General features: G+C 33.2%; 1 protein-coding gene across 1 annotated transcript; it reads left to right on the forward strand.

The window, feature by feature from the left end:
* The first annotated feature begins 13,835 nt into the window (after positions 1–13,835).
* LOC133334473 (neurogenic locus protein delta) lies at positions 13,836–40,570 on the forward strand. The gene is made up of 6 exons (XM_061542767.1): positions 13,836–13,919; positions 20,848–21,159; positions 26,327–26,393; positions 30,723–30,971; positions 34,098–34,152; positions 38,766–40,570. The coding sequence occupies exons 1-6, from the start codon at positions 13,860–13,862 to the stop codon at positions 40,567–40,569; spliced, it is 2,547 nt and encodes an 848-aa protein (XP_061398751.1). The 5' UTR covers positions 13,836–13,859; the 3' UTR covers position 40,570.
* The last annotated feature ends 31,519 nt before the right edge of the window (positions 40,571–72,089 follow it).

Raw genomic sequence — 72,089 nt, forward strand, 5'->3', positions numbered from 1 at the left:
TTTAGCTCATGTGTAGAGATTTCCATCAACTCGTGTATAAATCGCCTTTAACCTGGCCTTTTGAGACTCCCTGAGCTGTAAGTCGGCTATAAAGACTCTCTGGATTTCACCTCGTATATTGTCTACAAAAACTTCTTGGTCGTTCAGCTCGTCTCCAGCTTGTCTGACCTCCAGTTTGACCCTGACCTTCAACTCGTCTATAAAGACTGTCTATATAGACTCGTCTATAAGGCTCTGCTTTAGCTCGCCTATAGAAAATTCCATTCGCTCGTTTGCAATGACCCTTTGCCCTCTCAGTTCGTCTATAAAGATCAGATACATCAGGTCTAAGAAAATTCATCTTCAGTTTGTTTATAAAACTTTCCTTCAATCCGTCTATAAAGATTCCCTGAGCTTAATCTAGTCTATAATGACATCCTGATCTCCAATTAGTATTTGAATCGTATATAGAGGCTTTCTGTCCTTCAGCCTTCATCAGCATGAGCTCGTCTATAAGTCCATAAGCTCCCTATTCTCCTCCTACACTTTATTCCATATTTGTCCTTCAATTTTTCTGCCTGTGAGAAAATATCATCTTCTTCTTCATAATAATTACTTCCCAAAAATATGTTTGAAACTTCCTTCCGGAATTCCATGAAATCCGCTTCTCAAAACAAATATCCTTTGAGGGAATTCCAGGAATTTTGTTCATTATTTTCAAAACATTTAAATCAAATTCGCGATTATTTCCCATGGACAAAGGCGATTCCATATAAATCCATTTATAACTGGTCACTGGTTCACATACAAAATTGGTTGTCCTTTTTGCCAAATCCTTCGTAATTTTATTAAGGAATACACCTTCTGCAAGCATCCTTTGCAGCAAGTGTATGCAAAAAAAAACACCGAATTTGGTTTTTGTTGTTGTGTACTTTCCTTTCGTAAATCCTGTTTTTAACCTGGCCACAGCTCAATGTGCAAACAGCCAGGCCAGCGAGCGAGTAAAAAACAACAACAGCAAACCAGGCATAAGCGGAAATGTCCACAAGACCAGAAACATCGACATGAACACACTTAAGAGAGTTGGATGAAGAAGGAAGAAACCAAACCCGAAGCCGAACAGAAATCATAACGAAAACAGGAATTGGAAAAAAGGAAATAAAAACAACCTGCTGCATGTCGGTTTGCAGTCGCAACGACAAAGACTGGACAACAACAGCGGCAGCAGCAGTCGTCCACATGAAAACACTTCAACGCACACCAAGTACTCAAAAAAAAAGGACAAAAACAACACAAAAAAAGAAATGCACTTGAACGACATAAACAACCATTAAAAAACTAAAAGCAACAACACGATGGACTCTGCTCGAACCTTAAGGACTTCTTTCAAGGCGACTAAGGACATAAACAGCTTTTACTTCCTTGCCAAGAGGCTGGTTCGGAAAAAACCCACGACAGCAGCAGCAACAACAACAAAATATCAAATGATAAATGTTTGCCTTGTGTACAAGTGGATTGGTATGGCTTGGCAGCATCGCTGCTACTTTGCTGCCGTCGCCTTCGAGTAGCGTCCTCATGTGAAATACAAACATTTACCGGAAGTAAACTCCAAGTGCAAATAAGGATAAGGTTGGCGTACGGGCGGGTTTGCTTCTCGCTCTCGTGTTTGGCACCAAATAGTTTAGCTCTGCTTGCCAATGCTTTTATCTAAGATTTCTTAGTGCTTTGGCTTGGCAGAATACCAAACGGAAGTTAAGATCCAAGGATTTCCTAGAAATTCCCACGATTTATAACCGACCGGAGCAGAGCTCGCGTTAAACACACGTTTCCTTGATATTTGTTTTTTTTTTTCTTTCCTTTTTTTGCTTCAGTATCCTGGAGTGTGATTTAGTTTTTTATTTACTTCGAAAGGATAACAAACCAGTAAGGAAAGTAGTAAAGTCGGACGGGTCCGACTATATTATACCCTTCACCACTATGGGTATATTAAACAGAACAATTAACATGAAATTGGATGAACTAAAATATGTGATATTTATCGAAATGTGAAAATCGGACGAAACTATATATGGGAGCTATATCTAAATCTGGACCGATTTTCACGAAACTTGGCAGACATCACTCTAGGCTCAATTCAGTACGTTATGCCAAATTTCGTGCAAATCGAAAGATATTTAGGGACTTTGGTGCACCATTTACATAAAATCGGACGAAACTATACATGGGAGCTATATCTAAATCTGGACCGATTTTCACGAAACTTGGCAGACATCACTCTAGGCTCAATTCAGTACGTTATGCCAAATTTCGTGCAAATCGAAAGATATTTAGGGACTTTGGTGCACCATTTACATAAAATCGGACGAAAATATATATGGGAGCTATATCTAAATCTGGACCGATTTTCACGAAATTTAGTAGTCATCACTCTAGGCTCAATTCAGTACGTTATGTCAAGTTTCGGGCAAATCGAAAGATATATAGGGACTTTGGTGCACCATTTACATAAAATCGGACGAAACTATATATGGGAGCTATATATAAATCTGGACCGATTTTCACGAAACTTGGCAGACATCACTCTAAGCTCAATTCAGTACATTATGCCAAATTTCGTGCAAATCGAAAGATATTTAGGGACTTTGGTGGACCATTTACATAAAATCGGACGAAAATATATATGGGAGCTATATCTAAATCTGATCCGATTTTTCCCAATTTCAATAGGGTTCGTCCTTGGGCCAAACAAGTGAACTGTGCCAAATTTCATCCAAATCGGATCATAAATGCGACCTGTACTTTGTTCACAAAAATACATGGACGGACGGACAGACGGACATGCGTAAATCGACTCAGAAAGTGATTCTATGCATATTCTCAAAAGGAACTATGGGTCTATCTCGATTCCTTTTGCCTGTTACAAACATATGCACAAAGACATAATACCCTGTACCACAGTGTGGTGAAGGGTATACAAATATGATCAATGATGATTTCCTTGTTAAATATATGACCCTGAAAACAATTTTTTTCTTCGTAGAGAGATATTAAAAGGAAAGACAGAAAAATATAAGGTGAGGAAGAAACATAAGTTTATGAAAAAATCTAAGAGGATACGAATACGAATCTTGTTATAAAAAGGCTAAAGAGGGTTTTTTATATGAAGGGTATCTTCAAAGACGAAGTGAAGGAAGTATTTATAGATGAAGACAGTAATTATAGACGAGTTTTAGGAAATATTTGTAGACAAATCGAAAGGCATCTTTAGAGATGGACTGAAAGAAGTATCAGCAGGCGAGCTTAAAAGAAACTTTAGAGATGAGCTCAAAACAGACTGAAAAGAGTTTCAATAAACGAGTTGTAGGTGATTTCAGGCGTGTTGAGGGAGTCCTTATAGACGAACTGTAGGACGTAAGGTTAGACCATATAGAAGATTAAGGTTAGGCCATATAGACAAGCTGAAGGGGACTTTATAGACTAGAAAAAAGTCTCTATGGAAGGAAGGAAGTCTGTGTGAAGATATTTTTCTTCATCCTCATCGAAAATCGGAATGTATTCTAGACGAGTTGAATTTATGTTTTCTATTGAATAGCTTAAGGTTTTTTTTTTGTTCATATCGAAGATCTTCTTTTTCATAGCAGAACTTCATAGAAAAGCTAAAGGTATTCTTTCAGGTCCAGAAGACCTTGGTCTCTTCTATTTCTTCTTCTTCTCATATTTAAAATAAAGTTCTTGTATTTCATAGAAGACTTGAAGGTCTTCTTCGTCATAGTATATCTGAATGCCTACTTTCTCATAGTAGATCTGTATGTTTTTTTTTTCGTCAAAGATGTTCTGAAGGTCTTCCTTGTCATAGAAGTGTTGGAGGTTTTCTTTTCAGGGCAACTGACAATCTTCTTCCTTGTGGAATAGCAGTAGGTACTCTTAATATAATACCAGAAGATATTTTAGCTCATAGAAAAGCAGCAAGTCTTCTTAAACAGCATCTCGTCATCTTCCTCATAGACGAACTGCAGTTGAAAAATCTGCATTCTCAAAAGAAGAGCTGAAGAACTTCGTCCTAGTTGCAAAACTGCACGTTTTCTTCGTAATTGATCAACAAAATAGGAGAACGACCGATAACAATTGAAGGGTTTTATTGTAGAAGACTACACGACTACAGATTATTTTTATGGAAGACCACCGAGACCAGAATATATTATACCGAAGATCGTAAGACAGAATAATTTTATAAATGATCACCTCACAGTCAATTTCAGGAGACCATGTTATATTTTTAATGAACACAACGGGATTTAAGGTCTTATTTCGGAAGTCCATGGGGGCTTCCTGTAGAAGGACACACATGTTTCCTATTGGGGACCTTATAATATGTTTATGGTAATCCACAAACACTTTCTATTGAATAGTTCTAAGTATTTTTACGAAAGAATACAGAGTTTTGTAGAAGCCTATAAGGTTTTGAAGAATCTTCATATAGAATACGACAAGGTCTTATTACGACGACCATGGGAAATTTTAAAAGAATATGAACCTATTTTTAATGAAGATCGCAGCGTCTTAAGGTCTTCAAGCTCGTGAAGGTGGATCTTCTTATAGACAATCACAATGATATTTTATGGAAAAACCAGTAAGGAAAGTAGTAAAGTCGGACGGGGCCGACTATATGATACCCTTCACCACTATGGGTATATTAAACAGGACTATAACATAAAATTGGATGAAAAAAATGTGATATTTACCTAAATGTGAATCTACCTAGATCTATTTATAAAGTATGTCAATCGACTTCAAACAAATATAAATAGGTCATCCGTTGGGCTATGTCTGTACTTCTAGAAAACGCAACTACGTAATTCTATGCTCAATTTTGTAAGTTGTGCAAACTTTGATGTCAATCTGACTAACATGCGGATTTTGATGCCCAATTTACTTGAAATCGGGCGAAAATATATATGGAAGCTCTATCCAAATATTGAGCGATTTCAAACAAACTTGTCACAGGTTAGGTTATACTAATTTCAGAACGTTTTGTTCCTATTGGTTCCTTAGTACATCAATTACTTAAAATCAATCTATAATAAAAGGGAGCTATATCTAAATCTGGACCGATTTTCACGAAACTTGGCAGACATCATTCTAGGCTCAATTAAGTACGCTATGCCAAATTTCGTGCAAATCGAAGGATATATAGGGACTTTGGTGCACCATTTACATGAAATCGGACGAAACTATATATGGGAGCTATATCTAAATATTGACCTATTTTCACGAAACTTGGTAGACATCATTCTAGACTCAATTCAGTACGTTATGCCAAGATTCGTGCAAATCGACAGATATTTAGCGACTTTGGTGGACCATTTACATCAAATCGGACGGAACTATATATGGGAGCTATATCTAAATCTGGACCGATTTTCTCCAAACTTGGCATACATCACTCTAGGCTTAAATCAGCACGTTATACCAAATTTCGTGCAAATCAAAAGATATACTTTGGACAGATATACTTTGTACTTTGTTTACAATTTAACATGGACAGACAGACAGACGGACATGCATAAATCGACTTAGAAAGTGATTCTATGCATATTCTCAAAAGGAACCATGTGTCTATCTCGTTTCCTTTTGCCTGTTACAAACATATGCACAAAGACATAATTCCCTGTACCACAGTGTGGTGAAGGGTATAAAAACCGAACGTATTTTTATAGAAGGTCCGGTTGATTTGCCGAAAAACTTAAGTTATCCTTATAGAAAGGAAATCTCCTTAGAGAGACAACTTATGAAGTAATAGAAGACCCTCTTGTACGTGACTAATCGGTTTTATTGTGGAAGGCCGAAAAAGGTCATGCACCAGACCACAACTCTTTCTATATAAGGCCGGAATGACAACTTTTGCAGGTCAAGCATTGATCTTGCTTAATATGATTTCTATAGAAGAACAAATATTACTTCTATGGAACACTAAAGAGGGACCGATGGGATGATGTTTGTTACAGAGTTTCACCATGCCGCAGAGACTTCTGCTCCATCATATAAGGATTCTATTTCTTCAGAATATTCCAATGTTTTCTATATTTTAATATTACATAGTTTGGTGTCATTTTATATTTCCTACACCGAAATTGTAAAGCTGTGATATTTCTTCCTCTATTTCTATGTATAAAATTATTTCCATACAATATTTTGATTTTTAGATTAGGCGAGTTTACTTGCGGCAATTATTATCGTTCTATTTTGAACTTGCTTCATGCGTCTATACAAGGCAATTCAGTTTCAAAAAATATTTTTTTTTACATTTTGTGACAATGTTCTGGATTGGTATTTCAAATTACTGACACTACAAACAAAATACACAAAACGAATTGCCAGAAAATTGTCGGTACGGGCAATTTTTTTCAAATTCTATTCCCCTTGCCCCTCTCTCCTCCAAACAAAGACTTGCCGCAAGTAAACTCGCCCAATCTAAATTGAGACTAATTAAGATACATTACTTAAAATTTGCTGAGGAATGTATTTTATTAAAAATTGTTCCTTTATTTCGGAAATAATTTTTTTATTTTAAAAATCTAAACATTTTCATTTTTTCGAAGTTGTTCTAAAACAAGCTGCCAATTTTTATTCTCAATATATCGTTGACTTAAAATGTGAAGGCAATAAGTCCATATTTTACTATTTTACAGGAGACATGTGGTAATTTGGGCTTAGCGGCTTTCTCATCACTACAAAATAACAACAACAAATGCGATGTAGACTTATTTTATTAAATCGATTGAAAAATTGGACTTATTGCCTTTTTGCGTTATGCCAACGATTTGAATATTTTTTAGGAGTTTTTCTTAGCTATCCAATATCGGCTTAGTATTGGCTTACTGATTTATTCCGCTTTGAAAAGTTTTGAGAAATCTGGAAGTCTGAAATTTGTATTCATAAATGTTAGAAGGTAGCTACTTCTATCCAAAAATTTGCTGAAAATAGGTAGTATGTACAACACCTTAATATCTTAATTCGCACGTCAACATTTGCTAACAATTCCATTTCATCCATATTTTTTAAATATTTCCACGAATTCTTTTAATTTTTATTCTCAACAAAAAATTATTCCTTCGTTCTTCAAAAATTTCGTTAATCCTCGTACAATTTTTTGAAGACGTCATCCATCCATCATCGCGATACGCTCTCACCGTCCTGCCTCAAACAACATCAAATAGAAATGCTGGTGGTAAAATGCAACACAAAACTCCTACAATTGTCATATGAAGAAACAAAACCAAAGAAAACTCTAACCTCCCTCAACATGAAATACACAACAAATCCCTTCAAATGGAGTGAATTTCCACAATTTCCCCTTTTCAAATGAAAAATGCAGTGGCACAACTACAATTCATTTTATGTGTGGGTCCTTTAAGGAGAAAGTAGAGTTCAGAGTTTATTTTTCTTTTTGAAAATAAATAGGGGAAATTTCTCAAAATAGCAGGCAAAGGAAGAAATGAGTTTCTTTGCACACAAATAAAGGAGCAATTGTTGGTGCACTCAAAAACACACACCAAAATTCATTTTTGGTGGAAACAACAACAACAGTATGGTAAAAAAGATTACCTAGCACAATAGACAGACAACAACAATTACAAATGTAAAATAGTACCGGCTTTATTGTTTTTGTTTTTTTCTTTCTGTCTTTCCATCCACAAATCCAACGACGAACGAACGAATTCATTTCCTCCTTGCTGTTCAGGCAAAAACACACAGAAATGAATACCATCCACAAACAATCGGTTTCACAGAGAGAGGGAGAGAATAAATTTGTTTAGGAAGAGAGTGAATTTTAAGATAGAGGAGAAAAATGGTGTTGCCACTTGATTGTTTGGTAAGGAATATAAGAAAACCATAAAATTAAATTAGGGGAAAATTTTTAAATGAAAATATTTAAAAAAGTGACAATATGTATTGATTTTATTATTATTAAGAAAATAATTAAATAAAAAATTAATATTATTCAAAGAATATATAATATCCTTGGGAAAAATTGGCTAATTACAGCTAAAAATGTATATATCCAACAGAGAACAGTATAATCTGCAACATCATAAAAGCTGCAATAGAAAAAGATATAGATTAGATAAAATCTAGATCTTTACCAGGTCAATTTTTTTCCAAACACACAATTTTTTAAAAGAAATCATGTAATTCACATATTTTTTTTAAAACAACGGTGTTTCGTATGAGAACATGTGTTTAAGGATTATTTATAAAAAAGTTTCAGATAATATAGGACCCAATATGGCTTAATATTTATTTTCGAATGGTTTTAAAATAATACAATGTATTGTATCATATACATATCGATATATTATGACATTTTATGTACCACTTTATATAAACTGAGACATTATTGTTTTCTAAAGTTAATCGAAAAATTTCCTAAAGATTATTTTATTGATCTTCACCTGGTCAGTCAAGGCCCATTTTTCGTAAAATATATTTCAAACTAGAATTAGTCAGTTTATAAATAAATAATTAGTATTTCCATTCAATTTTTTTAAATATCGAGATGAACCTTTGGGGTTACTTCAACAGAAACATTATGGTTATAAAAAAATCAGCAAATTTATAAAAAAAAAATGGAGATCATATTAAATAAGTGATTCGACCTCATATCAATTGGAAAATGGATGATGATTTTCATTTTTTTAATAACTTTTTTGGCACATGCGTATATTAAAATATTTTCAAAAATTAGTTTTGTCAATTTTTGAAAATATTTCTTAAGAGATAAAACGTAAAGATATTTGGTATCATTTTAAGACAATGGTAGTTAAAATATCAATTGAAAATATATGGATAAATAAAACTTTATCTGAATACTTTCTAGGGGAAAATTTTCAGAATTTTTTTCAGACTAATATTACATAATTTTAAATTTATTTCATCAGATACTACTATTATGTTTGAGAGCATCTATTTGATTTTTTTTTTTTTTTTTTTTGTTTGACATGTCCATAATCGATTTATAGGTATTTTTTATAAAAAGCTATAGATAGATTAAAATATTTCTTTAAGATACATGAAATATGTGTTCTTATTCTGGGGTTTTCCTATGGAAGAGAATATTTGAGTTGCATTTAAGTATGTTTTACCATCTTTTATATATTTTTATACCCTACACAACCATGTTGTCAGGGTATTATAGCTTTGTGAAGCCCCAAGAGTGTGTAACGCCGCGAAATAATGGTCCTAGACCCACCTTTATGTATACCGATCGTCATATCTCGACTAGCTGAGTCGATCTAGACATGTGGTCCGTCCGTCCGTCTGTCCATTATAATTTTTAAACACGATGCAGGCCACAGTTATGGACCAATTTTAACGAAATTTTGCATGTAGCAAGGGTTCGGCCCAATGAAGACCGCTACTGTTTTTGGTAAAGATCGCTTAATATTTATGTATTTGTTCCATACACCTAATTTTTGTCGGTTTTTCTGGTCGCCCCAGATGCCGCAATTATGGCCCAAACATCTCGAATTTTTACATGGAGAAGGGGTTTTGTGTGAAAAATGACAATATTTGTATTCTGTAGCGTATTTATTTACTCCTGAAGGACATAGAGCCGAGAAGTTTGTAGTATCCAAGAGGAGTGGTTGGCCTTTAAATTGATACCAATTATATTGTTGTACGTACTTGGCTTTGCGAGTAAATATTTACAGGTGCTTGCGTATTCAGATATTATTTAATAAACCATTAGCGCTTTGAAATTTTCCATGAGGTTCCAGTTATGGTCAAGGACAACGCCTATAATTTTCGGTGATGATCAGATAATAATTTTGAGATGAAGTGTACCGAAAATTTATTTTGTGTCTTTTTTTCGATTCGATATATAGGCTACAATTATAAGCCGAACATCACAACACAACCCACGGTGGGAATCTGGACAAGTAATTAGAAGGGTTTTAGTAAACATTAGTAATATTCGGAAAATATGTCAGTGTAAGGAAGGTGCTGTTAACCTCTAATCGGGCAAGAGGGTGCAAATATCACGAAATATTATACAGGCTCGGAATAAAAATCTGCAGAAAGATAGAGTTCTGTGGTAGTTGTGTAGGGTATCGCATGGTCGGCCCCGCCCGACTATACTGTTCCGCTCATTGGTTTTAATTATCTTCAATTTAAAATTATTTTCTAAGAGAATAATTTCAAATCTATAATTATTGTATTTATTTACTAAAGGAAATTGTTCAAGAATATCTTTCTGGAAGTAGTAAGAATTATTATAAGAAAATTATTCTTACATTACTCAGTTTTTACAGAAATATATTTTCACATGGAAAAAATCTTTGCAAATTATATACGATAGCTTGAAAATATACTCCTAAGTTCTCCAAAGAATTTTGATCGTTAGCAAAGTTGAAAATTCATATATTAGCATTTACTAAAATATTTGGAGTATTTTAGATTTATTCTTCAAATAAAAATAATTACCAATAATTTTATAGTCTCTCAGGATTAGTTTTTTCGGAAATAACAGTTCAATATTTTCCCATTTTTATTTACCTTTTTGTTTATCACCTAATTAGATAGTTTTCTTCATTAAAAAAAACTACCAATAATTATCAATTTTATTTTAGATTTAGAAGAAGTTTTAATTTGAGTTCCTACAATCATTCGAATAGAATTGGTTTTCTATTCGAATGCATCTCAAGAACTGGATCTTAAACCAGTTAAGCCAAATAATCTATTATCTACTAATAATCTAAATCTTTTTCTGGAAAATGAATAAAGGAATACATTTTGAAGGAAGAATGGACTTAAACCACTTTCAAAATAAACCACTCATTTTTCTGTTTAATTTATAACAAATTATTTTCATTTTTGTTGTTGTTTTTTAGTTTCAAAACATAAAATATTGACAATTTTCTATAGTTATGAAAGTGACAATCACTTCTATGTTTCCTAATAGTATCCAGCTGAAACAAAATTAAATTTTATAGCGAAAATTAGAGAAATTAAATCCTATTTTTAGTAGGTTGGTTTTCAAAAGGAACACGAAGAAGCCCTACTGTTTTCATTGTTTTCTAAATTAAATATATATTTTAATTATTTTCTAAATCGAACACATTTACACAGTTTTACGTTTCGAAACTGAACAAAAGCTTTTACTCCTCAAGAACTAATATTTTATTGTTATAGCTTAATTTTCCATCTATACAATACATTTAATTTATTATATCATTCTATAAATAATGTTAATACCCAATGTATTTGATTAGAATTAAAATCTAAATCCTATTCTTCAAAGTATTTCTTGCAATCGTAATAGTAAATTGTCTGTAGAATTTTTTATCTAGAGATTTAAATGTTTATTTAGATTTCATAAATAAATGCATATATGACTAAATTTAGAATAGGTATGTTGAAGGAACATCTATATTTGAAAGGAAATCTTTTAGATTTATATTTATCAGAAAATAATAAATTCCTAATTTTTAAATTTTTTTATGATTACAAAATAGTGAATAGTTAATTTTTAGTAAGTTGCAGTTGCCTTGTGAATTAAACGTTTGCAAAACTGTTCCATATATAGATACATTTTTTTGGAAGTAAAAATCCTAATACTTCATGTTTAGATTTTAGATTCCATAAATTAAATGTATGCAAAATTGTACTGCAATTCCGTATATATTTTCCTTTAATAATAAATTGTTATTTTAAATAGATTTTTAAAATAAAAATATGAATACCTGATTTTTAGAAATCATTGCTATTTTAAAATGTTCTATCGAAATGATCTTAAAGTCAAGGTTTTCATATGAAAAGAAAATCGAAAATTCGTCACACTTTTTTCAAATTATAGTCCTTTACAACAACAAATCAAAAAGAAACAGGTAACCTATTTTCTGTACTAAGGATAACATTGAGACACCTGTAAGCAGGAACAAATTGTAGACTCTATGGAGTATATTTTTTTCGAAAAATAAATTTACTCAAACCTATGCAAAAATAATATTATTCCATAAAATTATGTTGGTTTTCTGGTTTCTTCAAACTGTGTTTTTTATAAAAAATATTGAAAGACATCAGGCGAATTTCTATTGATTTCATGAAGCTATTTCTCAAGATCTATTAATACTATACTATTTGTTCTAAAGAGATTTTCATTGGAATAAATAAATCATAAATTCGTCACAGTTTTTCTTTATTTTATTTTAAAATAGCCAATATACTAAAGGCCTTCTTTTTTCAAAGGACTATTCTACTTTTTTTACTTCACTACAGGTGCCTTGAGTCCTTTTTTACATTCCCAAGAAATTTGCTTCTACTCAAACCATGCAAAATTCCACAATTCCTTTACCAACAAATTCCCCATTTCCCCTTCTGTACAATGGCAACGCCATTGCGAGCATAAATTCACACAATCCACAATGAGAAACTCAAACCGTCCAAGAGATGCATAGAGAACACAAACAACATTTGAGAACACCATCAGTTACACTCAGAGATTACAGAGGTAAGGCAAAAAGAAAACATCTGCTCCCAATACAAATACATGTTACTACTCAATAACGCATTGTTGTTTGTTTGATTACCTCTCTCTCACTCTCGCTCTCTGTGTATGATTTCGGTTGAGTAGGGGTGGGTGTGTGTGTTCGTTGGCTTGCCTGTGCATAAGGCTTGCTAGCCATCGTGAACAATGAATGAATGAGCGCATCAATGTGTGTTGTTGTTGTTGCTGCTGTTGTAATGCATTCATGAGGGACAACAAGGCAAAAGAAGAAGAACGACGAGCCACCACCACCACCATCACACCGAAAAACATGTTTAACATTTTATTACGGCCGAGCAGCGTTCGCAGAACTTCATTAAGCGTCAGTTTCAAATTGTAGCTTGAGTGGTAAACGTCGTCGGGTCGTGAAACCACCGTGAAGCAAACAAAACTAACTACAATAATATAACTTGAAATTTATTTTAAGAGAAAAATACAAGAAGAAGCATTTGTTGTAATTTACAATACAAAAAAATTGAAATATAAATTGCACGAAATAAAGTTTGAAAATAAACAAAAAAGTGAAATATTAAAAAAAAAAGAAAATTATTTGAAAGAAATTTATAAGAAAAAAATAAAGAACTGAATTGAATGAAAGTTAAAAAAATAAGAACTGTTAAAAAATTATAAAACACATTCCTTTGAAAAATAATAGTATTGAAAAAAGTTATTAAAAAAATAATAATAAACATTTTAATTAAACAAAAAACGTGTTTCTTAAGAAAAGTTTTGACAATTTATTGAGAAGAAAAAAATAGATTTTGGTTTTTTGCAATACCGTTACTTTTGCATACCAACTCTAACAAATAACAACAACAACAAAACCACCAGCAAAAAAGAAAATAAATGTCAAAAACCATGTGCCGTCTGAAAAAGAAATAACGTGACAATTTTTTTTTTGCGTACGATTTTTACGTCGTCGTTCAATAATTTTTACGCTACTACAATTTGTTTTTTATAACAAACAAAAAAATCATCGAAAAGAAAATGAAGATTTTTAAAGAAATTTTATAAAACCAGATAAAAATTAATTTATAATTTCTTTTATCGAAAAAAAGAAAATTAATTTCTTTTTTAACGACGGAGTGTTGAAACGACAAAACGGATTCTTAAAAAAAATTGAGAACGAAAAAAATTTAAAATCGAAAAAACACCTACCTCCTACCCTACACCAACGAAAAGCGTTTGTGTTTGCTTTTCCCGTAACTTCGGAGAGATCAGCAGTCTTTTAGAAAAACAAGGATTACCAAAGTTTTTCTAAACATCATCAGAAGCAGCAAAAAAGCAAACTTCATACGCTCTCCTGCAAAATAAAAAAACACCTCCAAATTTCAAAATGCATTGGATTAAATTATTATTAGCTGCCTTTTTGGTGCTATCCCTTATTATTCATGAGGTAAGTTTCGAAATCCCAAAAAAAAAAAATAATTTCCTAAAATTTTGGAAAACTTCTAATTTTTTGTTACCGAAAACATCATCGATCATTATTTCGTTCCACCACCCCCTCTATTGTTTTAGGAGAAACGAAGAGAGGGTGTTTCCTTTGCAACAATTAACCGGAAACACATGTCTCAAATAGGGTTTTCATTACTAGAATAATGGACCGGGCAAAAAAATCTACCTGTCTCGGCGAGTAGAAAAATTACCAAAAAACTCCCCCAAAAAGGTTTTTTTGGTAGAAATAACCAAAAAATATCACAACCGGGGGAAATCGAAGTTGTGATATTTTTAAGAAATAAAAATTGGAAAAATTGAAATAGAAAATTTCAAACTCTATTTTGAAAAATTCACAAATATGTTCAAAATTTCATTCATTTTTGTAAAATTTCTATTGAAATTTTGAAAAATAAAAATTATCAAAAAATTTGAAAATTTTCACAATTTTTTTTTTATATTAAAAAATTGTATTTCAACATTTTCCCTGGTATTTTTATTTTTTCATATTTGAAGAAAATATTGTTTTTGGTCTTCCTTCAAGCTGCTTTTCAAAACTTTATTTCACTTCATATGCCACTGAAAAAACAATTTTTTCTTAAAGGCAATTTTCTGCTTCTTTCCTTGAATAAGAAGAAGCATCAGCAAAAACATCTGCTTTTTACTTAATTTGTTAATGATATAAGCTGGTTGTTTTTGTTGTTGTTTCTGCTTGTCAGGCTCTTTGCGTAGGTCAACATGATCGGCAATGCCTGTTTATATTTTTTTTTGGCTTAAAGTAAGTCAAACTCTTTGGGGCCCATAAAAAATGTAAAAAGAAAAAAAAAAAACATTTGCATGTGTTGTTGCCTTGGCTCCACAGACGGTTGGCTTGGCTTGCTGGTGGTAAGGCAGGCAGGCTGATGATGAGGATGATACTTAAAAGCCCTGTGTCGGCCTCCTGTTGCAAACGAAATATGTGTGTATTTCTTCTTCATGGCACTTAATTGTTGCAGGTCTTTTATCTTGTTGTCCTCTCTGGTACGCACATTTCATACTTCAAAAAATATCTCCTGCGGTCTTATATCACGTTTGTTTTTGTACTTCTACTTAGCAGCTGGAACCTTAACTTGTCACACTCAAGAAAAAAAAAAAACAGGCATGACATGTAGTTTAAATTTAAATTATATTTTGACATAAGTAGGCAAAAAATTAACAACAGATGTTTTCCTTCAATTTTTTCTCTAAAAAAGAGCTCAAAACTTTTTACAGTTATCTGAAAAAAATATTTGTGCTAGAATTGAAATAATTTTCTTCCTACTTGAACTTTTCTAATTAAATCTCATAATCATAATTTTTCTTCTTCTGTTTTTTTTTCTTCCATGGCTTAATTTCACATAACTGTGGTGTGTGTTGCCATTGTTGTTATAAATTATTAATGTAAACTTCATGTGTGGCAGGTAGCTTAGCTTCGCCCGTCCCTCTTTGAATTTATTTGTTAGAGTTATTTTTTAATTCAACCTGTCACAAGCGTTGAATTTTTTTCTTCATCTTCTTCTTCTTCTTTGTTACAACTACTTCATTAATTGTTGTTTTTTTCTTCTTCTTCTTGTTTTTCTTTCATGGCAAAAAAAGAAAAATATTATTATAATCAAAGAACTGGTAATGCTAAGGTTGAGTGATTTTTTCTTCTATTTTTTTGCACGATTTTTCTTTGGTATAGGAGGTGATGCAAATGTGGTATACCCATTTGTTTTTAGATTGCCAAATTTTTATTTTTTATCCGATTAAATTGAAATTTTGCAGTTAACATGCTACATGTGTTGTCTTTCCATGTATCAGTTTGAAAATAATATTATTCTAACAATTTAAGAGATATTTGAGAAAATATTTGAAATCCCATAAAAAGTGATTTAAAAAAAAGTGCAGGTAATGTGGTATACCACATGATGTTAATGTGGTATAGTATAATTTTCACTTCCAATTGATATCTTAAATAATTTATTGTTTTTAATGAATGCGAATTAGCTCGAGATTTATGTCTGTTAAGATTTTTAACGGATACGTTGAGTGGAACTTAAATTTTTATTATATAATAATGTATACACATGTCAATATTTAATTTTTGTATGGAGAAGTTGTTAAAACTCATAGCCTTTGTTTTTCATCCTTGTGATTCATGGTAGACTCTCGTAGAGTACAAATGTTTCACATAGTAATGAGATTTTGTCTAGTGCTGGCCTTTTTTCATGCAGAACCAAGGTATACCACATTACCTACACTTGTGTTTACTGAAGAAATGTCTAGTTTTTTTCCAAATTGGTGATTATATGGTGCAATCGCGCATATTATTTGATTTTTAATTTATACTGATTATTTTAATGCTTTAGTAATAACGATTAAAGTACATCCGTAAAACAAAAAATTATTTTTAAACTTCAACCGAAAAAAAGTAAATTTCATGAAAAATTTTATTTTTGGTACTGATTCTCAACGTGATTTAAATAAATTAAACAGGTCATTGCTATCTTATTTTTTTGAGAACAGCAAACTATAGAACATGTTTCAGTTATTCTAAAATTTTCAGTTTACAAAAAAAGTGACTATACCACATTACCAACCTATACCACATTTGCATCACTTCCATTAAAGGAAAATAAACAGTATTTTTTAAATACAGAAAAATTCAATTTTTACTTTGTTTTGATGTTTATATGGCTCAAATATTCAACATTTTTAATCCAAAAAAATATTCTTTTTTTATAAAAAAAAATATTTCCTCAAACTTTTCGTTTGAATTTTAATTTTTTTCCATTTTTGGTTTTTCTAATTTCTATTTTTTCCCCAGTTTTTTTTTTAATAATTTTCCATATTTTTCCTCATTTTTTTATTACCATAAAATCCCCCTTAATTGATATTTTTACCCTACCACCAAAAAATGCATTGCATTTCCTCTTCAATAGATAACACCTAACACAATCCCACCATATTACTACAACAACTACTCTCAAATCAATTACATTTTCTCTTCTGCCACACACACACACATTATATCGGTTCTCTGTTATGTTCATTTACAGAACACTGTTCAATATGTATTTCTTCTTTCCATCCACAATTCATTAACGAAATATCAATAACAGTGCCTGCCTCAGTGTGTTTTTGCAAATGCAAAATCATGCACACACAACAAACACACACACATGCTCATGCATACACTTGATGCTGTTGTTGGTTGGTTGCCATAACATAACATACAGCTGTTAAGCCAGCCACCACCACCACCTCCTTTTATAACTGCTTTATTGCCCGAAGGCTTTTAATAACACGACCAAAAACACCCGTTGATATTTTCACGATCATAGAATTGAATGAGAGTCGTTACTGAGAGAGAGAAACAGCAAGCCATAGAGTATTTGCAGTGCAAAAGAAGAAACTTGATTATATGAGGCCAGCTGTAGAAAAGTTTGTAATCATATTATTTATATATGAAATTGAAAACTTGTTTTTCCTATTCCTCATCATTATCATCATCTGCTTTGCAGTTTTTTCGTGTTGTTGTTATGGTGGCAACAAGAAGAAGAGGCTAACAAAAATAGCAAACTCCCTGTGCATAGTATTGCTGGTGCTTGCCTCGTGTTGTGTTGTCTTTGCAAATTATATCCGTTTAGAAGTGACTCTCTCTGAGAGTGGCGAGAGCTTCATTATTGTTTTCATATTACTGCATAATCATGTTTAGCCATTAATGATCATTCGGATGATGACAACGATCGTTGCCGTCTACATCGTCATCGTCATCAATGTATATGTATGTTGACCGGCAAATCGTATGCCGTGGGAAACAATTCGGTTTTACTTGAAACATTTTTTTGTGTGCTGTAGTTGTTGTCGTATTTGTTGTTGTTATTTTATTTTTAAAGCTTTGTGTGTGCTTAAGCCAGCCAAGCCAAGTCAGCCAGCCAGCAGCGCAATATGATGATATTGAGGAGTTAGAGCAACAAGCAACAGGCAAAATGTGTATGACTGGCTGTGTGCTGCTTGGATCACTTTTGTTAGTTGGTTTGTTGGTATGTCTGTCCGTCTGTCCTGTCTTACTGGCTGGTTGGCTGTCTGTCGTTTCTTTGTTGCTTTTGGTCCCCGTGTACCTTGTCTGTTGTGTCCATATGTCTTGCTGTTGCTTAGAGGAGTAAAAGAAGTAGTTGTTGTTGTTGTTCATCTCTTGCCTTCGTTTTTTTGTTGTTTGGTGTTTTGTTGTCGTTGCTGTTTTTAGCCTTAAATCGAGGAGTTTTACACATTTTTATAACGTTTGTTGTTGTTGTCTTATTCTTCTTCTTGCTGTGTTCTAAAGTTAATGTTGTAGTGTTTTTTTCTTCTTCGTCTTCTTCTTGTTGTGTTTTTTTTGTCTTAAGGTTGTTTAGTTGTTTCTCGTTTGGATGGCTGACGACTGTTGCTGCCGCCGCTGTCGTCGTTTGTTCGTTCGTTCATCAACATTACTGTTGTTGTTGTGTTAGTTTGGTTTAGTTGGGTAGGGAGTTTGCCCATCATTATTATTATTTTTGGGCCTATTTTTTGTCTATTATTTTTTTGTAAAGGGAGTTTTGGTTAACGATTTTTTTGGTTGGGAATTTTTCGTTCGTTAATGATTCATGTTTGTTACTTAAATGGGGTTTGTTTTCTATTTATTTTTTTTAAGATTTTAAGTCCATTATATAAATAAATGGTTTAAGGTTTAGGCGCCACAGTAATTTAAGAAAAAAGGGAAATTTTGAAGAAAAAAATAAAAATATTACAAAAAAAAAATTTAAATAAATAAATAAAAAATATTAAAAATAAGAAAATATAATATAAAAATATAAAACTTATTTATTTCAATTTATTTTTAATAGAAAATCCAAAATTCCTACAATTTTTAAAACAAAAAATTTAATTTTTTTCATTAAATTCCTTGGGATTAAAATTCTCATTCGAAAAAAAATATCAAAAACAATTAACAATTAAGTCATTATCATGTTTTATTACAACAAAGGTACTCACATGGCTAAAAAGTGTGTGGTCGGCCAGCACTTTTTCCCCTCCATAACAATTGTTGGCTGGCTGGGTCTCATACCTCTCGCTTTTTACCGGCCTTTTTTATTTTTTAAACATTGTGCACACAATTAAATTGTCATTTTCTTCTTGGTAATTTTTTTATTACGATTTTTTTTCGAAAACACAGTTATAAGAAAAAAATCTTGTGGCATACGTACGTACATAATCTCAAGAGTATTTTACTCCATTTTAAGGCCTATTTTTTTCTGGCCACTCTTACACTTGTTAGACATCATTCATGTTGTTGTTGTGTGCTACACTTTTTAACCATATACGGCTTAACTTAATTAACCATTTAAATGCCTTTGTTTTTCATTCCAACAAGTGTCATAATTACACCATCCAACGTTTTTGTTTTTATTCATTCGAGTTCAGAGGAGGTTGGGGAAAACAACAACAAGTTTAAGGTTTTATAAATCATTTATTAAATTGAAATTCATTTTGTATTCTGAAACAGTTGTTGACAGCCGTACAGCAATAAAAACACACAAAAACAAGTCCAAAATTTTTTTTTTTAAATTATTCAGAATTTCAATCTTGATAATTAAGAGACATCTTTATTGCTACAGCGCGGTAACGATATGGATATCGATTGGTCCGATTTTGTTGTTAATCAGGTCCCCTCCTAAAAAAAATTACAATAATTTTCACATATTTTGGCCATAAACAAAATGTTTTTATTCGATTTTATTTTTTTGCCTTAATTAACCAACCATTTTGTTTAATAATTTATATGGCAATAATATTTTGTTCAATGGCCGACAAAACGGTCATATTTTTAAATTTAATATTTTTTTATTTTATTTATAAACATTTCGATTTTTGGAAATTTTTCAAAAAACATTTTTTTTGCCAGGAATTTCAGTTCTGTGTTTTGGCTTTCTTGAAATTCTTACATTTGCTACCAGCAGCTTAATGTCTGTCTGCCAGCCATCATCATCTGTGTTTTTTTTTTTTTTGGTGACTGTGACTAACACAAAAATGTAGCCAAGAATGAAACGACTGGTCGCGGTCTGGGTTGTCCTTTGGCTGGCTTTGGTTGTGGCTTGGCTGGCTGGTTGTTCGCCAGTCCGCCTGCCTGGCTTTTTGTTGCAGTTTTGTAGCATTTTTGGTTAAATACCATACTGAAAGATTTATCGTCTTGTTGCAAAAGCTGGAATTTTTCCCTCAAACAACAACAAAAACGACACAACCGCAAAGTTTTAACAAAAATAAACAACAACAAAAACTTAAATTCATAAGAAGATCCTTCTTTTAAAGGAATTTCATTTATTTTTCATAGAAAAATTAAAGAAAAAAATAAATAAAAATTTTCGAAAATTTTCCCCAAAATTTTGCGACAAGTGAAAATTTTCACTTTTTTCAAAATTTGATTTTTTTTTGTTTTTTTTATGAATTTCTAAGCATTTGCATTAAAAATGTAATTTTTCGATTTTTTTCACTCGGGAAAATATTCCCCAAATTTTTTTTCACTAGGGAAATTTTTCCCCAATTTTTATTTTCGTTATTTGACATTAAAATTAAAAATTTTGGAATTTTTTTTGCTAGGGAAAAATTTCCCCAAATTTTTTTTCACTAGGGAAATTTTTCCCCAACATTTTTTTCACTAGGGACATTTTTCGCCAAAATTTTTTTCTTAAGATTTTTAAATTTTTTTACTAGGGAAAATTTTCCCCAATTTTTTTCACTAGTGAAATTTTCCCCCAAAAATTTTTTTCACTAGGGAAATTTTTCCCAAAAATTTTTTTCTTAAGATTTTTAAAATTTATTTTGTTTGTTAACATTTTCTAATAATTTTTTTCATTTTTTTTTTCTAATTCCAGGTTCAATCATCCGGCCTATTCGAATTACGTTTAAAATATTTCAAAAATGATTACGGTCGCGACAGTGAAGGTCACTGTTGTAGCGGGCAAACGGATCCGGCGACGGGTAAATGTATTGGCGGTTGTAAAACATGGTTTCGCGTGTGTCTGAAACATTATCAAGCGACAATCGATACAACATCACAGTGTACCTATGGTGTGGTCGTGACACCTGTATTGGGTGAAAATTCCGTTAATTTAACCGATTCACAGGCCCTACAAAATAAAGATTTCTCCAATCCCATACAATTTGCCTTCAATTTTGCATGGCCGGTAAGTAGTAAACACAACAACAAAAAAGAAAATTTTTCGATATTTTTAGACGCACAAAACGGGAAGCATTTTCCTAAGACGAAAATAACCTAATTTTATAGAAAATCAGAAACAAACAACAACAACACCACACGCACCAGAAAATTGTATTGACAATAATTTTTGCTGTTTTGAAAAGAAAATTTCCTGTTGCTGCTCTCTCAGAGAGTGAGGCAATTTAGTAGCTTGTGGCATTGCTTTGCATTTTTTCTAAATTTAGAAGTTGTCTGTCAGCCAGTCAGTTTTTGTTATTTCCCTTGTGGTCTTGTGGCCATAAAAAAGAATAACATAAAATGGAACTCCCTTTGCGTTTTTAATTTGCCAAAAGTAAATAAAAAAATCTTTGCTTATCTCTTCCTCTTGAGCAGTTTTTATCTCTCCTTCATTGATAAAAAAATAAATTTTTGTTGTCCTTGCTTCCCAAGAACAACAAAACCTGAACATATGCCCCTTTCAAAGAACACTTCTTGATATGTAATATTATTTGCACCAGCATTTATCAATTTTTATATTATATAAATAAAATAACCCTGTTGTATATAGAGAGTTGGGTTTGGTGCCCTCTCTCCCTCTCTGTGGTGCCCTGCCATGCCTTGTGTATCTTTAGAACACAGGGTTGAAACATACAACAAGCATATTTTTAAACATCTGTCAGCTATTAAAAGTAAACCTTAAAATGACTCTGCTGTCTGACTGAGTCGATAAGAAACAACGCCAGGCGGCGATCTGGCTTTGCGCGCAGTATTTTCTGATGATGATGGTGGTAATAGTGTAGCGCGTGCGCGCTCATATTATTTATAATGTAAATATTTGAAGTGACACATAAAAATGTGTTTAATGATATTTTTTCAACCCCAAAAAAGCCCACCACCATCATCGAAGTTGAAGAAAAATACGTTACTTTTTTCCACCAACGGGGGAAATGCCATATTTTCCGTTAGAAAATTACGAATTGTATGTCATTTTGGTATTGAAAAACATTTATATTAAAAATTTGGTGAAATTTGCAATTTTTAAAATTTCGGGATTTTTCCCCATTTCTGGGATTTTTTCCCCACTTCAGGGGATTTTTGAATTACTCACGGCTAATGTTTTTTCTATGGCTAAATATGAGAAATTAAACAAAATTTTGAAAATCCCCTGAAAAATTAAAAATCCCCAGAGTGGTAATTTTTTTATTTAACGGGATTTTTGAAAATTTTTTATTGATTTTTATTTATTTTTTTCATTAATTAAATTGCGAAAGGAATTTTGAAAATCCCTTGGAAACCAGAAAATTTCCTTAGTGGGGATTTTTTGATTTTGGGGATTTTTGAATTTTTTTTTATAAATTCTAATTTTTTTTATTTTGATAAACATCAAACATATTTTTGGCTTTGATTGGGTAACATTAGCTATTTTTAAAATTCATTTTTTAAATGTATTCTTAACGCTTTGCTGCCATTGGGGAATTTTTTAAACTAAATTTTTTGAAAGGTTTTTGTGGATTTTTATTCAAGCTTAAAATCATGCAATTGAAAGGTAAATGCCAAAACATATTTTTGTTATTGATTTTTTTTTTTTGTTAAAAGGGGCTTGACAGGAAATCAAGCAGACATTGGGCCAAACACACACATTCACACAACTGCAAAATCCCTAGCCAAAAAAATAGGTTCAAATGCAGATTTCTGCTTTCATAACACCTATTCCAAATGACAGAGGGAGGAGAGAGCGAGGGAGCAGAGGAAAATATATTTCCTTTTCAAAAATTAATTTGCAACAAAAAGCAACAACAACAACAACACCACCAACAAATGATCGCGTGTTTCAAGATGCTATATCAATGCGTCAACATCTTTTAAAAATGAAAATGGAGGAGCAGCAGCAGCACAAAAAGACAGCAGGAGCTTTAAATTATCAATGACACTAAAATAACAGACAGCAAGCGGTGGCACACCATACCACACCACACCACACCATGCAAAACGGCGACGTCTGTTTGTCAGGCGGATATTTTAGCCATCCAGCCAAAGAAGAAGAAGTTACATGTTGCTCCCTTTGGATTCTTTTGAATGTCTCTCTTCCCCCTTTTTCAAGACATTAACAACTGAAATCGAATCGGTTGGATGGCTGGCTGCTTGGCAGACATGTCGAGAAGTACAACTGCCATGTAAATTATTTTTTTAAAAATACACTTAAGTGTAAAGTTCAATGGAAAAGATTGTTGGTATCTACCAACCTACCACCACCTTCATCTCATCCTCCTTCGAGGAGTTGGAATTATCACCCCTTCTAGAAGTTGTATATTTTTGGGATAAAGAGTTGGTTTTCTTGATTCTGAAAATAGCAGCAAGCCAGCCAGGCAACATTGCATGCTGATGGCATTCCAAACAATGCTTGATGCCAAACGCCAGCCAACCAACCATTCCTCTCCCTTGATTTTCTGAAAGGCAACTAAAAATAGCCACATTATCATTTCCAGAAGAAGTCAGTCATGCTAAAATCTATTTGGATTTTAGGTCAAGGAATTTAATTAGCAGGGCACGTGGTGGTAATTCAAAAAAATTTCTCTACAATATTTTTTTTATGAAAATGTAAATTTTTTCATAATTTTTTTTTCGAAAAAAAAAATCAATCCTCCCTTTTCTAGAAAGAAAATTTCTTCAAGACTAATGATGACAACAACTAATAGCAAGCATGACTTGAACTTTTTTCCTAAAGGTAAGGGGGAGAAAAGACGTTACAAAAAACAAAACCTAATCACCCCAACCAACCAACACCAGCAACCATCATACATGTTCAAGTGTAAGGCTTGAGTGAATTTGTTTGAGCTGCAACGGTTAAATAAAAAACTACAAAAAAATAACAGCAACTAATCTATCTACCTGTATGAAAGAAACCACCATGCTGCTCTTCCTCCTCAGGGAAGGTGTGGAAGACCATGCATGAAATGCTAATGCCTCTTCCCCCCCTCCCTGTACCTTTTGTTTTTAACAAATTTTCACTGAAGCGTTAAACTTCAACAAAAGTAAAGTTATTTTGTTAACAAAGAACTATTTTCTTCTTCTTCTTCTTGATCCCTCCCGCCGCCGCCTTCTTCTTCTTCTTTTCCCCGATCATTTTCTTTAATTGTAGCGAAGTAAAAATACTCTAGAGATCATGAAATGTTCCATTACGTACGAAAAACACGTGCTGTAATGACGCTGCCTGCCACAAAAAGGGGGAGTTTTTTTCTCCCTTCTATTTCTTCTTCTACTTCTTCGACGTTCAGGTTCAAGTTCTTTTCTACTTCTTTGTTTCGTTTTTTGTTTTTTACAAAATTTAACTCATGCCTAACGAAAGGAAATAGTTTTCTGTTTATTTCATTTCATCAGCTGTGACAATTTAACATTACAACAAAGTAGTGGCAGAACAACAACAAAAAAGCCATTAAAAATGACAATTTAAAAATTTATATTTTTCCCCTTTTAAAAATACCTCAAAGGAAACTTTTTTTAGTTTTCAAAGGAAAAAAATATTTTTTTTTTACACCAAGCCCTTAAAAATCCATATCAAAAATCCCCTGAAAGGCCGTTAAAATTCCCTCAGTGGGGAAATATACTTTAGGGACATTTCAAGAAAAAAATTGTTTTCTGCATTATTGGGCCTTAAAAATCAATTTCCCATTGAAATCTCAAATATCCCCTGAAATGGGGAAAAAATTCCCCTGGTGGGGAAAATAGTTTTTTTCGGAATTTTGAAGAAACAAAAACCTTTTCTACATTATTGAGCTCGAAAAATTGATTTCCAATGAAAATCTCAAAAATCCCGCCAATAAAGAAAAAAATCCCCAATATGGGGAAATTGTTTTTTTTGGGAATTTTAAAGTAAAAATAGCCTTTTTCTAGATTCTAGAGCTCGAAAAATTAATTTCCCATGAAAATCTCAAAAATCCCGTCGGCGGGGAAAAATCCCCTGAGTGGGGAAAAAATCCCCAATTGCAAAAAATTGCATAAAATCGTATAAAAATTGATTTTGAACACAAGAAAATTAAAATTGACAATTTTGAAGTAAAAATAAAAAATCCCCCCTTGGGATTTTTGTGTAAATTTAAAGGGATTTATAAAATTATTTTATTTATTTGACATTATTACATATTTTATATATTTTTGGCATTCATATAATTTTTTTTTTTGGAATTTTTTAATTTTTTTTTTTTTTAATTTTTTTTTTTAAATGTTTTTTATTTTTTTGTTATAAAAAAAATAAAAAATATAAATTTTTCAATATTTTTTAAATAAAAATTTCAATTTTCATTTATTTTTAATTAATTTCATTTATTAAAAAATATTTTTTTCTATATCTTTTTTCTAAATAAAATTAATTTCACTTAGGCCAAACTTGTTCCTCTCCCTCCTCCACACACACTCACACACAAAATTGCAACCCACACTCAAATTGCATTTTATCAAAAAATAAATATTTTTATTGTTGTTGTAATATGAAAATCGAAAGTTTTCCTCCGATAAAATAAAATTTGTCATTAGCTAAATGTAAGCTGTTTACAAAAAGAAACTTTTACCAAAAACACCTCTGCATTTTTTATTGCTGTTTTTTGTCGGATTATTTATTGCCAAGCTTAAGCCTCCTCTTGAGTCTGGTTTTGCGCTATGTGGTGGTGTCATCTCTCGTGTCTATTCAAAATAGTCGTCGATTCACATGCATAACTTATACTTTCAAACAAGACAAATGGTTGTTATCAGAGCGAGGAGGGGAGGAGGAGATATCTTGAGATGTGAGGGGAGTAGTAGTTTTCTATTACTCTCTGTGTGTGTAATCAAGTGTGAATTGAGGGCGCGCTAGCAGCTTTGCTTGCTGGCTGTGCATTTGCATTTTAAATGTACAACGGCGGCTGCGCCTGCGCATCATCACATCTCATCCGACTACTAAGACTTCGATTGCAGTTTTATAACTTTGTTGGAGTGTGTGTGGGTGTCGTTTTTTGAATTTTGTAATATTTGTTAAGTCTTCTCGTTTTTTTTTTGTTGAAGGCGTTAAGAAAATAAAATCGCATTTACATAAATTAAGTTTTTTTCTTTTGTTTGGTTTTTGATTTTGAAATTTATAACAAAATTTGTAATCTAATTTTTTTCTCTTATCTCTTTTACAGGGCACCTTTACCTTAATTGTGGAGGCTTTACATGATACCAACAATACAGCCAATGCTCGTTCACGCAGTAAGTATTTTTTGTTTATTAATATTATATCCTTTTTCCGGATCCCTATTACCCTCTAAACCATATCCTGCTTCCTTTTTTTCGAAACCGGGTTTTCTGGTTAATTCTGGTTTTTCTCTCCCCTCCCTGCCTAACTCTCTTTGGGTTCGTAATGTGATATGTTGACACTTGTGTCTTATTTTGTTTTCAAATCCTCCCCAATTCTTCTGGTTCTCCATTTACGTTTTTTCTTGTTCTTTTGTTTTATAAATTTCCGGCCTCTGGGTGTATTGTGCCAAGGTTCAAAATATCCCATTACGAGAGGTTTTCAATTCATGATTTTTATTCATAAAAAACCAACAACAACTCTGGAAAATAAACAACTTTATGTCCAAGAGGAAGCCAACTAAAAAATTGAAAAAAAATTTAAACTAAAAAAAAAAATAAAATTTTGCTTTAAATTGAAAAAATTGAAAAAATTGATAAATTTCAAAAAAATTAAAAAAATTAAAAAATTAAAAAAAAAATTAAAAAATTAAAAAATTTAAAAATTCAAAAAAATTAAAAAAAAATTCAAAAATAAAAAAAAATCAAAAAATTCAAAAAAAATAATAAATAAGAATTTAAAAAAAAATAAATAAAAATTAAATAAAAAAATAAAAAATAAATAAAAATTAAATAAAAAAATAAAAATTTAAAAAATAAATAAAAATTAATAAAAAATAAATAAATAAAAATTAAAAACATAAATAAAAAACAATAAAAAAATTAAAAAAATAAAAAAAAAACAATAAATAAAAATTAAAAAATACAAAAAAATAAATAAAAATTAAAAAATAAATGAAAAACAATAAATAAAAATTAAAAAAATAAATAAAAAATTAATTAAATTACAAAATTGGAAAGATGTTTTTTTAAATTATTTTTTAAATATTTTTTAAATTATTTTTTAAATATTTTTTTAATTATTTTTTTTTTAATTTTTTTTTTTTTTTATTTTTAACTTTTTTTAAATTATTCTCCTCTTTTGCCCAGTTTTTTGTCCCATAAATTACTTCCCTTCCTTTTTTACTACATGGCTGCCCTGCCCCTGCCATAGCCCTTTCCCAGATTGCTTATCATTGATGTAATGCAACATTTTTGTTGTAAATCTGCCTTTTTTCATTCTACGAGTTGTTGTTGCCGTGGTTGTCAAGGATTAATTTCATTTATTTTTTTAAACGTTTTTCGTGTTGATCTCCCGCATACTTTTGCAACGGAAGACCCGCCACCATCAGCATTATCTCAGACCCATCACAGTCCGCAGAAAATGAAGAAGAAGAGTGTGGCAGCTCTTGATGATGGTGCTGTTGATGATGGTGTGGCTGGTATACAGGTTTGTTGCTTAAGTCTTTCGTTTTCTGTTGCCAATAACAATTTTTTGTTTTGGACAGTCAATTTTTTTCGTTCGTTCCTTCGCTGTTTAAAGCTGCCTTGCAACTTTACGCCTGTCGAACATTTTTGTTTAGGAGATTTTTTTTTTCATTGGAAAAAAATTTCGTTCTTCCAATGCCAAGAATTTTAGGGTTTATCTTTTGTTTTAAAATTGTTGTCTTCTGATTTGAAAATTTGTTTTCCAATTTGAATTTATTTTTCATAGCCTAAATTATTTTTTTTTTTAATTTTTTTCCTGAGCCGGTTTCTGCCATTTAATCTCTTTTAATGTTCAACTTGTCATTTCAAACAACTTTTTATAATTAGTTTTCTAACGCGCTTTTCCTTGTTAGACGACTATCAAAAAATCGAACCTCTCACACACACACACAAAGTACTGGAAAGAAGTGCGTTAATTTTGTTGTTTGCATTTTGCAAATCCGATATACCAGAGATTGTAAGTTTTCTAATAACCTGTCATACCACAAAGCAATGCAAAAGCCAATTCAATTGAATTGGGCACAAACGGCACGGCACAGTCGTCATTGGAGTTAGGCCAGCACCCAAAGAAAAATGCCACGCAAAAATTGTTGATTTTCCACCTCTGAAAAAAGCGACGCATAAATGTTAATGGTCGTCGTCGTTGGTTGGTTGGTTGGTTGCAGGCAGCCAGACCCAACATGTTGCCTTTGCTATTTTTTCCACAAAAATATATTGTCACTAGTTGTCTGGGACTGGCTGCATGCATTGGTGGTTACCGGTTGCTTTGCCAGCTCCAACAGGTGGTTTATAAGAATTTAAGCCATTAGTTAATCTTTAAGTTGGACATTTAAACAGAAAAAAAAATTGAAAAAAATTGACAACAAAAATCTACCACCACAAAACTTGTTTGAAGTTACACAAAAAAATAGGAAAAATTTTTATATGATTTCCAGCAGCAACAACAACGAGATGCCGAAACCCAACATTGCTAACATTCCAATTGATTTTTTTTGTTGCTGTGTGTGTGGTCAAACCACATTTTAGAATTTTTTTGGATTTTTTTTTTTTGCAAAAAAATTCTTAAATTTTCAAAAATTCCTTTGTAGGGAAATTTTTTGAATTTTTTTTAATTACATTTTTCCATAATTTTAAGGTTTTGTGTTTAAAAAATTCCAATGAAATTTTTTTTCTGATAGTTTTCCAAAATTTCCCTTCAAGGGAAATTTTTATTTTCAACGAAAATTTTTTATTTTTAATTTATTTCAACATTTTAAGGCATTAAGAAGCCATTTGTAACAAAATTTGAAAATTTCCCTTTTGGGAAATTTTTAGGGAAATTTTTCTAATTAGCATTTTTGATCATCTCCTTTATCTAGGAACCTAAAAATGTAAAAGAAAAATTTGTAACGGTCTTTTGAGAAAATTTCCCTCGAAGGGAAATTTTTGTTTTTGTAGGAAAAAATAAAATTTTGGCAATTTTCTTTATTTTAAAACCTCGGGAACTCATTTCCGTGAAAAGCTCAAAAATTTTCTTTTAAAAATAATTTTTTAAAAAAATTTTCTCTAAAGGGAAATTTTTATTTTCAAGCAAAAAAAAAAAAAAATTCCCTGATTTTTTAGAACCTCTAGAATCCATTTTAAAATTGTCCCTTTAAAAAATATTTTTTTTTTTAGATTTTTTTTTATAAAATTTTAAATTTTATGCCTTAACTTATTTTTCTCAAATTCCCTTTTATTTTTTCAACCATCATATTTTTGTAGTGGTTAGTTGTTGTTTTTGTTTTTATAAGCAAATCATCACCAAAACAGCATATGCAACATTATCAGTTATTGCCTTCCATTCTTTTTTTTGTTTGTATTTTTTGAGGCTCTTTTGGTCGGTGTTGCCTCTTGTTTTTTTCGTATAGTTCGTTGAACATCATCATAAGTATGCGAGTGGATATATTGGTGTTCGTGTTGTTGTTGTAAACATTGCGGGAGATTTATGTTGTGTTCTTTTGTTGTTATTTTCATTTTCGCTTCTTATACCTCCATGCCACCACCACCACCACCATCACATGCAACCAACAACCATTCAAGCAGCCAGTCATGCACCTGCAATTTACTTTATAGACCATGGCAAGTTATATTGGCATCATGATTGTTGTTTTTGTTATTGTTTTTTTTCGTTAAGGAGAGTTAAGCCAAGATGTTGCTTCTTAAAAACATACCCCCCATCCCCTCCTCCTTGCTTCATCATACACAACACCTGAATATTGAATGTTATACAAGCGACGAACGATCGGAGTAGGTTTTTTTGTTTTTGTATGATGTCGATCGTTTGTTCAACCAAAAAACAGCAACAAAAACAACAACAATATATTTTTTGTTAATTTTTTTTTCTCGTTGTTGTTGTCTTTTATTACTGTGCTGTTGCAAATTGTAAGCCATACAAAAGTCTTTCCAGCATATATCTACCATTCATTTGACTGACTGACTGGAGTGGCAGACTTGACCGTCTGTCTGTCCGGTTGCTCGGTATGATGGTTTTGGCTGCTTCAATACATACGTGTGCTTAGAGTGTGTTTAAAGTACGTTCATGGAATTAAATGTAACAAAACAAATAATAAAAATAATAACAACAACAGCAACAACAATTACCAATTGGAATATTAATTTGAAAATCCCTTCAATAACATTTTAAAAATATTTTGAAATTACCCCCCTTCACCTCAATCGGATTTTTATTCTACAATTTACCTGCATTTTTTTTTCTTCAATATTTTTTGGGGCTACAGTTTTTATCACCAGACCAGCCTCCTTTTTGTGTGTGTGGCTGGACCCTCATCTGCTCCTCTAATACTCATAATTAATCTTTTTCTTTTTCCTCATGAAAAAATCATGGGAATTTCAATTTTTGTCTTATCTAAACTAATCTTTTACCCTCTCTTTTTTTCTCTTCCCTCTCTTCTCCAGGTCAACTGATACAACGTCTGTCGGTGCAACAAGTCTTGGAAGTTTCACCCGAATGGAAAACCAAAAAATCCGAATCTCAATATACCTGGTTGGAATATGATTTTCGTGTAACCTGTGATCCTCACTACTATGGTTCTGGCTGTGCCAATTTATGTCGTCCCCGTAATGATCAATTTGGCCATTACACATGCTCGGAAACTGGTGAAATTATATGCTTATCCGGCTGGACTGGAGATTATTGTGAGAAACGTAAGTATCCCCCAAACATGAAGTGAAAAAAAAATTAAGAAAATTTGATGAAAAATCAATTTCAAAAAAATTGGGCATTTTTTTTAATTTTGGGTATTTTTGAAAATTTTTGGTCGGTTTTGAAAAAATGATTTTTTTTTATAATTTTAAATCTTTTTATACGATTTTATGTTAAAATATTGCAATTTTCCATAGAAAATAGCAAATTTTTGTGGCTAGGGAAAATTTTCCCACTTTTTGTGTATTTTTTGGGGATTTTTCAAAACTCAAAAATTTTGCAATTTTATGGAATTTTGTAACATTCTAATGGAGTTTAAATTGAATATTGCTAAAATTTCTCAATTTTCTTCATTGGAAATAATTTCCCCACTTTTGGGTATTTTTGGGGATTTTTCTAAAAACCAATTTTCTTTCGATTTGAATACATTTTACAATAATCTCTTATAATTTCAAGAGATTTTTACTCAATTTCACATTTTTCCCTTTAAGGAGATTTTTTCCCCACTTTGGGAATTTTTTAATTTTTCGAAAAAAATTTGCTCCATTTTTTTCCTGTTCCTTATTTGAGTTAGTTTTTGCTTAATTTCACAACATCCGTCATTCTTTTTTTGTGAGCTCGTCTTTTGGAGATAAGAACCCAAATTTTTTTCGGGGTTCCTGTCACACACAAGAAGAAATATCTCCCTCTCTCTTTTTGGAGATAAACACAAACTTCCTTTTCACGTAAAAAAAAACAGGTATTTAACTAAAGATTTTTTTCCACGGCTTTTGTTTTTTGTATACAAAGAAGAAAAAACTACGCGCACAAATCCATCCATCCGAACCCAAACAACCATCCATCCTTCTTCTACTGCTTCTTCTGCTTTTTGGAGGAGTTTAAGAATTCATTACACTAACAAAGTGCCTGCTGCCATGGCTGCTGTATTAGTGGCCAGGAAACTACTGTAATGTATTGGTATTCTGAGTTTTTTTTTTTTTTTGGTAAAGGCATATTTTTACCTGCTGCTGATGATGGTGTTCCCTCCTTCTCCCCATCCCATACCCTTTAAATGCCCTAATACGGGCGTGGGAAGATTTTTATTTTATACTCCAAGAAGTATATGTTTTTTATGTGTGTGTGTGTGCTCTCCTCCTTACGGCAAGCCAATACCAAAAAAAAAAGAACAAGATCTCCATGCTGTGGATGACGATGGTGGTAGCATAACAGGCTTTGCTGCACATCCAGCCAGTTGGATAGCCTGCCTGCCTGTTTGCTTTCCAGATTCTCCTGGCTTCTTTTTGTCTTCGTCGTTTTCATGTTTGTTGTTGTTTGCTGCTTAAACATCCATTTAACAACAAATGGTTTGAATGGTAGTTGCCCGAGAGTGTGCGCGGAGCTCTTTTGTTCTGCTATTGGTTTTTGTTGTTGTCGATTTTTTTTCGGGGGGGATCATTCAAATATTTTTCTTTTTTAAACGGATGCTGTCCGTTGTTTGATTTTTGTTTGAAAAAAGTGGCCCTAAAGAGCAGGAGGGATAAGGAGTGGTGGGGGGAATTTCAAAACTCCCCATAAATAAATTTTCTCACACACCATAAATCTTTGGTGTGTTGATGTCTACTCCTCAAATACGAAAAAAATATGCTCGGTAACTACTTTGTTTAATTTATGATCGATTTTGCTTTTTTTCTCATTTGAACTTCAAACCAGTTTTCCCTTCGAACTCCGAAAAACTATTCAATAGAAAAATAATGACATGATTTTTTTCCAGTACTTCAAAATACGATTTCATTCATTGATCTGTGTTTTGAATATTTATTCGTAATTATAATTTAATTTTATTTGAATTTTTTTCAAAAACATATTTATTGATGACTCATTTAGTTTGATTTTCAATTGATTTTTTTTCTCTGAAGACAAACATAATTAGAAACAAGTTTGAAGTGCCAACTTCCCCCTTCCCCTTCTCCACATTGGGTTTTATTCTTGTGTAGCACATTCAAGGCCTAGTGAAAGTTAGGCGGCAGAGATTGGGAGAACAAATTCCAATTGGAAAATTCCTGGGAATTTAAATTTTTTCCTATAACACAACATATCATTATACCGGGTATGAGTTGCATTGCTCAACACCACATCACCATTATCCTTGAGGGCGTGTGAATCTTTTTCAAGAAACATGGTCTTCTAGCCTTCCAAACAGCAAGAAAAACCCACCCAACCAGTCTGCTGTGCTCTGCTATTCACTTTCTATAATGCTGCAATAACTAGACAAAAACAACAAAAAAATTAAAAGCATTTTACCTTTATTGGCATTAAAAAAAAGTTCAATACTTCTACTCACCCATACATGGCCAAGCAACAGAGCCTAGCCATCCAGCCAAGCCACTAAAAATTATAACTCCGCACACAAAAACCTGAATTTTTCTGCTTCTTCTACTTCTTAAGAATCTTTAATGTCTCACGTTTTGCCAGAGATTTTTCAAAGATTCCTTGAATGAAAAATCCCAGCATCCAGCACATCGAACCAGTCCTTTAACACACTCACACGGAATAGGCTCCTAATACCCTAACTTCATTATGACGGGGTTTCTCTTTCCCTTCCCTCTTCTTGGTGATGATCATAACGTTTGGCACGTTTTGTGTTTAAGCCAAACTGTTTTTTTTTTCGTTTGCAAAAAAGGGCTTTAAACCAGATGCCTATTCTTCAAACATGTTTTTGTTGTTGTTGTAGTTGTTTGTTATTGGCCATTTTGTTGTTGATATTGGCAACAAACACACCGAAAAGATCATGATGGCATCTATTTCTTTTTTTATTTCCGAGGCTGAGAATTTGTTGGCCATGAGAAATGTTCAATCTTTTTTTTTTGTTCAGGGGAAATACTGAAAAAAAAATAAATAAAAAAAATTAAAAAAAAAATTAAAAAAAAAATAAAAAAATTAAAAAAAATTAAAAAAAATTAAAAAAATAGAAAAAATTAAAAATAAAATTTTATAATTTTTTTTATAATTTTTTGGTATTACTCTTATCAAACATATTTATTTTTTATATAATTATTTTATTTCTATAATAAAAGTAATTTTATATAAATATTTTCTTTTTAAATCAAAAAAATTAATTTCGAATTTTTTTCTTCTTCTTCTAATTTTAGCCAAATGTGCCAAAGGTTGTGAACATGGTCATTGTGATAAGCCAAATCAATGCATGTAAGTATTTTCAAAACATTTTTTTTTCATTTTCAAATATGTTCTTTTCTATTCTATCCCGCCTTCTCCTCCCATTTACTATTCTTTTTTTTAATTCCTTGGAATATCAATTCATTTTTCCATTTCATTTGAAAATGATGTCCACAATTTCTGGGAATTTTTCCCATATTTTTTTTTATTACTTCTATGGATTGTGGGTCTCCTTTGGTTGGTTTGTTGGTTCTTGCAAAGGGCCTTCACCTATTAACAAATTTTGTATGCAAAATCCATAATTATGGCAAATTTCTTTTCCATATAAAAAAAAAACAACAACAACAAAAATAAATAAAAAAATGCGTTCTCTTTGCATTTGGCCAAAGTAGTATTTTTTCCCACTAAAACAAGGCGTTGTAGTTGATACAGTGGTGTGCAAATATTAGATAACAAAAAAATAAAAAAAAAATAAAAAAAATAAAAAAAAAAAAATAAAAATATATTGAAAAAATATTAAAAATAAATTTGACAACTAAAAAATTATAAAAAAAGATTAATTTAATATTTTTTTTTTAATTTAATTTTAATTTTTTTTAAATTTTTTTTTTTTTTTTAATTTTTAATTTTTTTTAATATTTAATTTTCTTTTATTTTTTTTAATTTTTAACATTTTTTTTAAATTCTAATATTTTTTTAAATTTTTTTTTTTGAAAAATTTTTTTAATGAATGAAATATTTTTTAATTTTTTTAAATATTTTTTTAATATTTTCTTTAATATTTTTTTTAATATATTTTTTTTTATATATTTTTTTATTTTTTTTATATTTATTTTTTTTTATATTTTTTTTATTTCTGTCCATATTTTTGCTGTGTAAATCATAAGCCATTAAAGATTACAACGTCGCACAAAGTAGCACCACTTTGGTGTTTAAATATCCCGCATTTTGGTTTACAACTATTGGTCAGCATTAAAGAAGAAGCAGCCTACTTTGGCCGTAGGCTTCTCATTTCAGTTTTGTTTTTGTTTTTTTTAATACACACACAACACATGCACTCCTCTTGGCTTGGCATGTGAAGTAGTGTGACATCAGATTTGTTTGCTGCTTGTCTCCATGGTCATCGTCAATTTTTGTCATATAAAATGTCTTGCTTTGTTTTGTCGTCGTCGTCGAATATGTAAGTGAAGTTGTTTGATTTTATGACATGTTATGTGTGTAGAATTATTAAAACATTCCCACACTTTTTTCGAGTCAGCTAGCGAGCGCCCGGCCTATAAAGCGGATTCTTTAACGTTTTTAAGCAAACGAACGAACAAACCGAACCAAACAACCACAACAAAAACAAATAGACCACTTTTTTACCAATTCTTTCATTCTTTCTTTCGATTTTTTGTTGTAATGAAAGAAGTTCAAACAAAGGTTGGTTTTTTTTCTGACGAGCACCTGTTCTCTCTTTTTTTTTGTTTTTGGTGAAATGATTTCTCCTTCCTCTCGATCAAAGTAATTTTTTTTCTTCTTCTTGAAACAAAAATTGCTTAAATAATTTTTCGTGTTTAATGGGTAATTTCCGTTTTTTGGCTGAAATCATCATCGTGGAAAGGGAAGGGAAAAAGATCACAAACAAAACCACAACTATTTTTTCTTTTTTATTTTTGCAGATTTCAGCACAAAAAAAAACCGACAGAAAATTATCTGCAGTCGCACACACTCTCACACACATATACATTCTTCAAATATAATCATAATAATCACATGCTCCATGTTTTCCAAACTGTAATAAAAAAAACGAAGATGATAGCAGGGAATTGAAACCTTCTCCTTTTTGAAATTTCCATTGAATCAGCAAAAGGTTTTGTTTTACACCTGGCAAAACATTTTATATTTCTTTTCATTTTTTTTTACTCCAAACGATGATTTAATAACACAAATATGAGGGAATTTACTTTTTGCTTAAATGGCAGTAGTTTTTTTTTATAAAATGTAATTGTAAACTGTTTGAACATTCCATTCAATTTTTTTTTTTCGAAAACTTCCATTAGTTTAGAGCTACTTGTCTTTTGCGATTTTTTCTACTGCATAATGCCCTTTTCAAAACACCAACACCTCACCAGGCAAAAAAAGAAGAAAAAAATTGAGAACTAAATACTGCAGCATAAGGTGTGTCAAAGTTTTTTTTTCAATTTTCTTTCATGGTTTCCAATATTGAGGAGTGCTTTGCTTGCCTGTCTGTCTAAACTTCGATGCATTATAATAATATGCAAACTTGCCTGGTTATCTAGAAATATACAAACAAAAGTTCATGCAACACTCCATTAGCTATACTGCAGCGATGTTAGGAATTGGCCACCCTGCACACTTCAGCGCCACCACCATCACCTTAAAACTTCTTGTGGTGGAGTCCGTCGTCTCTCATCGCTAATATGAGTGGCTTTAATAGTTTTTTTTTCAAAATCGTGCATAAATCATTTATTTGAAATTAGCAGCAACAACATTTAAAAAAAAGTGTTGGAGGTCTCTCGTAATTTTTTTAAATAATTTATTGGATTTTTTTTATTAATTTTGTGACATGGAAATTGCTACTGAAAACTAAAAAAAATAATTTTTGTAAAAAAATTTAAAATTTTTTTTAAAAATATAAAAAATAATTGAAAAAAAAATATAAAAATAAATACAAAAATATAAAAATAATTAAAAAAATAATTAAAAAAATAATTAAAAAAATATATATTTTTTTAATATAAAAATATATTTTTTTTAATATAAAAATATATTTTTTTAATATAAAAATATATTTTTTTAATATAAAATATATTTTTTTTAATATAAAAATATATTTTTTAATATAAAAATATTTTTTTTAAATATAAAAATATATATTTTTTATATAAAAATATTTTTTTAAATATAAAAATATTTTTTTAAATATAAAAATATTTTTTTAAATATAAAAATATTTTTTTAAATATAAAAATATTTTTTAAATATAAAAATATTTTTTTAAATATAAAAATATTTTTTTAAATATAAAAATATTTTTTTAAATATAAAAATATATTTTTAAAAAAATAAAATATATATTTTTTTAAATATAAAAATATTTTTTTTAAATATAAAAATATTTTTTTTAATATAAAAATATCTTTTTAAATATAAAAATATTTTTTTTTAATATAAAAATATTTTTTTTTAAATATAAAATATATTTTTTTAAATATAAAAATTTTTTTTTAAATATAAAAATATTTTTTTTAAATATAAAAAATTTTTTTTAAATACAAACATATTTTTTTAAATATAAAAATATTTTTTTTAATATAAAAATATTTTTTTTAATACAAAAATATATTTTTTTAAATATAAAAATATTTTTTTAAATATAAAAATATTTTTTTTTTATATAAAAATATTTTTAAATATAAAAATATTTTATTTTTAATATAAAAATATTTTTTTAAATATAAAAATATTTTTTTTAATATAAAATGTATATATATATATATATATATATATAGATATATTTTCTATATTTAAATATTTTTGTTGTTGTTGTTTTCTGTGTCCTCCATGGCCTTCCAAACATCAAAGCATTTACCGCCCTCCTTCAAATTTCAATTATTTTTAATTTTTTTCACAATTTTTTTTTTCAATTAATTTACAAAAATCTCTTCAATTTGATACATTTGACACAATTTTGAAAGTATTGCAAATTTTGTTAACAAGATCACTTCATTAGTCGAAAAAAAATTTTTGAAATGCTTCATTAAATCCCAAAATACAACAACAACAAAAATCAATATTGAAAGTAAATAGATAAACCCCCTTGGGGGCCAACAAAACGGAGTGTGTGTGTGTGTGTGTGAAAGAAATAAATGATGGTTAAAAAAATTTTTTTTGAGGTAAAAAAATTTTCAATGGTTTTAGGAATATCCAGTGGCGTTTTTTTGTAATGAAGCTTAACGAATGGTTTTTTCGAATATTTTTTTGCTCCAATTTTTCTTAAATTTTTTTTCTCTTCAAAAATATTTTCATTTCTTCTGTTCTATTTTCATATATTGAAAGCTATCTTTGTTTTTGTTGTTGTATTATTTTTTATTATTTCAATATGTGACCATTTTTGCAAATTATTTCTCACGATTAATTTAATGTCTCCTCTATATGTGTGTGCATATTGTTGTGCATGTTTGTATGTACATGGGATGGTTTTAACCAGAAACCAGTCAGCTCAACTTCAATCCGCCTTGTCCATCCAAGCAACCAACAACAACGGCCTGTGTGTGTCATTTGTTCATTCATTATTTATGGCACAGAGCAAAAACAAAAAATGCATTTGCAAAACGTTTTTGTCGTTGTTGTTGAGCCGGGCAGACAAAACGACATACACATGGCTTTGGTCTGATAAATGTTCTTAAAAACTCACTCACATTACTGCACACTCATGTCTTAATTAAAAATTATGATCTTTACAAAAAGAGAAAACAAATTCACAATTTAGGTGTGGGAGAAAACGGAAATTTCCCCATTTTTTTCCCTTTCCCCTTTTTCTTCTTTTTCTCCTTCTTTCTCTTTTTCTTGTTTTCCTTTTTCTCACTTTTTCAAAAATTTTACTAATTTTTCATTTTTTCTCTTCTCTCTTTTTTTAGCTGTCAATCTGGCTGGAAAGGACCTCTATGCAACGAATGTGAAGTTCATCCCGGCTGTGTTCATGGAACATGCTCCAAACCCTGGGAATGCATCTGCAACGAAGGCTGGGGTGGCCTGTACTGCAATCAAGATTTGAACTACTGCACCAACCACAAGCCCTGCCAGAACAATGGTATCTGCCACAACACTGGTGAAGGTCTCTACACATGCAACTGCACTGCCGGTTTCCAAGGACAAGATTGTGAATTCGAAATTAACTCCTGCGCTGAAGTGAATCCCTGTCAAAATGCTGGTACCTGTATCGAAGATGGTTCAAAACGTGGCTACAGATGTGAATGCAAAAAGGGCTGGGCTGGTCGTCTATGCGAAGATAAGGTCATCACTTGTGCCGATAAACCCTGTGTCCATGGTTCATGCCGCGATACAAGCAAAGGTTTCCAATGTGACTGCCCCAATGGTTATAGCGGTACTATGTGTGAGGTTCATGTTGACACCTGCACTCCCAATCCCTGTCAAAATGGTGGTACTTGCTCGGTAGGACCTAATGGCTCGCACAAATGTCAATGCCCCAGCGGATTTACCGGTGCCTCTTGCGAAGAAAACATTGACGAATGCCAAGGAAATCCCTGTCACAATGGTGGTACTTGCATTGATATGGTCAATCAATTTAGATGCCAATGTGCTCCCGGATTTTTGGGTTCCTTGTGTACTGAAAAAGTGGATTTGTGCCTGATCAAACCCTGTGCCAACGGTGGTACTTGCAGAAATTTGAATAACGACTATGAGTGCACCTGTCGCCCTGGTTTCACTGGCAAGGATTGTTCCGTCGACATTGATGAATGCAGCTCCTCGCCCTGTCACAATGGTGGTACCTGTATGAATCGTGTCAATTACTTTGAATGTGTTTGCGCTCAAGGTTTCCGTGGTCCCCAGTGTGATGAAGAATCCTATGCCTCAGCCACCTATGATGCCCGGCAATATGAAGCTACAACACAAGCTAAGCCTAGAAGTGATGGCCTGACCAGTGGCCAGGTGATTTTGATTGCCATCCTCTCCGTGGCCATGCCTTTGGTAGCTGTCATTGCCGCCTGTGTGGTATTCTGCATGAAACGTAAACGCAGACGTGACCAAGAGAAAGATGATGCCGAGGCCCGCAAACAAAACGAACAAAATGCCGTTGCCACATTGCATCACAATTCCGGGGGTTTGTCCAGTGTTGCCGTTGCCGCCTTGGGTGTGAAACGTGGCAGCAGTTCCGGTCTGACTTTTGATAACTCAAATCCCAACATCATCAAAAACACCTGGGATAAGTCGGTCAACAACATTGCCAGCTCGGGCTCAACGGATGAGTGCCTGATGAACACCTCACTGTATGGTGGTGCCCTGTCGAACTATGCCGCCGACAACAATGCCAATTCAGAATTTTGCGGTGTTGGCCAAATCCAGCCTCTGCAAAGGGCCAAATCGCAGAAGCAATTGAACACCGATCCCTCGCTAATGCACCGGGCCTCACAGCTAATGGGTGCTGTGGGTGGTGCTAGTGGCGCACATGCACCAACCAAAGACTATGGAGCTGGTGGCAGCTCTTCGAATGGTGTTGGTGGTGTGGGGGGTGTGGGTGTTGCCGGCCCTGAAGGCAAACGGATCTCAGTTTTGGGCGAGAGTGCCTACTGTTCGCAGAGATGGCCTTCATTGGCGGCCCAAGGTGTGGCTGGGGGTTGTGGGGCTGCCTCAAGTTCAGCAGCCAGTGGTGTGGCGACGTCAGGCCAAAGATCAATAGTATGTGGTACACCTCATATATAAGCACACACACACAAACACACACTCTTAGGAAAAACAAAAACAAAATTGTAGGCAAAACAACAAATTTATTTAGGTGTAAAGTTAAAAAATGAAAAACGAAGATGATAAAGAAGAAGATGAAGATTTAAGGAAACCAAGCGCTGTTGAATATTTTTATAAAAATATGTGTTTATTTTTTTAATTAATTTACCACACTCTCACACACACACCCAAACAAACAACAAGACATCTCATAAAAATAATAATTCCTCAAGAAAATAGTTACTGGAAAAATAGAACTACCTACCCACACTCTCTCTACCAGATTTTTACCACACTTCACTTCAACCCACTCTCCCCTCTCTCATACTATTTTTTATATAAGTTTAAAAGAAAAAGAAAACAAGGACTGATTTATATAAAAAAACAAATTAAACTATAACAAAAAAACTAATTGTGTATAAAAAACCAACAACAACAAAAAATGGAATTCTTTATTAAGTAAAAACCACAAAATTATTCTCATGGAATTTATTTTTCAACCTCTCTCCCGCTCTCCTTACATTCCTATAACTCTACTATTTTCGAATTTTAATTTCTTCCCCCTCTCTCCCCAAAGATTTAAAGCTGATTTTTTATGTAAATTTATAAATGACTCTTTGAAATACCAAAAAAAAAACCTCTTTCCCCCAAACAAAAAAGACAAGGCTTTTTAATCTTTCCTTCATGTGCCGAACCACCTATTTCTTCTCTCCTTAAACCAAACCACTTGACGCATGTTCGAAATTTATAAAAAATATTATATTTTTTATTGTATATATTAGAAATTTACTGAGTATTCCTTAAATAACCCAATCCCCCACTCCCATTCCCAATTTCCCTCACATCCCCCTTTCCCCTCCCTCCCCTCAATCCCTTATTTTTTTTATTTAGCTTTTTTTATTAAGTTTTTCTCTCTCAGCTCTTTTTTATGCAAAGAGCATTTAAAACAAAAACAAACAAACAGATATGTAAATATTAGTTTTATAATTATAAATAATTATTATTAAATATAAATATCATATAAATAATATTAATTATTTTAAGTTTAGCTCATAGGAAAAAACAAACGAATTGGAAAAAAAACAAACATTTAAAAAAACCCCAAAAAATAACTATTTGACCTTAAACTCTATTTGTAAAAAACAACAACAATTTTTTTAGTATTTTATGTTTATTATTTTTTTATAAGCTAATTTTCTTTATAGTTTAATTTAAACAAACGAATTATATTTTATAGTAAAAACCAACAAATATTGCAAAACAAACCTCATCCTTCTCCCCCCAAAAAAGAAGACAATTTTTTTGGAAAACAAATAATTCTGTAAAAATCTACTATTTTTATTTTTTGCCTCTATCTCTTAAAAAAATAGTGATCCACAATTTCATATTATTTTTTATAATTTTTTTTTTTAATTTTTTTTTTATTTTTTATTTTACTATTTTGTTTGAAATTTCCCTGTCTATACAACAAAAATACCAACATACGAAAAAAATATTAAAAAAAAAAAACAACAAAAAAACAATAAATTTTATATTGAAAAAATTTGTAAAAAAACACAAAATTCTTTTTATTTCAACAAAACATCAACAACAACAATATTGTGATGAAGAACACGAAATATTGGGGTGAATGGGAAACAATGGGAAGCTGGGCTGGGTTTACAATGGGTTCGAAGGAAATTTGGGAGGTAAAATTCGCCAATTGATTACAACTTGGGAAAGGTCCATTTAAAATGACCTAGAAAGCAGCTGTAATTTATCATTCAAGCTTCAGGGTATTAGTCGAGCATTCGGTTTAACCTACCTTCGATTCGAGTCACCATACAAAAAAAAAAATAAATAAAAACAGTTAATTTAGAATGGTTCGAAATTTTTATATCCTCCTCATTGTGGAAGAAAAAAAAAAAATTAAAAAAAAACCAAAAATTCCGACGATACCATTACATTGGGGCACCATAAATTTCGAAATTACCTATGCTACTTTGGTCCTCTCCGAAATGCCAATTTACTTCCATTTGGTGTGAAAAAATGCGGCTTGGACCTTCCATAACCTTCAAAACCCTAAAGGCAGGCGTTTCAAATGAGGCTGTTCCAAAACTTTCAATGGACCTCATTGTGCAAAAAAATAAATAAATAAAATAAAACTAAAAATTCCGATAATACCATTACATTGGAGCACCATTCATTTCGGGGAAAACCTATGGTACATTCGTTCTCTCATAAATGCCAATTTACTTCCATTTGGTATGAAAAAATGCGGCTAGGACCTTCAAAACTCACAAAAAAACTAGGGGTATAAAATGAGGCTGTTCCAAGACCTACACTGGACCTATACATTGTAAATGTTCCGGTTTTTGTTCTTTGAGAAACTAAAATATACCCCATTACAGATAATGTGGTTGGAAATTACGACTATGGCTTTCGTCGGGTCCTTAATGGACCCAGACATTTATATGACATCTGTGTGAAAGTATGAAGAAAATTCTTCCAGACAACTCTTTTGTCCTCTGTAAACCCAAAATGCCTAACTATAAGCATATCTGTTGGAAAAAATGCTGATAGGACCTTCAAATTACATAGCATTACGAAAATCGGACTACGGGACTATAAGATGATGTCAAAACATGGACCTACATTGAGAAATTTCTGCAAAGAGATATTTTATTTATCGATTGACGGAAATTCGACTAGAATCTCCGAAATGCCGAAATATGAACCTATTTCACATAAATTCTTCCAAGAGGGGAGCTTTCTTATCCAAATTACCGAAAAAATTCCTCCCGAAGGTTGTTGGTTGTTGGTTGTTGGGAATTGTAATTAGAACATTTTAAATACCGAAATTCGGAACAACATTGAGCATTTTTTGTGAAAGCATATTTCATTTCCTGAGGAACCGAAATTTCGCTGGCAGCTCTGCGAACCCTAAAGTAGTTCAGGGCCTAATATTTTTATTAGGAAACATAAAGTTGGCCTTGGCCTTTTTATGGGGACTGTGTGAAAATATTGAAAATTTTCTTCTGGAAGGTATTTTAACCTCTGAAAATCCGAAATGCCTAATCGTTCCAACATCGATTTTGACTATCCAAATAGTTCTGGAAATTTGCACTAGAACAATAAGAAAAGTGCTAAAAAGTACTAAATATGGTATTATTTGTATTTGGCGAACCGTTGGAGCTAGAACCATTAAATTTTAAATGAGGATCACTGATGGAGCGTAGAATAGATGTACTAAAGGTTTTTGTGAATGTACTAAATTTCGTACAATATTGTGGAATGAGCTAAATACTTGAAATTTTGTATAAGGATAAAGTTTTGATAGTGTGTACGAAAGGTACTATATGGCACGATTCGTATACATGAGTTAATTGTAACAAAAAAAAAAAATATATATATATATATATATAAATGTACCAAATAGAGTAATATATGGTACTATATTTTGTACAATTTTAATTTAGATGTACGGATAGAACAGTAATCCGGAAATTTAAAATTGAGATTGCCGTGGAAAATGTTCACTTATGTGTACGAAAAGTACTAATTCGTACTATAATTGGTACAATTTTGGTTTGGGTGAACCGATAGAGCTGGAACACTAAAATTTGGAAATAATATTACTGTTGGAGTGTAGGATTGGGGTATGGATGTTGTTTTGGAAATTCAAACTTATTGGTACTAAATTTGGTAAATTGGAAATTTTGGGTGAACCGATAGAGCTGGAATCCTGAAATGAGAATTCTAAGAGATATAATGATATTTTTCTAAAATCCTGGGATGTCTCGGCGAAAAAAATAAATATTTTCCCCACATTTTCAATTATGGTTCCAATTTTTCGTTTTCTTTTTAAAGACCCACCACTAGAAAGATTATTCCGAGACACTGGGCCTTAATTATGGTCTTATAGATGTTTTTTTTTTTTTAATTTCACATTACCCATTAACTCTTCGATAGATTTATATTCCATTCAGTTTCATTAAAAGTCAAAATATTATTTTTTTCTTTAAAAATAAAATGATCTCAAAGGCAAAAAGTTAAAAAATAAATTTTAATTTTTATTTAAAATTGTGTACATATGAATATGAAATGTTCCTCAGTAGAAATAAACGAGAAATAATTATAACAAAAATGAATTTTAAATAAAAAAGTATATAAAAACGTAAAAATAAAACGAATTGATTGTGTAAAAGACAACATTTGAAATTATGTTTTTGGAAATATATTCCTAGTGAATAGTTTTATTTTATATTGTTATGTTATATAATTTGTATTTTTTTATTTTTAATTATTTTTATAATTTTAATATTAATTATGTTAATTTTTTAATTACTATATATTTTAATTACAATATATTTAAAATTTCTTAATTAAAATCTTTATGTAATTTAATATTTTTTTGTAAAAATGTTTCTATATTTTTGAAAATGTATATATTGGTAGTCTCCTCGATTAAATATATCCTTATAAATACTCTATAAGACACAAATAAAACATATAGTGTACTATATAAAATACATGTATATCCTTTAGTTTTGATATAAGTCTACACGAAAAAACAATAATACATAAATATATATTAAAAAAAATGAAAAAAAAAAATATTTTTTAGTCTTAAATTTTAAATGTATAAAAATAGTTGTATTGAAAAAAAAACAAATATGAAACAAAATAGTGAAAAAAATACTGAATGAAATAAAGAATATAATTTTTATGAAATGAAAATCAAAATCTGTCGGTTTTGTTTAATAAAAAAATCATGTAAGTATTGAATATAATTTTTTTTCCTACCATGAACTTCTCCTAGAATGAACTTTTAAAACAACATTGTATGCGTGAATTTCACATGAATACATTTTTCAACAACCCTTCAAAGCTTGGATATTTACAACAATATGTTAAGCACCCAACCCAAGGTGTAGGTACGTCTGCGGTGTTCCCTGAACTGCTTTCTCTCTGATTGTTGTATACCCTAAGCTGCGGTAAAAATGTAATTCATCGCAATAGTAATTTTAGACCCTAAGTTTCTAGAACCAAATCTTTTTCTGATATGTTGGAGATTTATAAATGAACATGTTGCCATTTAGTACACATTCGTCCGAATTTGCAAAACTTCCTCTATACAACAATCCTACTTTCTAAAAATGATCCCAACTTCAAATTTCAAGATTCCAGCTCTATCGATTCACCTAAAATTCAAATTGTACCAAATTTAGTACACATTAGTACCAATATTCAAAACTTCCTACATACCCCAACCCTACATTCCAACAATAATCTTAATACCAAATTTCAAGATTCCTGCTCTATCGGTTCACCCAAATCCAAATTTAGTACCATTTATTACACATTAGCACGAATCTCCAAAAAATCCTATAAACCTACTTTTCAAAAATGTTCCTAACTTCAAATTGCAAGATTCCAGATCTATCGATTCATTTAAAATTCAAATTGTAACAATTGCACAAATTTAGTACACATTAGTTCGAATTTCCAAAACTATACCACAATCCTATACCACAATAGTGATCCTAACTTCAAATTTCGAGAATCCAGCTCCATCGGTTCACCCAAATCCAAATTTGGTACAAATTTTCAAAACGTCCTACATAGCCCAATCTCTATTGGTTCACCCAAAATTCAAATTGTAAAAAAATTAGTACAATTTAGTACAAATTATTATAAATCCAATAGAAATCATACTATCCAATTTCAGGATTACAACCCAAATATATTTGTACCAAATTTAGTACCATTTAGAACCCAGTAGTTCGAGTAACTGGTGATGAACTAGATATTTTACTAATTACCTGTAAGTACCACTAGTTACCACTTCATGCCCTAGACTGGTGAATTTAACATGTGTATGTCATTGGGGAAGTCAATTGTCCCCTGCCTGCGTTACCAGTATACAGACATTTCGATAGTCGATTCATTACCCATTGCATTACCAGTAACTACTGAATTGGTATGATGTGTGTAAACAGCTTTTTCAATTGACAAAAAAATCCAACAGTCTATTTTGTGTTCCTTTTTGGGGTATGAAGTAACTAGATCACCAAGTAACTAGCTATATAACTATATAATATCAGACAATTGATATTTTGTGTACAACTGGGAATATATTGCTACGAATTTCCTAAACAACACCCATACATCAATCCTACACTCAAACAGTAATCTTAATTCCAAATTTCAAGATTCCATCTCCATCGGTTCACCCAAATTGTACCAATTATAGTACGATTTAGTACTTTTCGTACACATAAGTTGAAAAATTTTGTCAAAATTAAGTAGGGGAGACTGGGGCACCTTCGGCACTTTTTTAAAGCTCTATATCTCAGTACTTATTCAACATATATAACAACTTTATGGCTGATTATTGTCCTCTGAGAGCGGAGCAGTATAGTCGGACGGGGCCGACCATACGATACCCTACACAACTTCCATGAAAATCTAACTTTTTGTGGTTCTATATTCTGAGATTTGGCAATATTTCGCGATCTTTGCACACTTTTGACTGGCTAGAGGTCAGCAAATGTTACTAATAATCAGTACAGCCCCTCTAATTACTTGTCCAGATTCCCTTCGCCGTGGGTTGTGTTGTGATGTTCGGATTTCCACTCGAAAAGTACAAATAATTAAATTTTCGGTCCACTTCATCCGAAAAGTTATTATCTGATCATCACCTAACATTTTAGGCGTTGTCCTTGACCATAACTGGTACCTCATGGAACATTTCAAAACGATCAGCGCTATATTTCCGCCCTCCAGTGTGGTAATAGGTTACTAAATAATATATGAATACGTAAGTACCTGTAAATATTTCAGTGTAGCTCCCACATCTGAGTACATACGACAACATAATTGGTATCAATTTAAAGGTCAACCACTCCTTTGGATATACTATCAACTTCTGGGATCTATGTCCTTCAGTCGTAAATATATACGCTATAGAATACAAATTTTGTAATTTTTCACACAAAAGTTAGGGTCCATTTGACCCGCTAAATATTGACCGATCTTTATCAAAACAGGCATGCTTATTCTTTGACCCGATCCCCTTCTCCATGCAAAAATTCGCGGTGTTTGGGCCATAATTGTGGCGTCTGGTGCGACCAGAAAATCGGACAAAAATTTAGTTTTTGGTCCATTTCATCCCCTAAATATTAACCGATCTTTTCCAAAAACAATAGGGGTCTTCATTGGCCAGAACCCATCCTACATGCAAAATTTCGTGAAGATTGGTCTATAACCGTGGCCTGTATCGTGTTTACAAATTATAATGGACAGACGGACGGACGGACGGACACACATGTCTAGATCGACTCAGCTAGTCGAGATATGACGATCGGTATACATAAAGGTGGGTCTAGGACCAATATTTCGCGGCGTTACAAACTCTTGGGGCTGCACAAAGCTATAATACCCTGACAACATAGTTGTGTAGGGTATAAAAATACAAAAACCCATGTATCTAAATAAGCTTATTAGCTAGAAATTTCAAACTTTGTGTCAGTTATTTTTTTATTCGATACCTATATATCGAAACTAGTGATGTACGGTGAGAGCTTCATATCGAAAACACGATTGCCGAAGGTGCCCCGATGCCGAAGGTGCCCCAGTCTCCCCTACATATCCCAATTTGAAATTAATTTCAAATTTCAGTATTGCAGCTCCATCCGTACCTCTAAATTAAAATTGTACCAAATATAGTACCATTTAGTACAGTTCGTATACATGAGTACACACTTCCAAAACCAAATCCTTATAACAAATTTCAAGTTTTTAGCTCATACTACAAAATTGTACCCAATTTAGTACTTTTCAGATACTTATAGTTCTAATTTTCAAAAAAATAACCAGTAAGGAAAGTAGTAAAGTCGGACGGGGCCGACTATATGATACCCTTCACCACTATGGATATATTAAACAGGACTATTAACATGAAATTGGATGAAATAAAATATGTGATATTTATCTAAATGTGAATCTACCTATATATCCATAAGTTATATAAATCGACTTCAATCAAATATAAATAGGTTATCTGTTGGGCTATGTCTGTACTTCTAGAAAACGCAACTACGTAATTCTATGCTCAATTTTGTATGTTGTGCAAAATTTGATGTCAAGCTGACTAACATGAGGAGTTAGATACCCAATTTACTTGAAATCGGGCGAAAATATATATGGAAGCTCTATCCAAATATATCGAAGGATATATAGGGACTTTGGTGCACCATTTACATGAAATCGGACGAAACTATATCTAAATCTGGGCCGATTTTCTCGAAACTGGGCAGACATCATTCTAGGCTCAATTCAGTACGTTATGCCAAATTTCCTGCAAATCGAAAGATATATAGGGACTTTGGGGCACCATTAACATGAAATCGGACGAAACTATATATGGGAGCTATATCTAAATCTGGACCGATTTTTGCGAAACTGGGCAGACATCATTCTAGCCTCAATTCAGTACGTTATGCCAAATTTCATGCAAATCGAAAGATATATAGGGACTTTGGTGCACCATTTATATGAAATCGGGCGAAACTATATACGGGAGCTATATCTAAATCTGAACCGATTTTCACGAAACTTTGCACACATCATTCTAGACTTAATTCAGTGCGCTATGCCAAATTTCGTGCAAATCGAAAGATATATAGGGACTTTGGTACGCCATTTACCAAAAATCGGCCGAAACAATATATGGGAGCTATATCTAAATCTGAACCGATTTTCACGAAACTTGGCACACATCTTTCGTGGCACAATTCAGTACGCTATGCCAAATTTCGTGCAAATCGAAAGATTTTCAGGGTCTAAAGTCCGTAAATCGGGCGAAACTATATATGGGAGCTATATATAAATCTGAACCGATTTTCACGAAACTTGGCACACATCTTTCGTGGCTCAATTCAGTACGCTATGCCAAATTTCGTGCAAATCGAAATATTTTCAGGGTCTAAAGTCCGTAAATCGGGCAAAAATATATATGGGAGCTATATCTAAATCTGAACCGATTTTTCCCAATTTCAATAGGGTTCGTCCTTGGGCCAAACAAATGAGCTGTGCCAAATTTCATCCAAATCGGATCATAAATGCGACCTGTACTTTGTTTACAATTTAACATGGACAGGCGGACGGACGGACGGACGGACATGCATAAATCGATTCAGAAAGTGATTCTATGCATATTCTCAAAAGGAACCATGGGTCTATCTCGATTATTTTTACAAACATATGCACAAAGACATAATACCCTGTACCACAGTGTGGTGAAGGGTATAAAAAACAACGCATCTATCCAACACTCCTTCAGTGATTCTCATTCAAATTTCTACTCATTAAAATTTCCGAGTTCTATACAAGTGATATCATATTTAGTACATATTAGCCATTTTCGCGCCGTTCTAGTATGAATTTCCACTCCCGGCCTTATTTGACACCTTCGTAATTAGCTCTAATCTAATATTTTGGGTATAGTTCCCATAAAACGGTTCCTCCAAATCTACGAATTTTGGCTTTTCAAACATACATAAGTCTTAATATAGGCGAGGATTTTTTAAATAATTTTTTGTTTTTACTTTCAAAATATTAATTTTTAATCTAGCAAATTTCCAAATATTTACATAAAATAGGAAATAAAATATTCCTTTTTATTTCTCCCAAGTTTACAAATTCGTACCCTTCAAATTCACAGATGCTTGTAACAAAACACACATTGCTTCGAAATTCCTGGAAGTGGAAAAAAAAATTACCTTCAATTTCACAATAAATTACATAGTTTTATGACAAACTTTGATGATGATTTTTTTTTTCGCAACAGCAACTTTACAGCTACACGAAGAACAACAACAAAAACAACGAAGAAGGCAACAAGCAAATGCACCACGTTACAATGTTTCTGGGTACTTGGTAAAGGGTACTAAACTCGTCATAACATCGAATATTCACTTATGCTTCTTCTTCGTATTAGAACCGTCAAAAGAAGCAGGAAAAAAATCAACGTGCAAAAACTCCTATGAAAATCATAAACCGTCACTCCCGTGTCATAAATTGTTTTTCTTTTCTAGAAAGCCGCCCTGCAGAACGGCACCGAACCGAACAGAAAAGAACTTGTCTTCCAGTTAATTCTTCAACAACATTAAAATCACATAAAAACCATTGCCGATACAAAGCAATTTATTGCCTAGTTGGAAAATGTTCTCGACATTGGTGTTAGTTGGAGGCAAATTGGTGGACAATTGGAAATAGTTGGATTAAGGATAATACTGTACAAACAGCGAAATAATTGCATTTTAAATCTAATTAACTTTTGGGAGTGTGACATCTAATTGGAATTCTTGTAAGCCCAGTAAATATAAAATGTACCTTAAGTTTCAATGAGAATATAAATTCCTTAAAAAGCGGAAGTCACAAATAATATTCTTTCAAAATTCCGCGCCTAAGACGGTCCTTAAAAATATATGTTCTTTAAAAAATCCATGCCATAGATGGTCCTTAAAAAATTCCTTCCAAAAATATTCCTAAAAAATCGACGCCTTGTATGGTCTTTGAAAAAACCCAAGCCTTAGATAGTCCTTGGATGGATGCTTGAATAAATATTCTTTCAAAAAATACACGCCTTCTATTGTAGCCCTGAAAAAATATTCTTTAAAAACTTAACGCCTTATTGTAGCCCTAAAAAATATTCTTTTGAAAATCCACGCCTTGTTGTAGTTCTGAAAAAATATTCCTTTAAAAATCATCGCCTTATTGTAGCCTTGAAAAAATTTTCTTTAAGAAATCCACGCCTTATTGTAGCCCTGAAAAAATATTCTTTAAACAAGAGAATAAGAACAACAACGACAACCAGTTATGAAAGTCGGACGGAGCCGACCATATGATACCCTTCACCACTTTGGGAACATACAAGAAATATTAATATCTACAATATCCTGTAGATAGAACAGACATAGTATCGGAAATATATATGGGAGCTTTATATACATCTGAACCGATTTTCACGAAACGGGCCAAATTTCGTGCAAATCGAAAGATATATAGGGACTTTGGTACACCATTTACATTAAATCGGACAAAAATATATATGGGAGCTATATCTAAATCTGAACCGATTTTCACGAATCTTGGCAGACATCACTCTAAGCTCAATTCAGAATGTCATGCCAAATTTCGTGCAAATGGAAAGATATATAGGGACTTTGGTACACCATTTACATTAAAGCGGACGAAAATATATATGGAAGCTATATCTAAATCTGAACCGATTTTAACGAATGTTGGCAGACATCACTCTAGGCTCAATTTAAAGATATATAGAGACGTTGGTGCACCATTTACATAAAATCGCACGAAACTATATATGGGAGCTATATCTAAATCTGACCCGATTTTCTCAAAACTTAGCACACATCATTCTGGACCTAATTCAGTACTCTGTGCCAAATTTCGTGCAAATCGAAAGATATATAGGGACTTTGGTACACCATTTACATTAAATCGGACGAAAATATATATGGATCTATATCTAAATCTGACCCGATTTTCTCAAAACTTAGCACACATCATTCTGGACCTAATTCAGTACTCTGTGCCAAATTTCGTGAAAATCGAAAGACATATAGGGACTTTGGTGCACCATTTACCTTAAATCGAACGAAACTATATATGGGAGCTATAGCTAAATCTGAACCGATTTTCTCGGAACTTGGCACACATCATTCTGGACCTAATTCAGTACTCGATTCCAAATTTCGTGCAAATCGAAAGATATATAGGGACTTTGGTGCACCATTTACCTTAAATCGTGCGAAAATATATATGGGAGCTATATCTAAATCTGAACCGATTTTCTCGGAACTTGACACACATCATTCTGGACCTAATTCAGTACTCGATTCCAAATTTCGTGCAAATCCAAAGATATATAGGGGCTTTGGTGCACCATTTACCTTAAATCGTGCGAAAATATATATGGGAGCTATATTTAAATCTGAACCGATTTTTCCAATTTTCAATAGGGTTCGTCCTTCATCCAAATCGGATCATAAATGCGACCTGTACTTCGTTAACAAAAATACATGGACGGACAGACGGACATGCATAAATCGACTCAGAAAGTGAAAAAGTGGGTTATATGAGGACAACCCCAAAAAGGGGGCGAATATTAATAATTTTGGTAGGGATATTTGTTACCATATACGACTACAGTAAGAACCCAATGTAGCAAATTTCAGCGAATTCGGTTGAAAAACGCGCTCAAGATCCCCAAAATACCGAAAATTGGGGGGCACCCTTATATGGGAGGTATGCCTAAACGTGGACCGATAAAGCCCATCTTCGAACTTGACCTCCCTGCAGACAAAATAATTTTTGGCGATCTACCTCCATTCGTTTAGACGCTAGAGTGATTACAACCGACAGACGGACAGACAGACGTACATGGCTATATTGTCATAGAATTTTACGCTGATCAAGAATATATATACTTTATAGGGTCGGAAATGATTATTTCGATGAGTTACAAACGAAAAAAAAATTAATATACCCTCCATACTATGGTGGAGGGTATAAAAAAATTGTTTAAAAAATCCAACCTAAGGTGAGATCGAAAAAATATTATTTTAAAAAATCCAAGCCTTGTAGCCCAGAAAAAATATTCTTTTAAAAAATCCACGCCTTGTAGCCCTGAAAAAATATTCTTTTAAAAAATCCACGCCGTATTGTAGCCCTGAAAATGTTTTCTTTAAAAAATCCACGCTTTATTGTAGGTCTTTGAAAAAATTTTCTTTAAAAAATCCACGCCTTATTGTAGGTCGTTGAAAATTGTTTCTTTAAAAAATCCAAGCCTTTTTGTAGGTCGTTGAAAAAATATTCTTTAAAAAATCCACGCCTTGTTTTGCCATACACATTTTTTTTAAAATCCAAGCCTTACTGTAGCTTTGAAAAAATATACAAGCCTTATATGGTCCTTCAAAAATATTCTTTAAAAAAATACACGCCTTATTGTAGATCGTTGAAAAAATATTCTTTAAAAAAATCCGCGCCTTGTTTTGCTATAGAAGTTTTTTTTTAAATCCACGCCTTACTGTAGCTTTGAAAAAAAATCAAGCCTTATATGGTGCTTGAAAAATATTCTTTAAATCCACGCTTTATAATGATGGTCCTTGCAAAAATATTATTTAAAAAATCCGCGCTTTGTTTTAATGATAGATGGTCCTTGAAAAAATAGTCATTAAAAAATAAACGCCTAGATGTAGGTCGTTGAAAATTTTTTCTTTAAAAAATCCAAGCCTTTTTGTAGGTCGTTGAAAAAATATTCTTTAAAAAATCCACGCCTTGTTTTGCCATAGACATTTTTTTAAAATCCACGCCTTACTGTAGCTTTGAAAAAATATACAAGCCTTATATGGTCCTTCAAAAATATTCTTTAAAAAATACACGCCTTATTGTAGATCGTTGAAAAAATATTCTTTAAAAAAATCCGCGCCTTGTTTTGCTATAGAAGTTTTTTTTTAAATCCACGCCTTACTGTAGCTTTGAAAACAAATTCAAGCCTTATATGTTCCTTGAAAAATATTCTTTAAAAAAATCCACGCCCTGTTTAGCTATAAAAGTTTTGTTTTTAAATCCACGCCTTACTGTAGCTTTGAAAAAAAAATCAAGCCTTATATGGTGCTTGAAAAATATTCTTTAAATCCACGCTTTATAGTGATGGTCCTTGCAAAAATATTTTTTTAAAAAATCCGCGCTTTGTTTTAATGATAGAGAGTCCTTGAAAAAATAGTCATTAAAAAATAAACGCCTAGATGACCCTTGAAAAATCCATGATATTTAAAAAATATTTTTTAAAATTCTACGCCTATTTTAGTTTTAAAAAAATTAAAAAGTTTGAAAAAAAAATTCTTTAAAAAAATGAAATTATAATTTTCATATATATTTTTTTAATTTTCCCATGAAATTATTTCAAGCTCTGTTTTAATCTGGTTTTTTAAAAAATATGTTTTGACAAGTTTTGATCTTAATATCCATAACAAGAAATAAATGTAATTTTTTCGAATTTTTGTTAACAAATTTTCCAACATTAATACGCTGAGATTTATCAACGATTAAGGCTTAGACAAGGTTAAACAAACAAACGAAAAATTTCATATTAAATATCACAGAGCTATTTAATTGCTTTGGTATTTCAAAACAATTAAAAAATTATATTCTCACAATTCTCAAAATTCAATTTCAGTTATTAAATATTAAAAAAAAAAACAAAACTGAAAATATATTTTATAGTCATCATAAAAATTCCAATAAAAATAGACTTTTAATACAAATTTTATTCAAAAAAATTAGGCGAACAATTCCACCCAGTTTTCTGAGGAATTTATTTAATATCGGAGATAGAAACGAAATAAGTGAAAAACCTGCACGCATGTTCGGAGCTAAATCACATTGTAACAATGTGTGAATGTACATAAATAAAATTTATTTTATGTAATAAATGATGATGAAGAAAATTACAGCAACAACAACTGACAAGGAAAATAACAAAACAGATTTGAAGAAGAAAAATCCATCTTTATAACCCACATTTTATTATTATTTATGCTGATATTTGAGAAAAGAAAGAAACGCTGTAGTTCTCTGTTCAACGAAGTAGAAGAAAAGGCTACAGCGGAACTGTAACGCCCTTCTTCGAAGAAATAGGCCTATAAAATATAGGCACCATACTTCCTAACGAACACAGTCCCTTTAGAAACAAAAATGTTTTCAAAACGTTCCAAAAGACCCGTCGAACATTCAAATGGCGGTAGGGTATCGAAATCTCAGCCACCGAAGTTAAGGAAAAAACCTGTGAAAAAAATCTCTTGCCTATTTGATTGCAACTCACACGCATACCAACACACCTTGCACCCCGACTACATACAAAAGAAGCTCATGTAAGAGTCGTCTCAGCTATGCAATTAGACATTTATGATGTTGATCGCTGCCAGTTGTGGGACCAGCTAGCTGCAGGGGAGCCGCAAGCAAGTCTGCAGTATATTATGACTGGTAATAATGCAGGCTGGGTGCTTGGAAACAAATCCGCTTCTGCTGCTGCTGCTACGGCATAAAAAGAACTGTTAATGTAATCGTAACTTCTTATAACTGTGAGAATTCAGCGATTATATGCTAATGCGGACCTTAAAAAGATAATAAGCTACAGGCAACTAACAGCGACTTTAGAGGTATGCTACAGGTTCGGATTTTTTAAGATATATTTTTAAGGACCAATAAAAGGCGTGGATTTTTTAAAATATTTTTCAAGGGCCATACAATGCGTGAATTTTTTTTAGGAATATTTTAAGGACCAATACTAGGCCTGAATTTTTTAAAGAATATTTTTTCCACGGGCTACACAAGGCGTTGATTTTTTAAAGAATATTTTTTTCCAAGGGCTACACAAGGCGTGGATTTTTTAAAAAATATTTTTCAAGGGCTACACAAGGCGTGGATTTTTTAAAGAATATTTTTTCAAGGGCTACACAGGGCGTGGATTTTTTAAAGAATATTTTTTCAAGGGCTACACAAGGCGTGGATTTTTTAAAGAATATTTTTTCAAGGGCTACACAAGGCGTGGATTTTTTAAAGAATATTTTTTCCAAGGGCTACACAAGGCGTGGATTTTTTTAAGAATATTTTTTCATGGGCTGCACAAGGCGTGGATTTTTTAAGAATATTTTGTCAAGGGCTACACAAGACGTGGATTTTTTTAAGAATATTTTGTCAAGGGCTACGCACGGCGTGGAGTTTTTAAAGAATATTTTTCAAGGGCTACACAAGGCGTGGATTTTTTTAAGAATATTTTTTCAAGGGCTACACAAGGCGTGGATTTTTTAAGAATATTTTGTCAAGGGTTACACAAGGCGTGGATTTTTTTAAGAATATTTTTTCAAGGGCTACGCAAGGCGTGGATTTTTTTAAGAATACTTTTTCAAGGGCTACACAAGGCGTGGATTTTTTTAAGAATATTTTTTCAAGGTCTACACAAGGCGTGGATTTTTTTAAGAATATTTCTTCAAGAGCTACACAAGGCGTGGATTTTTTAAAGAATATTTTTCAAGGGCTACACAAGGCGTGGAGTTTTTAAAGAATATTTTTCAAGGGCTACACAAGGCGTGGATTTTTTAAAGAATATTTTGCAAGGATACACAAGAATATTTTTTTAATGGCTACACAAGGCGTGGATTTTTTTAAGAATATTTTTTCCAAGGGCCGTCTGTAGGGTACCACCTTCCAATAAAAAAATCTCTGCTATTTGGGAAATTTCAGCATTATTATCACATATCAAACGTCAGATGATGATAGCACTTGTTTTACAATTTACCTTTGATCTTAGATCTACCTTAGAAAAATAATCAAACTTACATAAATACACATTACATATATGTACGTTATTTTGTAAAACTAATGTACATAAGCTTCTTTTAGCATAGTAATAATATTCATAAAATAGAAACCCCACCAAATACCAAACTAAAACTCAGGGTGTCTTAACTGCAACAACAACTTCTATTAAATTATGCATAAGCGCATGCGCAACTTATGTCGGTCTGTAGGCTGTTTGTGTGCAGTTATCGGCAAATGGTTTTTGCTGCCGCCTCAAGCCTCCTCATATGTTTCTGCACACTCTTGTTTGTTCAACTCGAATTCACTTCACTCCACATTCATCATCCATCATCAGTTCTTTCTTTCGTAACATAACTAAGAAGTTGGGAACTTTATTTTCTATTAAAAAAAACTCGAACAACAACAAAACGGATTTTTGTTGTTGTAAATTAAAACGTATGTTTTTACACTAACACTAAGAGAATGATTTAGAAAAATATTAGTAATGCTGTAATTAATTTTCATGTCATACGTATAACATTTGTTGGAATATTTTCGTAGATGTTTTCATGATAGGCTTATTTGGGTTATGAGATTTTGTAAAAAAACATAATTAATTATTAAATATTGACCTACTTGTTGAAAAATATTCTTAAAATATTTTTAAGTTTATATTTTTATACCCTACACAACTATGTTGTCAGGGTATTATAGCTTTGTGCAGCCCCAAGAGTTTGTAACGCCGCGAAATATTGGTCCTAGACCTAGACACCTTTAAGTATACCGATCGTCATATCTCGACTAGCTGAGTCGATCTAGATATGTGTGTCCGTCTGTCCTTTATAATTTGTAAACACGCTGCAGGTCATATATTTATTGGCGTATATATTCACTCCTGAAGGACATAGACCCAAGAAGTTGACAATGTATCCAAAATGAGTGGTTGACCTTTAAATTAATACCAATTATATCGTCGTATGTGCTCGGATGTGGGAGTTACACCTAAATATTTACAGGTATCTCCGTATTCGTATATTATTTAGTAACCCATTATCACTCTAGAGAGCGGAACTATAGCGCTGATCACTTTGTTCCATGAGGTTCCAGTTATGGTCAAGGGCAACGCCCATAATTTTCGGTGATGATCAGATAATAATTTTGGAATTAAGTGGACAGAAAACTTAAATATACCCTACACAACTATGTTGTCAGGCTATTATAGCTTTGTGCAGCATTAATAGTTTGTAACCCCGCGAAATATTGGTCCTAGACCCACATTTAAGTATACCGATCGTCTTATCTCGACTAGCTAAGTCGATCTGGACATGTGTGTCCGTCCGTCCTTCCGTCCATTATAATTTGTAAAAAAAAATTCATGCAAATAGAGATATATAAGGACTTTGGTGCACCATTTAAATAAAATCGGACGAAACTATATATGGGAGCTATATCTAAATCGGAACCGATTTTCACGAAACTTAACACACATCATTCTAGGGTCAATTCAGTACGATATGCCAAATTTCATGCAAATCGAAAGATATATAGAGACTTTGGTGCATCATTTACATAAAATCGGACGAAACTATATATGGTAGCTATATCTAAATCGGAACCGATTTTCACAAAACTCAGCACACATCATTCTAGACTTAATTGAGTACGCTGTGCCAAATTTCGTGCAAATCAAAAGATATATAGGGACGTTGGTGCACCATTTATATAAAATCGGTCGAAACTATATATAGGAGCTATATCTAAATCTCATCACACATCATTCTAGACTTAATTGAGAACGCTATTCCAAATTTTGTGCAAATCGAAAGATATATAGGGACTTCGGAGCACCATTTACATTAAATCGGACGAAACTATATATGGGAGCTATATTTAAATCTGAACTGATTTTCACGAAACTCAGCACACATCATTCTAGACTTAATTGAGTGCGCTATGCCAAATTTCGTGCAAATCGAAAGATATATAGGGACTTCGATGCACCATTTATATGAAACTAGCATATACCCGCTACTTCGTTAGCGAATGTGGGATGTATTTAAAACCACCCTAGATCGACCATTATTAAAATTTTAGAACCATTTAGTACCATAGTATGTTATCAAATATACCTCTGTATCTCAACCCTACTCACCCATTCCGACCGCAACAGAAATCTACCTGTATCTTAATTTGGTGTAATTTTTTACCATTTGTACTCTTGTTATACTTATTTTGAAAGAAAAATCACCCAAATCCAAATTGAGTATCAGTTAGTGCACATTAATATAAATTTCCATAACTACCTACTTTAGCAATCATAAGTACGAATTTCCAACACTTCCCACATACCCCAATCTTAACTCCAAATTTCACGATTCTATCGGTTCACTTAAATCAAATTTGTATCACATTTAGTACCACTTAGAACACATAAGTAAAAATTTCCATTACTACCTACATCATGCAATCAAATTGAAATCATGAATTAGATAAAATCTTAATTATAATCCAAATAGTATCAAATTTAGTACACAGTAGTACGAATTTCCAAAACTTCCTACTTAACCCAAACATACACTCCCACAGTGATCCTAAATTCAAGTTTCAGGATTCATCTCTATTGGTTCACCCACAATTCAAATTGTAGCAAATTTAGTACATAGTTGTACCAATGTCCAAACTTCCTACACCCCCACAGTCATCCTAAATCCAAGTTTCAGGATTCCAACTTTATCGGTTGACCCACAATTCAAATTGTACCAAAGTTAGTACACAGTAGTACCACTTTCCAAAACTTCCTACATACCTCAATCCTACATTCCCACAGTGACCCTAAATACATGTTTTAGGATTCCAACTCTATAAGTTCACCCACAATTCAAATTGTACCAAATATAGTACACAATAGATCGAATTTCCAAAACCTCCTTCTTACCCCAAACCTACACCCCTACAGTGATACTAAATCCAAGATTCAGGATTCCAACTCTATCGCTTCACCCATAGTTTAAATTGTACCAAATTTAGTACACAGTAGTACGATTTTGCAAAACCTCCTACCTAGCCCAAACCACACCCCCACAGTTTCAGGATTCCAACTTTATCGGTTGACCCACAATTCAAATTGTACCAAATTTAGTACACAGTAGTACGAATTTCCAAAACTTCCTACTTAACCCAAACCTTCACCCCAGAGTGATACTAAATCCAAGTTTCAGGATTCCAACTCTATCGGTTCACCCACAATTTAAATTGTACCAAATTTAGTACACAGTAGTACGAATTTCCTAAATATTCTACACACCCCAATCATACCCCCACACTGTTCCTAAAACCAAGTTTCAGGATTCCAACTCTATCGGTTCACCCACAATTCAAATTGTACTAAATTTAGTACATAGTTGTACTAATTTCCAAAATTTTCTACATACCCTAATTCTACACCTCCACAGTGATCCTAAATGAAAATTTCAGGATTCCAACTCTATCGGTTCACCCACAATTCGAATTGTACCAAGTTTAGTACACATTAGTACCAATTTCCAAATCTTCCTACATACTCCAATACTAAATTTAGTACATAGTTGTACTAATTTCCAAAATTTTCTACATACTCCAATCCTACACCTCCACAGTGATCCTAAATGAAAATTTCAGGATTCCAACTCTATCGGTTCACCCACAATTCGAATTGTACCAAGTTTAGTACACATTAGTACCAATTTCCAAATCTTCCTACATACTCCAATCCTACACCTCCACAGTGATCCTGAATCAAAATTTCAGGATTCAAACTTTATCGCTTCACCCACAATTTAAATTGTACCAAATTTAGTACACGTTAGTACAAATTTCTAAAACTTCCTACATATTTCAATCTTACACCTCAACAGTGACCCTGACTTCAAATTTCATGATTTTAGCTCTATTGGTTCACCTAAAATTCAAATTGTACCAAATTTAGTACCATTTAGTACCCATAAGTATTATTTTCTTGAAATTGAATCCTGACCCCGATCCTACATCCCTAAAATGATCCTAACTCCAAACTTCATTGTTCCAGCTCTATCGCTTCACCCAAATCCAAATTGTACCAATTATAGTACGATTTAGTACTTTTTGTACACATAAGTAAAAATTTCCAAAAATTCGTACATATCCCAATCCTACACTCCGACGGTAATGTCAATTTCAATTTTCAGGATCCCAGCTCGATTTGTAACTCCAAATCAAATTTGTACCAAATATAGTACCATATAGTACTTTTCGTACACATGAGTACACGCTTTCCAAACTCTCCTCACATCGACCCTACTTCTCAACGTTATTTTACATTCCAAATTTCAAGTTTTTAGCTCAATCCATTCACATGCTACGAAATTGTACCAAATTTCGTACATTTTCGTACTTTTCGGATAGTTATAGTTCGAATTTCCAAAAACCCTTTAGTACATCTATCCTACAGTCAATCAACGACCACCAACCCAAATTTCAGAGATCTAGCTCACATTTAGTACTTTTCGTACCGTTCTAGTACGAATTTCCAAAAACCCAGCCTTATCTGTCACCTTTGGACCAAGAGTGACCCTCACCCAAAATTTCAAGATTCTAGCTTCTGCCGTTTCGTCTGGCCGTTGATGAATCGTTAAATCAGTCAGTCAGTCAATCACTTTAGGTTGGACGATGCTACTATATGGCAGCTATATCTAAATCTGAACCGAACACATCAATCTAGACTTAATTCCGTACGCAATGCCAAATTTCATGCAAATCGAGAGATATATAAGAACTTTGGTGCACCATTTACATAAAATCGGACGAAACTATATATGGGAGCTATATCTAAATCTGAACCGATTTTCCCCAATTTTAAAAGGATTCGTCCTTGGGCCAAACAAATGAGCTGTGCCAAATTTCCAATCCAAATCGGATTAAAAATGCGACCTGTACTTTGTTTACAATTTAACACCAACAGACGGACGGACGGACATGCATAAATCGACTCGGAAAGTGATTCTATGGATATTCTCAAAAGGAACCATGTGTCTATCTCGTTTCCTGTTGCATGTTACAAACATATGCACAAAGACATAATACCCTGTACCACAGTGTGGTGAAGGGTATAAAAATCCCCACTAAAAATATTTATTTTCGAAATATATTTTCAGAAACGTGTTTCCACTTGTCCAGGAGAAATTCGAAACCACAGGCCGATCGATATTCAAAACCACAATGATTTACCGTTTCTACACTTTTCCTACGCGCCTGAATCCAATGGCTCCCACCATGTGGTTCGAACAGCTAATTAACAATTATTAAAAGTCACTTTTCGGCGCAGCATCACTAATAAAATTAACCCAGATCAGATCGATCAGACCGCATATAACAATAAGTCATAATATTTTTTGGGATGACTTGTTAGTGTTGTTGTTGTTGCTATACAAAAACACAACCACATTCCATGCACCCACCATAGGAATTACGACCATTCATCCATCTATCGGTATATACACCTATGCAGATTGTTTAAACAATGGAAATCATATTACTTTGTTTGCTTGACTAGATCGGTGATCGTTAAGGGAGAAGATGATGATGATGACGACGATGAAGAGAAGAATGAAGATCGCGATAAAAACAAAGAAGAAGAAGAAAAAAACTACAACAAAATAAATTTCATCTAATTCATGTTATATCAAGTACGCATTTACACTTGATCCAACAGGTACATAGAGCCAGAGTGTGGTGTACCGCTCCATACCACTCCACTCATCATCATCCAAACACTCACCTGCTGGGAATTATTGTGGTTTTCTTGTTATGGAGCCTGTGTGTGTGTGTTTCATAGATACTTGCTTGATGGAACTAAGTACATCATCACACGCATTGATGTATGGGTATACGGGGAAAAATTACTGGTATATTAGGTTGTATCGAAGGGCATATCTCCTCCATATCCACACTAGTAGAGTGAAGAGCATCGTTACCCAAGCTGAAAACTCATCCATGGAACCATAATTTAAATTCCGAAAATGTGATCCATTATCTCTTCTCCCGATTCCATAATGCATACAACCTAATAAACAATCAACATAAGGGCCAACAAGTTCCGCACTCTTCATCGACCCAATACATCAACAGCAAAAACACATGCTCAAAGCTATCAGTTTCACTATGACAATAGCAGAGACTGACTTTAAGATGTCTTAACTTACAGCAATTGACTGTCAGGTAAACTAATCTACCGACAGAATCAACCAGACCAACCACACCGCTATAAGCTGTGTGGTATGGCCACACCATACCACATACGGTAAATTGGTAATTTGTATACTCACTCGGTTGTGGAACCGTGGTTTAGAATCCATCATCCTTGTCGTCATCTCATCACTTAGTCGAGATCTCATCACTTCTTTGCCAAGAAGATGTAAACAATCTGTCCATAGAGAGGGCTATGTTACATGTCGATGTCTGTCCGACCATCCGTCTGTCTATCCTGCTTTTTGTGTGTCGTTGTTGTATTTTCGAATGAAACTGAAATTGAAGATCTAAGAGATAAGAATAAATTATGGAATGGTCAAGTTTAACTATGTAATACAACTCCACAAACATGGTAATAAGTGGAGAAATGTATAGGTCAGGAATAGTTAGGGTTACGAGAGAATCTAATAAAAAACGGAATAGAGCAGATCTGATAAAAACCTGCAGCATTTTCTTATTTAAAGAGGTGGAGGAAATAGGTCATACGAAAATAAGATGAAAATTTGGCTTGGCTGGATTTTCTTAAAAAAAAATTTCAAAGACCTGCAAGGCTAGGATTTTTTTAAAAATATTTTTTCAAGGATTTTTTAAAGCATATTTTTTCAAGGCTATCCACTAAGGCCTGGATTTTTTAAAGAATATTTTTTCAAGGCTATCCAACTAGGGCGTGGATTTTTTTAAAGAATATTTTTTCAAGACTATTCAACAAGGCGTGGATTTTTTAAAGAATATTTTTTCAAGGCTATCCAACAAGGCGTGGATTTTTTAAGGAATATTTTTTCAAGGCTATCCAACAAGGCGTGGATTTTTTAAAAAATATTTTTTCAAGGCTATCCAACAAGGCGTGGATTTTTTAAAGAATATTTATTCAAGGCTATCCAACTAGGGCGTGGTTTTTTTTTAAAGAATATTTTTTCAAGGCTATCCAACAAGGCGTGGATTTTTTAAGGAATATTTTTTCAAGGCTATCCAACAAGGCGTGGATTTTTTAAAAAATATTTTTTCAAGGCTATCCAACAAGGCGTGGATTTTTTAAAGAATATTTTTTCAAGGCTATCCAACAAGGCGTGGATTTTTTAAAGAATATTTTTTCAAGACTATCCAACAGGGCGTGGATTTTTTAAAGAATATTTTTTCAAGGCTATCCGACAAGGCTAAGGCGTGGATTTTTTAAAGAATATTTTTTCTAGGCTATCCAACAAGGCGTGGATTTTTTAAACAATATTTTTTCAAGGCTATCCAACAAGGCGTGGATTTTTTAAAGAATATTTTTTCAAGGCTATCCAACAAGGCGTGGTTTTTTTAAAGTATCTTTTTTCAAGGCTATCCAACAAGGCGTGTTTTTTTTAAAGTATCTTTTTTCAAGGCTATCCAACAAGGCGTGGTTTTTTTAAAGTATCTTTTTTCAAGGCTATACAAGGCGTTGATTTTTATACCCTTCATCACACTGTGGTACAGGGTATTATGTCTTTGTGCATATGTTTGTAACAGGCAAAAGGAAACGAGATAGACACATGGTTTCTTTTGAGAATATGCGTAGAATCACTTCCTGAGTCGATTTACGCATGCCCGTCTGTCCGTCCATGTATTTTTGGGAACAAAGTACATGTCGCATTTATGATCCGATTTGGATGAAATGTGGCATAGGTCACTTATTTGGCCCAAGGACGAAACCTATTGAAATTGGGAAAAATCGGTTCAGATTTAGATATAGCTCCCATATATATTTTCGTCCGATTTAATGTAAATGGTTTACCAAAGTCCCTATATATCTTTCGATTTGCACGAAAATTGGCACAGCATAATGAATTGCAGAATGGCATGTTTATGGATCCAATTTTATTTTACTGGTCCTTTAAAAATGCGACGTCTGTTAGGATTCATCTGTTGAATATACCCAAAGTGGTGAAGGGTATCATATAGTCGGCTCCGTCCGTCTTTACTACTTTCCTTGCTGGTTGAAAAAAAATTTTTGAGGGATCAGCAGGGTGTGGATTTATTTACATATTTTCTCAGAAATCAGGCTTCAGCACTCACCCATATGAACTCACACACAACAGACGCCTAATATTAACTTCGATAATTAAGAAATTCCCGAACATAATGTCTACGTTCAGCTAGCCAATTAAGATTCCCTAAACTTCAGCTTGTTTGTAATAACTTTCTATAAATCCTTCCTGACCTTTAGGACTGCCTGAGCTTGAGCTCGTTTAGTAAGAACAGCATGAACTTCTGCCCATCCATAAACAACCTTCAATCTATAAGACTCCCTGACTTTCAGCTCGTCTTTAGACCATTTCTAACCTTCAGATCATCCATATAAACATACCAAAAAAGATTCCATGACCTCCAGCTCTTCTATACATACATTTGTTCTCAGCTCATCTTCGTCGAAAATTTAAATAAATTGACAACCTGAACTTCAGCTCGTCTTAAAATATTCCCTGCCTAGACTCTGCCTTCAGCTCGCCTATAAAGTCTTTTTGAACTTCAGCTCGCCTATAAAGTCTTCCTGACCCTCAATTCGCTTATAAAGAGTCATTGAGCCTAAGTTCGACTATAAAGATTCCCTGAGCTCCAGTTCGCTTACAAATAATTTCTTATTTATTATTTAATATTGGTCCAATTTCTACGTGTAGACCTCCATATAAATGCACCTTTCACATTTCAGTGTTTTTGGAAAATGATATTGTTTTTAATACATTTTAGGGTTCAATATAATCTTCAAAGTGGATATAAAATAATTATTTTAAACAATATTTTAGAGGGGCGTGTAGGCTCTATGCGATTAACCTACATTTGTATATTAGATACTTGTTCCAGATTATTGTAATTCGATACCTTTTATTATTTCTAATCCGACATAGTTTTTCGTTGTCGTGAAATAAAATCATGTTACAAATCCATTTCCTTCATATTAATTTATGCATCACATGCTTATCCGGTCATCATTTTGTCTAAAGCATTTTCAGAAAAAAAACTTCTCATTCTGTTATCTGTCACCAAAAACGATTTAAAATAAATGTGGGCACCCATTCATGGTGATCATTGTCCGACATTCGTGTTAAGAATTATTAAAGCCATTAGCCATGAATAAATGGACTAGGCCATTAACACCAAATATATTGGTCAATCGAACAATGGATACTGATGAGGAAATAACGACGACAACGGAGAAGAGAAACAATAAGGTGCAGAAAGACGAAAGACGATCATCCGAACTTATAAAATACCAAATTTTATTGTAATGTAAACATATTAAATTTAAATTTAATTGACTGACTGAGAAAATATTATTTTAGGCTTCTTCTGCTTCCCGGGGGATGATTGTGATAGAAGAAGAATAACAACCAAAGATTTTTGTCCGTCTTTCCGGTTCAAAAACAATAAATGAATGACAAACAAAAACTAATACCGAGTCATCCAGAGCGAACCGCATGAAAAAAATGGGAATACTTAAGGTTTTTAATTCATTTCTAATAAACAAATATTTGTTGGAAGATGCGTTGGGTTTTTGAACAACAACAAAATATGTCATTGTTTATTGAAGAAGTTTGTTGTTTGTGTATGAATTTCTTGAAGAAAAATAAAAGAAAAAACCCGCGATCGTTTTAACGGAATTGTGTGCACCCTACACCTTTAGACAATAACTGAATTATGGGTACAAAAGAAGCCAGCGGGATTTTTCACCGATTCCTCTTTTTTTCAAAGAAGACCCAAACATTTTGTGATAGAAGAAAAAATAACTTCTTATTGAGTTCGATTGGGTATATCAGTGACCGACATGCCTCATCACATAAGCCTCGTAGAAACCAAATGGGTATTGCCATAGACGACCATTGCATCTTATACGAGGAGATATATAGGTCCGGTAGTACAAAATGAACACACTTATTTTCGTCCACCTCGCCGATATATTTTTCTGCCTTAACTCGACTCTGGGACTCCCAATCATTCAGTTCGTCTTTTAAGACTCCTCCATCTTACGTTCGCATATATCTCGACCTTCAGCTCTTCAACAAAGTTTCCCTGAACTACAGGTTGTATTTTTCGTTCAGCAAAGACTAATTTCAGATAGTCAATAAAAATTTCCTGATCTTCGTTTGTACGGTCTTTCTGACCATCTGCTCGCTATTAAATCCTGCCAGAACTTCAGCTCGCCTATAAAGACTCCCTGAGCTTCAGCTCGTTCAGTAAGGGCAGCCTGAACTAAAATAAAGTCAATAAAGACTCTCTGACTCTCAGCTCGCGTGTATATCCTTTCTAACCTTCAGCTGGCATCTAAGGACTCCGTGGGCTTTATATTGTACCTTAGGACTCCCTAACCTTCACCTCGTTCCATATGAACAGCCTGGACATCAGGTCATCTGCAGAGGATCAGGGAGTCTCAGCAGATGACCTGATGAGGATCAGGGAGTCTCTGCAGATGACCTGATGAAAACTCCCTGTCCTCCAGATAGTCTTAAAAGTCTTACTAAGGCTCCATTTCCTTGAGATTTTCAGCTCGCTTATAAAAACTTCCTGAACTTCAGATGTAAAGTCTCCAAAAAACTTATTGCGTAAACTCTTATATGGATACTTTCTCGTCTATGAACTTCAGTTTGTCTATAAAGATTCGAAGCTTCAGCTCGCCTTTAACGACTTCTCGCGATACAGATTGTTTATAGACCCTTCCTGACCTTCAGTACGTCTCTAAGAACACCCTGTCCATTAGCTCTCCTATAAAGACTCTTCGACCTGCAGCTTGTCTCCAAAGCCTTCTTGAGATCGTCTAAGGGGACTCTTTGATATTCTCTACAGTCTCCCTACAATTCAGCTCGTTCGGCAAAGAAAGCCGAACAAGGTTGTCTATTAAGATTCCCTGACCTTCAATTCTTCTATGAAGGCTCCTTGGGCTTCAGCTCTATCACTAATAGAGCCTGGTCGTCTATAAAGGTTTCCTGAATTTCACCCTAAGCTTCAGCTCGTCCGTAAATACTCTCTGCCTCCCTCTCAGAGATCCCTATAGAGACAGACCCCAACATCAGGTCTATGTAGATTTACTTCGGCTGTTCTGTAAAGACTTACCTTGCCTTCAGAAGCATCCTCCAGCTTGTCTAAAGAGGCACCCTTCAGTTCATCTACAGAGACTTCCTTCAGCTGGTCTATAGAGACACTTTTCTACTCGTCTATAGAGACAATCCCTTCAGCTCGTCCATAGAGACTGCCTTCAACTCGTCTATAGAGACTTCCTCTCAGCTTTTCTACAAAGACTCCCTTCAGCTCGTCTACAAAGACTCCCATCAGCTCGTCTATAGAAGACTCCCTTCAGATCGTCTATAGAAGACTCCCATCAGCTCGTGTATAGAAGACTCCCTTCAGCTCGTCTATAGAAGACTCCCTTCAGCTCGTCTATAGAAGACTCCCTTCAGCTCGTCTATAGAAGACTCCCTTCAGCACGTCTATAGAAGACTCCCTTCAGCACGTCTATAGAAGACTCCCTTCAGCTCGTCTATAGAAGACTCCCTTCAGCTCGTCTATAGAAGACTCCCTTCAGCTCGTCTATAGAAGACTCCCTTCAGCTCGTCTATAGAAGACTCCCTTCAGCTCGTCTATAGAAGACTCCCTTCAGCTCGTCTATAGAAGACTCCCTTCAGCTCGTCTATAGAAGACTCCCTTCAGCTCGTCTATAGAAGACTCCCTTCAGCTCGTCTATAGAAGACTCCCTTCAGCTCGTCTATAGAAGACTCCCTTCAGCTCGTCTATAGAAGACTCCCTTCAGCTCGTCTATAGAAGACTCCCTTCAGCTCGTCTATAGAAGACTCCCTTCAGCTCGTCTATAGAAGACTCCCTTCAGCTCGTCTATAGAAGACTCCCTTCAGCTCGTCTATAGAAGACTCCCTTCAGCTCGTCTATAGAAGACTCCCTTCAGCTCGTCTATAGAAGACTCCCTTCAGCTCGTCTATAGAAGACTCCCTTCAGCTCGTCTATAGAAGACTCCCTTCAACTAGTCTATTGAGACTCCCTTCAGTTCGTGTATAGAAAATCTCTTCAAGTGGTCTATGAAGATTACATTCAGCTCATCTATAGAGACTCCGTTCAATTCGTCTATAGCAAAGCCCCTTAACCCCGATTATAGAGACTCCCATCCGCTACCAGTGAGTCTATATATACGAGCTGAAAGGCAAGGAAGTCTATATCGAAGAGCTTAAGGTCAGTGAGTATATAGACGGCCTGAATGGTCAGTGATTCTATATAGACGAGCTGACGTTCAGTGAGTCTATTAAGACTGAAAGGCTAGTGAGTCAAGCTGAAGGGCCAGTGAATCTATATGGACTAGCTGTAGGCCCTTGAGTCTATATAGGCTAGTGGGTCTGTATAAACGAGTCCGCTCGTCTGTAGAGACGGACTGCAGCTCGAATATAGGTACACCCTTCTGATAGTCACTTAAGAATTCCGGAGTTATATGGAGACTCAGTTCAATCTATCTTCAGATCATCATCTATAGGGACTCATTGGTCTTTTTCTCGTCTGTATTTTTTTAATCCCCTCCTCCAGAGTACTAATTCGGCCTTCAGTGGTCTTTTTTTGTTTTCTCTTTCACCTGAAGCTTAAACATTTGTCATTTACTTTCCAGTATTGTCATTTATGAGTTGACACATGATTCTAAATGGTGTGACAAATAAAGATCACCACCCAGCCATCATTAATTTTCTTCTTAATTGATGATGGCTCAATGGAGGCGACGAGCGCGACTGGGCCTGTGCCGCTGTGACAGATAAACGAACAATAACAACAAAACGAAATGGAAAGGTTGTTTTTGTTTATTGTTGTTGTATTAACATAATTGCATTTGGCCGATGGTGTGTGCGGATCGAATCGAGTTTCCCCTTAAGTAGACGTAGGTGTCCATCTCTTTGCCCCTAACCCCGGCACTTCTTATGTGACAATGATGCCAAAGAGCAGTTAGCCAGCAAGTCTGTCGGTCATCCATCCAGCTTCCTTCCCCTCTCAAAAGGTTTTGTTTATTTGTATTTCAGTTTCTACATCTTTTTCTTCGTCGAAGTCGTCTTCTTGACTTAGTTAATTACGAAAGCGAGACGAATGTTAGTGGGCTTTTTGGACATCAGAAAACAATATACATATCGGCCCATTGAACATAGGTATGTATGTTCCATCTGACCGTGGACGGTAATGTGTATGCTGCTTGTGATAGTGATATGGTTATGGGTCGTTTGTCGTTCTCGCCAAGCCGGAATATTGGGACACTTGTGGCAACGCCTACATAAACACACAATTAAACATTAATATTCATTCAAACAAGATATGCGAGATGACAATGCGACCTAACGCTGGCTGGACCGATCGAATAAACAAACAAGTGGATGGATGGGTGGATGACAACAACAACAAGAAGAATCCACCCATTGATCCATTCCAAAGGCGAAGCGAAACAAAAACATATACGCACTTATTAAAAAATATTTGTATATCTTTGAAGAAGAAAAAACTAAACAAAACAAAAAGACAAAGGAGATGAAGAGAAAAATCGTTTTTTGACCAAATATCATGACAAATGATGAGTTAGATAGCTTGTACACTCACCCGCCCGTCCGTCCGCTTTATAACTGGCCACATACATTATACCGCTAACAGATCAACTCGCCCCCTTACAAAAGAAAAAAAACAAAGATGACAATGGATTTGATCGTCTGAATGGTGGTGGTGGCGATGGCGGTGTTGTTATTGATATTGGTAATGATCAATGAAGACAGTCGACAAACAAGATGAAGATGAACTGATCACTTATAATAATGATGATGATCTTCATCGGCGGGCGGGTTGTAATGTCAAACATTACGACAACATAAACAATATTTGTGAAGCATAAAAAATAAAAAAATAGTTTTCTATAGGAATTGATGGGAATCTATATAGCCGAGAGGCTCAATAGGCGAGCTGGAGGAGGTCTTCTATAGACGAGCTAAAGATCAGAGATTTTTTATAGACGAGCAAAATGTCAGTGAGTCTATATAGACGAGTTGAAGGGTCAGTAAGTCTCTGTAGACGAGCTGAAGGGCCAGTGAGTCTATATAGACGAGCTGAAAGGTCAGTGGGTCTATATAGACGATGTGAAGGGCAAGTGAGTCTATAAAGACGAGCTATGGGCCAGTAATAGACTCAGTGATAGACGAGCTGAAGGGCCAGTGAGTCTATATAGACGAGCTGAAGGGCCAGTGAGTCTATATAGACGAGCTGAAGGGCCAGTGAGACTATATAGACGAGCTGAAGGGCCAGTGAGTCTATATAGACGAGCTGAAGGGCCAGTGAGTCTATATAGACGAGCTGAAGAGCCAGTGAGTCTATATAGACGAGCTGAAGAGCCAGTGAGTCTATATAGACGAGCTGAAGAGCCAGTGAGTCTATATAGACGAGCTGAAGAGCCAGTGAGTCTATATAGACGAGCTGAAGAGCCAGTGAGTCTATATAGACGAGCTGAAGAGCCAGTGAGTCTATATAGACGAGCTGAAGAGCCAGTGAGTCTATATAGACGAGCTGAAGAGCCAGTGAGTCTATATAGACGAGCTGAAGAGCCAGTGAGTCTATATAGACGAGCTGAAGAGCCAGTGAGTCTATATAGACGAGCTGAAGAGCCAGTGAGTCTATATAGACGAGCTGAAGGGCCAGTGAGTCTATATAGACGAGCTGAAAGGCCAGTGAGTCTATATAGACGAGCTGAAGGGCCATTGAGTCTATATTGGCGAGCTGAAGGGCCAGTGAGTCTATATTGGCGAGCTGAAGGGCCAGTGAGTCTATATAGACGAGCTGAAGGGCCAGTGAGTCTATATAGACGAGCTGAAGGGCCAGTGAGTCTATATAGACGAGCT

Source organism: Musca vetustissima, unplaced genomic scaffold (genome assembly GCF_032173495.1).
Source record: "Musca vetustissima isolate MV318-11 ecotype Yass unplaced genomic scaffold, APGP_CSIRO_Mvet_v1 utg8115, whole genome shotgun sequence".
NCBI lineage: Eukaryota > Metazoa > Arthropoda > Insecta > Diptera > Muscidae > Musca > Musca vetustissima.

Coding starts and splice junctions, on each gene's coding strand:
- LOC133334473 (XM_061542767.1), top strand. CDS start 13,860: ATGCATTGGATTAAATTATTATTAGCTGCCTTTTTGGTGCTATCCCTT. Junction 13,920..20,847: donor TATCCCTTATTATTCATGAG/GTAAGTTTCGAA, acceptor TTCTAATTCCAG/GTTCAATCATCCGGCCTATT. Junction 30,972..34,097: donor TGGAGATTATTGTGAGAAAC/GTAAGTATCCCC, acceptor TTCTAATTTTAG/CCAAATGTGCCAAAGGTTGT.